The sequence below is a fragment of the Silene latifolia genome, chromosome 5, assembly GCF_048544455.1.
Source record: "Silene latifolia isolate original U9 population chromosome 5, ASM4854445v1, whole genome shotgun sequence".
Taxonomy (NCBI): domain Eukaryota; kingdom Viridiplantae; phylum Streptophyta; class Magnoliopsida; order Caryophyllales; family Caryophyllaceae; genus Silene; species Silene latifolia.
In genome coordinates, this window is record NC_133530.1 from 88,701,388 (window position 1) to 88,773,476 (window position 72,089).

Genomic DNA, 72,089 nt, shown 5'->3' on the forward strand with positions numbered 1-72,089 from the left:
CGATCTCGCTCCGACAATAGAAAGACGGCCACACCTTAAAAAACCACACATGGCACACTCGGCCCAACATAGATCAAACCATCAGATAAACCAACAACGGCCGAAAAACAAAACGCACCCCTTAGGACCATCGACATGCAAACAACAACCCTAGACGAGAGGACAACACAAGCGACTGAAAAACACCGGACAAGACACAGAAATGATACCCGTTTCACCAAACGACACCTCTCAGGACCACCACCACACAAGCAACAAGATCAAACCAGAAAAAAAAATTGACAACCACAAGTGGTAATGGACAAGGGATCAATAGGTGGGGAGAATGGGGGGATCACCATAACTGACCCAAAGACACAACCACAAAGAAGACGGTGCATGCAGATAGATGAGCTATGCTCATCAACACAGACAGACAAACAAAAGAAACAAGCAAGCCATCCAGTGGGGGGAATGTGGGGATCACCTCTGGGATGGAAAACAAGAGCGACGGTGACAGGACAAGGGGACGGAGGGACCAGACCGACCTACCGGAAAAAAACCAGGGGAAGGGGAAAAGGGTTTGCATGCAAGACTTCGACGACATGACATGGGATCAGAAGATCAGCCAAGATCGGTTCATCGGGGAAGAAGACCATCGCCGCCGACTGACCACCGACACAAAGCCAACGACCGTCAAAGAAGAGGAAACACAAATTCTTGTTATAGACGGGATCTATCTGTCTATATATAACTATAAATGAATAGGGTCGGATCCAAAAATCAAAAGTACATAGAGCTTCGATTTGGCAATTGGGTTAATGTACATAATTATGGTTAAATTATTTAGCTATTTATGTAATATGATGACATCATTCGTTCCTCTTATAATGTGTTAAAACATTCGTAATTCTTCGTAACATCTTTAATTACTCTTCTACACCAGACGTCCACACAAAATATACACACTTAAATTAGAAGGCTTAAGTAGTTAGTTACTCGAGTTTATGAAAATGGCTAGTAAGATATAGATAACAACCAACATGCTACATTATAAGAGTAGGTAAGTAGCTTATTAATAGTTTACCTTTGATTTTGACACAATGATCAAGGAAATAAAAAGGGGATCATTTGTGATTATTGTTAGTGATTGACAAGTGAATTATAATGGATGTGTTACACATGTATGATCAAATTACAGATAAAAAACTTTTCTAGTATAGAAAGGTAAACAAATGGCTGAAATACATTACAATGCACGAAGTATGTAACGAAAATCTGAGACAAATAGAGTTTTTGTATTATATGCTCCGTATTAATTTAATTTCATATAATTCCCAACAATATGGAAGGGAAATGTTCAAAATCCGAAGAAATAAACTAGCTAGGTGGTGTGGTAAATTATATCATGCACCTAGGTGTATGGTGCATGGTACTCTCACTCAAATTTAATTTTTAATACTTTTAAATTTTAAATTTTATAAATTAGAAAATTATGAAAATTATGCCATTATTTATAATTTTCTTTTCTCTATAAATAGAGATCACATTTGATATATTTTTGTGTTTATATTAATTCTACTCACTTATTCACATTACATAAGTAACACATTCATAAGATTGAGATATTCACATCACATAATTAACATATTCACGTATATAAAAAATCATATTCTCAAAATAAGCTCACATATTCACGCAATTAATATAGAATATTCACGCAGTTTAACAAACGTATTCACAACTTATCAATTCATAACTAGTTTTGGAGCCCGTGAAAATCACGGGATCGTTAATAATTGATTGTGTTTAAGTGTTTAATTTGTGAATAACTTATATGGAGTAGTCCCCCTCTCAATCATTTGTTTAATTTTAATTAAAAAACCACTCACAAATAATTAAAAAAAAAGTAAATAAATAAACACGACTGGGGGAACGGTATTTTAAAACAAAAGTTTAATACACCAAATTTTTGATTCTGGATGGTACGCAAACCAAAATGTGAATAGCTTGGTTGTTTTGAAGTGAGGACACAATCCGTCAAATTGAATTTTCGGGTACTTCTGGTCTTATGGACAATCTTGACGCCATAGAAGTATTGGAACATGAAATTGCGCTCCATTGTCGTCCCTTGTTTTCAAAGGACGGGTAATGTTGGTTTCGACAACCTGGTATCAAATAAGACAATATGAATTGGTATTTTGATGAGATTTTATAGAAAGAAAATCAATGACTCTCAATTTTCTCGTTTTAATTGCTAATGATTCTTCAATTGCCTGTTCAATTAATGGTTCTTCAATTGTCTCTTTAATTAGCGATTCTTCAATTGTCTCTTTATTATTTAACCATTGATTTGACCAGCTTAAAGATTATAGAATATGAATAGTTTTTTTCACCAACAAACATTGCATTTTGCCTCTTTATTGCTTGAATGAAGATACTGTTTTTATTGTCGTTTTAGTGCATTTTAAAGTATTTGGCCCTATGTTTATCTTGCAAAGAAACGGTCGTGAACTTTTATGTGAGCAACTTTAACAACTATTCCAAATAATTCCAAGGAAAGATTACATATATTTAAAATATCACATTTTGTGTTATAATAATATACTCCGTAGTATATATAAGATTAGATATGGGACAAAAAGTAAGAGAGTAAAGTAAGGATCAAAACTTTATAAGTGAACTCTAATAATTATTATTATTAGTATAAGATGAGCAAAACTAATTACACATTGGAATTGAAACAATGAATTGGAGAATAAGAATCGTTTTCTAACTAATTACTATTTATGCATATTATAACACTATGATAAGATCAAATTGACATGTGTATCGTAATTTGGCTAAACAATTTGATTTTTAACCTGTTTGACAAAGTAAAAATAAAACATAAGTGTTACAAAGGAGACTAAAGTGTATGAAAGAGTGAAGGACAATAATGCAACAACATGTCAACAACTTATTAAAGATTTTTGCTACCATTCGATATTTCTAATACACCATTGTAGAAAAATGAAAAACTGACAAAAATGAAAGAGTCATCCAAACCAAGAAAAAAAATCTGTAAAGAAGATTCATAGCCATTATTTCGAATCTCGTGCATTGTTATTGATATGTGAGTATGTCATCCTCTTATAATATTAATACAAACACACATAAAAAAATAACTAATAAAATTCTAATTAATTCAAAACATAATAAAAATAAAAAGTGCAACAATTAATTTAGTTCCCATTGTATAGTTTACCTACCAATTTTTTGAATAAAGTTGAAAATTCATTCTCCCGCAATATTAATATAAACACAAAAAAGTAACTAATAAGATTCTAATTAATTCAAAACATAATAAAAATAAAAAGCGAAATAATTAATTTAGTTCTTTAGCTATACCTTACCTACCAAGTTTTTGAATAAAGTTGGAAATTCATTCTCCTGCAATATTAATACAAACACAAAAAATAATAACAAATTAATACAAAACATAAGAAAAATGAAACAATTAGTTTACTTTTCTATGTATAATTTAGGTGCTATTTTTTGAATAAAATTGAAAATTAGGGTGAATATAATAGTTATATATATGAAAAATTCTATTACAAATTCTCTCAAAATTTTATGAATGAAAGAAAAATAAAAAAATATGGTACATAAATATGAGTATATATAGTAATGATGAAAGGAAAGTTAAAAGGTCATTTCATTAAATAAAGGAAATAATGGTTATTAAATAAATAAGGTAAATAAATAAATAAAATTATGAGAGGAGATCAATGGTTTACAATTTTTTTTTTTTTTTGTGTTTATCCCTTATATTTTTTTTTAACTTTTTTTACCTTATATTTTTTAATTTTCTTAAATTGGTAATCCATATCACTTTTTTTTACCATGTCACATTAAAAGTTGTCACATCACAATTAAACTTGCAATGTCACATTTTTTTGTTAGCCTTTTAATAAGATTTTATAGATAGAAACTATTATAGGTTTTATAGCCATTATACAACCATAAAATCCAATATATTAATTTTATTTTTAATTTATTTTGTGGTATTATTTAATTAGATAATTGATTGCCGAGAAACTCAAGAGGTGAATTAAATAGGAAAAAATATTAATGAAAATTATTGGTGTTAACTCATTAAGTAATATAAAGAGTTTTAGTCAATTTATTAACATATTATATTATAAAAATTGATTAAATAGAAAAAAAATTAATTAATTTGGTGGGTGTTAAGTATTATGAAGAGTTTTAATCAATTTATTTCCGTGTTTAATTAAAAAAAATGAATTAAATAGGAAAAAATGTTAATAAAAATGGTGGGTGGTAAGTAATATGAAGAGTTTTAATTAATAAGTTTTAATTAATTTATTAACATATTTTATTATAAAAATTTCAATTTTAATTATAAATTATAAATTTTATTAACATGTTTTATCACAAAAATTTCAATTAAAATGTCAATATTAACTATAAATTATGAAAATTTGATGTAATTTCTAAGGTTACATAAATTTGGGAAAACAATATATTTAATATACAAAAATCATTTAAGAATATAGATAATATCTTTTAATATTATAGATAAGTGAACTAAATTAATTTATAGATAAATGAATTAAATTAATGCCATGTAATAATAAATTAATGCCGGTTAACAAAATGAGCGGAAAAAGGGGGATTGTCGTTTTCGGTAGGAACAGTGATGATAAGAGACGGGGTAATTGGGTATGAATGTGTATGTGACATTTGGGTTATGGGGCTGAGGTGGGCTTCAAATGTCTGCGTGGCTTTTTTTATCCTACGTGGCATTGTCTACGTGGACTTAATTGAACATTTTAGGTTAGCCTTTTAATAGTATTTATAGATAATAACAAATGTATTCACTAAGCTAATTATAAATATTCATTCAATAAAACTATACATATTTACACAATAACACATATTCAAAAATATAGTTACATATTCTTTGTATAAATGTTACTTTCACAATATGTAATTACATATTCACAACGTATAAATTTTACATTCACAATATATTATTGCATATTCACTAGATACAACATGTGAATATGTCACCTTAATTTTGTGAATATATAATATATCATAAGTGAGCATAAAGTATATCAAATGGGATCTCTATTTATAGCGTAAAAAAAATATAAACACTAGTAATTACTTTTAATTTTTTTTAAGTAGTATTTTTTAGTCATCTACATAGTATAAAAGATGAGTTATTTAAAGGATTCCTATTGGCTGCTACAGATTTTTTTTCTTTTTTTTTTACTTACGTGGGGACCGCCATGATCTCTATATAATTAATTACTCTCTTCTTTACCATCTTAATCTTATTTAATTAAGATTACATTTACACAAAATCATACATTATACAATTACACATTAATAAATTACAATTACGAAAAATTAATAAAAATTTCAAATAATCGTCCTCCTACTTCTAACCTGAACAAATAAAATGTGAACAATGCATATTGATTAATCATCTGAAATTAGTAGTTAAATTCATTGTGTAAAAAAAAAATCAGTATGACTATTATATTCCAACATCACAAATACATACTATATTAGTTCTGAACATTTTAACAACAAAATATATTGATATGACATTTTTTAAATTTTCGTAAACATAAATAATATAGTAGAGGTGGATCAAAAAAATTCGTAGAAAATAGATTACTCCGTAAGAGAGTTTTTTTTTTTTAAAATTAAAATTATATAATCTAAAAAATAAATGAAAGCAAATATAAAAAGAACTAAATATAACATAACCAGTATAATACAAGTAGATTTGAAAAAGTTCCCATTCCAAAACGAAAAAATATAAACTTTAAAATAAATGCGAAGAAATATAAAAAGGAGGAAATATAAGTTTCGGATCATACATACATGAAGTTCTTCCGATTATTCACTTTAATTAGCTTTAATGTTAAAATTCAAATCCTTTAAATTTGCATGAGATGAGCATATGGAAAAATACTTAAAAAACATAAATAATTAAAGACAACAATATTTAAATAACCTTTTAAAAAAAGGTCTGAAAGACATCATAATATTTCTTAATAATTGATGAATAGTGAAAAAAAACCGAAAAAAATGAAAAATAGTGAAATACTGTAAAAAAAAATAACAATACTACATGGAAGAAAAAGAAATCAATTTTAAAGAAATCAATAGTCGAAAATACATAAAGATCAATCTTTTTGTATCATACATATAATTTCGATAATTGACTGCAAATGTCGTTACATGAGGTGCGAAGTAAATTTTAAGGGCAGATTTGATGCGAGAGATTTTTCAATCGAAACTTGAAGGGATTAGAGAGAGGCTGAGGGTATAAGATGAAATTGAGAGTGAAAGGTTTTTCATTTTTATTTAATATTTGAGGGGAGTTGGAGAGATTATGGAGGTGACGGTGGTAGTGAGCCAGAGAGATATTAGACTATTGAACTATGAGATTGTCTAAGGAGGAGCTAGGGTTAACTTTAACATCATTGTGTGGAATTTATATGATGGGTTATTAAATAAAATTGGGTTTCGATGAAAGCAAGTGGGTTGAATTTGCCTCTATTAAAAAAAGAGTTTAAAACAATACAAGGGATATATCATATATGTGGTCTTTAAATTGGGTTATATGAAAATGAGTTGGGTAAAAGTTTTATATATATACATACGGAGTAAGTCTTGTGTAAGGAAGTTTTACACTTATGTAATTGTAAAACCGGATGTAAATACAAACTTATTAGTGAGTAAAGGCGGTTTGATCATTTAATTTGCAGATAACATTAACAATTCTAAACTTAGAAGGGAGTTGTTGTTGGGGAACCTAATCGATAATTATAGCAAAGCTTAAGTGCCCCAAATTATATTAGTAACGGTCAACTATCAACTAATTAGACATATACTACGTCAACTCTTGAATTATGGGCTTATTTATAATGTTACGGCATTGCACATTTAATAACACTCATTTATATGATCATGTATCAATAATAATACTTGTTATTACGACCCGTGCATTTTTTGCACGGGTTTAAAACTAGTTTAAATGAATGTACAATCTTAAAAACTACCCATTAACCACTACAGTAGAGAAGATCATGGAGATGAGAATACCATACACCATTCACATGGGGAGAAAAAGGATTGTACATCGGATGTATTATGGTATAATAATTGATATAAACTTATTAACCGCATGCATGCATTATTACATGCATCATTTAGCTGGCATTTCTTCTCTTTTGTTGTTCTTTTGCATGCTTCTGAGTGGACCCTTATGATTGGAGATCCTTTCCATTTTCTAAAAAAAAATAGAGAGGTCATTTTTTCGGTGACGCAGATCGCATCTTTAGATTATCAAACGCTTTTAAATTTATGGTTAAAAATAAAAGAATAATGGATTTTAGTGGAAAAAATATTATTTAAAAAATATTAGAGAGAAAATGGCCTCTCAATTTCCTAAAAGAAATGGAGAGGATCCAAATCCCTTCTATTCACTACTACAAATCCAGACAACTACAACGCCCCTTTAACAACCTTTATTCACGAAAATCACCATATACGTTGTAGAACGTATGACGCGAATTTTACTAAAATTAATTACAACGGTTATGTTTATATAACCGTTGTTATAAGTTTTAACAACGGGTCAAACATGCACAACCGTTGTTAATAATTTGGCGCAAAATTGGCGCAAAGTTAGTGAAAAGTAATCACAACGGTTATTTTTTAAACCTGTTGTTAAAACTTTTTAACAACGATTTTTGTTTTACAACCGTTGTTAAAACGTTTTAAAAACGGTTTTTGTTTAACAACCGTTGTCAATACTTTCCATACTATAAACCACACGAACACGGATCAGCTACAGCCACAAAACACAAACCTTAACACAAACACAAACACAAACACAAACACAAACACAAACACAAACACAAACACAAACACAAACACAAACACAAACACAAACACAAACACAAACACAAACACAAACACAAACACAAACACACACTTTCTCATCGTCTCTTTCTCTCTTTCTCATCGTCGCTTTATCATCTCGCCGTCACTTTGTTGGTTTCATCGTCTCTTACTTTCTCTAATTATCGGTAAATCTCGCCAAATCGTTGGTTTCATCGTCTTTCATCGTCATTATTTTCTTTTTCTAATTATTTCATTTACATGTATGTGTTTTTATCGATCATTATGTTATTTCTCTAAGTATTATTCGCTTAATTAGCTAGTAAAACAAATTAAATAAAATAAAACAAAGAAGAAGCAAGATGATAGAGAGGAATGCATGATAAACTTAATTAATTAATTAATATATATATATATATATATATATATATATATATATATATAAATACATAAATTAAAAAAAGAATTACATTAATAAAAATACAATTCTTATATTTTCATAGAGAGTCTTATTCTCTTCTATGATATCCGTCCTCTCCTCCTTAGCTATTTGGAGGTTCCGTTCAGCAGTTGCTATATCGTCATATAGCTGCAACAACTGCTGCTCTGTCAAGCCATCTTTTTTGGCGTCCTTGAGTGCGGATCGAGCATCCACAAGGTAGCTCCTGAAACTGTCCTCAATGTGGAGCAACCGGCGGATGAAACTGCTGTTGTTCTCGATCATAGTAAGAGTCTTAAGGATGATATCATTCATTTTGTTGATGAAGTTTGGAGTTTGTTTGAAAAATTAATTAGGGTTTGAAGTTTGTTTTAGCAGTTAGGGCTGGAGATAGTGAGATAATGGAATGGTGGTTGAGATAATGTATGTATTTATACTAAGTAATGTGTGGTTTGAGTTGTTTTTTAATTAATATATGTTTAGGAAGTTGTGTCATAATCATCATCATATCTCTCTCTGCTGCTTCAAATCTTATTATATATAACCCTTCTCATTCCATATTGTCCATTCATATGCACAGGGATGACAGTAATAATGCATGCATCGGAATTATAACGGGCCATAATTATGCATGCATCTAGTAATATTTAATTATTTTTTTTAAAAACAAACAACAACGGTTATTGAGAAACAACCCGTTGTCTTTAGTTATAACAACGGTTTTGTATATTACAACCGTTGTTATAACTTTCCCACTAAAATTGAGTCACACTTTCCACTACGGGTTTTTATACTTAAACCGTTGTTAATAGTTTCAACAACGGGTTCCTTAAGAAAACCAACCGTTGTTAAAACCTTTTACAACGGACGCTTTAACAACGTCCGCTTTTTTATATGTTATAACAGAAGCAAGAAAGAACTGATAAAAACAATAAAGAGACAAACGCACAGATTTACGTGGTTCACTAACGGTGTGTTAGCTACGTCCACAGGGCAGAAGGGAGAGAGTTTTATTGATATGTGAGGAGTCTTCAGATTATAGATTCAGACGGTATGATAAGCATAACTGCTAGGTAGAGGCTTAGAGAGTTTATATAATACTCTCTAAGACCTAAAACAGAATGACCTAATAAAAGCCCAAGACACAAACCCAACATCAACGGTTTTTAACTGTTGTTATAGCCTGTATCTGTAGTAGTGATTATATTGCACCTTTACTATGGAGTAATTTACTACGGTGGATATGTCTTAACGACAAGTCTTCCTTGTGATGGGTATATCCGTTACAAGCTTGCGACGGGTCAAGTAATATCCATGTTGGTAAATAAGATAAAACAGTTTGCTACTCTCCATGCACTCTATTTTTGTCTTATCTACCCCACATGGGTAGTACTTGACCCGTTACAAGCTTGCGACGGATATGCCCGTCACAAATTCTAATTTGTGATGTCCTAAAATGAACATACATGCATGCTCAAGTAAAATTTATGTGTCTTAGGAAATATAGTGCGTAATTGTTAACCTTTCTTTTATTTAAATTTTTGTGGTGGCAGATCTTGGAGAAAATAATAGGGGCGGTTGAGAATTAAAATATAAATTTTGTGGCTGGATATTTATGACTAAACCATTAAGTTAAAGGGGACTGACTAATATTTATAGTCTGTAATATGAAAAATCAATAGGGGCTTTGTCGAGATTTAAATATGATTGTATATTTTACCCTTAATTTTCTCATCAAAGCTTTTGATAGAACGATCATCAATCACGGTTAATCTATAATCTATAATTAAATTATGGACAGAAACTCAAGCTAGACGGCGTAATGCATTAGAGTTTAGCTGTTTAGGACATGAGTCTCCTCATCGACCGATAGCGAAATCAAGAAAATGGTTGAACCCGAATAAATATAGCTAGTTTTCTGCGATCTTGGTGACCATCTACGTTTTTTCAGCATATTTCTCTGGTTGGGTGTAGGGATGGCAGTGGGTCGGAGACTCGATCCAGATTCTGAGGGTCGGACCCTAATGGGTCGGGTATGGGTCTCATTTTTTCAGACCCAATGGGTATGGGTCGGGTATGGGTCTTAAGAAAATATTTCGGGTCCGGGTCTAAGTTATGAGACCTATACCCGACCCTTAGACCCTTTATTAAAGAAAAAAATCAAAATCACAACTTTTCTAAATTCATACTGGCAGACTGTAGAGACCCAACTAAAGTCTCTTTCTCTTCCCTCATCCCATAAAGTGATAAAACCCAACCAAACTCTTCTAGTCTTCTGGCAATACCACCACTCCACCACAACACTGATACGCGACTGATAACCACCTCTCTAATAGGCGGCGACCGACAATCACCATTAACGGCAGATTAATAAACTCATAATGTTAAAGTAGTATGAATTTTGTTTTTTAATATTATAGACCACATAGCTGTTAATCTTGTTACTAAAGTGGCTGAAACTTGGACCCGCGGGCCGCGGGTAGACCCAAACCCTACCCTTACCCATAGGGTCCGAGTATGGGTCCTCAAATTTTAGACCCTTGTGGGTCTGGTTCGAATACGGGTCCAAAGGAAAAATCTCGGGTCCGGGTCCGGGTTCGGGTCTAGGCGGACCCTACCCAGACCCTACCCATTGCCATCCCTAGTTGGGTGGCTATTGTATGGTATCTTGGTCTCATAGAGTTAAACTTGTACTAGTATTCTATTCATCTGTTGTACTTCGTCTTACGAAGTGTTTTTTTTAATTAAGTGTGAATCACTAATTTACGATGGAAAAAGGTCGAAATATCAAATGTACAATTATTGACATTACCCTCAAACCCTAAATTCAGAGTTTTTCGGATCATTGCGTGAAAACTGATGAGAAAGTCGTAAACTAAACTAAATAAGACAACCTACGGCATAAAAACCGTAAAGTGTTAACCAAAAACATTCAAACACATTCTATTCTACAGTTCTCTACTCGTGTTGGGATCCTCTAGAGCTGTAAGAGCACCTACATTGAAGAAGATGGTGCATCCTCTTAGCACCTTCTCTCCTCTAAGAAGATATCCTCTTTAATATATGATTAATTTTAACATCCTTTTTGAAAGAGGAAGACTTCCTCTATTTTTAGAGGAAGTACAACCTTGGCCCTTGTATCCACTCCCCTATTAAATTATTGTATATGTATATTATTTTATATAATTATAACATCAACTAATATTAAAAAAGAATTAAAATATAAAAGAGGAAGTAAAGAGGATCAAGAAGAATAGAAGGAGGATGGAGATAGTGGAAAATGAGTTGGACGAAAGAGGATGTGAGGTGTCAAAAAAATAGTGGGAAAGAGAGAAAATAAGAGGAAGAGTACATACTCTTCAATGTGGATGCCCTAAGGCAAAAGCAAAAACGCATAGGTAGTCGAGAAAAACAAAGCATGAAGCTGCGCATGTTGAGATCCTCTAGAGCTACAAGGCAAAAGCAAGAATGTATATAGATAGTCGAGAAAAACAAAGCATGAAGAAAGTGCAATTGGCTAAATAAGGGAAAACTTATAGTTACCTTACCTCTCTTAGGCAGCATCCATAAAGCTGAGACACGGCTTATAAGTGTAAACAAGACTTAACCACATGTTCTCGAATTTTTTTCCAAAATGGGGTTCTTTAACAAACTAATTAATGAAATAGGTCGAGTTTGAAAGTATTTGCCGAAAATGGGTCCACGTAGGATCGGGTCTGGCGAAGCTTGTGGGAGGAAGTCAAGTCGCCCTGCCGGACAGCGACTTGCTTGGCTGCTCTAATCAAAACATAAACGACCCTTTCTCCCTCATTTTGTTCATCCCCAATTAAACAAAAAAAAACCCAAATTGAAAACCCTAACATAACCACACGATTTGTCCTCAAAAAATCCCCTAAAATCAATCAATTATTTCAATTAAAACTCAAATTCTTAGTTTCTAGGCAATATCAAACAACTATTTGGGTCTTTCTTGTTCAATCTCCATTGAAATCCAAGGTATTATTAGTGTCTTGTTCAATCTCCATTGATGATGATTTTTACTCGGCAAATAGAGGGAGATAAGAGGAATGTATTGCAGATTATGGAGGATGATCGTGTGTAGGTTTGTATAATGTTGCAAATTCTGGAATTAATAAACAGACCCAAGTCGCTCAGGGGGACGACGATTTGACCTCAAGTCGCTCCCTCCCTGAGCGACTTTAGTCTGAAAGGAAGGGTGGAAAATCTGCGAAATTAAGCCAAATATTGCCCATTAAGTCGCTCAGGGGGAAGGCGTCTTTAGCTGAAATCGCTGTCCGGGTGAGCGACTTGCCTTGCTGTGAGGTTTGTGATCTTTTAAACTGCCACCCTGGCTATAGTCGCTGAGCGGGAGAGCGACTTGAAACCGAACCTAGCTTCGGTGATGACGTGGACCCATTTTGGGTAAATATTTTCAAATTCAACCTATTTCGTTAAATACTTGGTGTGTGCGCCCCATTTTGGAAAAAACCTCCATGTTCTCATGATATTTCATCTCCCCAACTTTGTCGAGGGTGTCTTTATCCATATTGTACGCCAATATGGAGGGTAAGGTACACAACAGATACATTAGGGTGGCAGGCGAGCGACCTTACACAAACATTAGCATTAAGGACGACTTTGGATAAGTATACACGGGCAACTGGTTTGCACAATTGCTCTGCAGCCTGCAGGGTTGATCTCTAGCATGGATTATGCACTTTGTAGTATGTCTGTTAACTGGCAGCAATTAGCCATTACGGACAATGAGTCCCACTTGACATCCCGGTCAGTGCAGTCACTAATGATCACCATTGTTGTCGAAAAATATACGGAGTACAATTTAGTCGAAACTGTGCAAGTCAAATAAAGCAGGACCAAACATGTAAAATATTAACTGAGTCTGAGATTATCAGTCAGACTCACCAAAGTTTTAAGACTCTGTTACACCAGTTTTTCACTAACTTTTATTATTTATTTATTGTTCAGACTCACCTCAGACTTTATACATTATCAGTCAGACCCACCTCAGACTCTACTTTTTCACTTTACTTGAGAAAATGTGGGGTTTAAGAAAAAAAAGAACAAAAATAATATAATACTTGTCATTGTTTCATTGGATGTCTTCTTTTAATAGTGGGATCAAGACTATATGGCTGATATAATTGGCTACAAATTTAAGTCGAATGTGGGCAAAATAACGAGTACGTTCTATTGATTACATTACATAGTTAATGACAGAGTTAAGTTAACCCACATCAAATCCCAAAAGTGATTGATAGTAGTGGATAGTTTATAATTGAAAAATTTTAAGGAGGTTAAGGTTTTAACAAGACCTATGACGTCTTTCATCCATTTAACCCTGGATCGGGCTTACTCAAGCTCAAGGACTCACCCGAGGCCCTCACAGATTTACTATTGGGCTCCTTCCAAAAGGCCTCGTACTATTATATTTTGTAAACACTTATAAAGATGATCTTTCATCTTTATTTTACCGATTTGGGACAAAGGGTTTGCACCCTAACAGAGAAGGTAGATAAAATTAGGTTTGATGTTTTTAATAAGGGTAAAAAAATGAAAAATTTAGTGTAAAATGTATGTGATGGGGCATATTCTGCACCGCTGACCAAGTCAGCACATTGAGCAAGGTCAAAGATATCCACAGCAAGTCAACGACTTAGACAGTCTAGCCGATACAACCCATCGGCCTGTCACCTGGGTATCGGCCGGCAACTAGCCAAATGGGATACATATCCGCGTACTCATATCCAAGACCCTCGGCCGGCCCGCCATGGGTCCATCGGCCGAGGGTAGAACGGTCTTTCCACCGCTAGCCACTTGGCCACTTGGCCACGTGTGACAAAAGGTGAAAGTCTATAAATACTCCTCAACCTTCATTGAGGAAAGGATCCACAATTTAACCTAAGAATCACTATTCATCTGGTAATATCTTCCTTATCTCTCTACAATACCTCATTAGCCAAGTAACGACAACTTACCTCTCTAAGTTTACCGACTTGAGCGTCGGAGTGAGTACGCTCGGCCAAAGCCGAGCCCTCGCTTGTTCATCGTTTGGGAGACCGCAAGGAGAGGATTCAAGCAAAGACGTCATTCTACAAGCCACGGGTGGTAACAATACTTGCTCTTGAATTACACCCTAACAATTGGCGCCGTCTCGTGGAAAAGACACTAGAAGCTAGTCACATTCATTCCCAAACAAAAAAAAAAAAAAAAACCCCAAAAGCTAAGAAGATGTCGAAACAACAAGAGGTATTCGTTGTCGACTTAAAACCGAACTACACCAAGATGATACCTTCCAAAATGCTCGGTTGCGTCGACCCTCCACCGGCGGAATAATCCAACCGAATTCGGGATGCCAAATATGCTGGATACACCGCCGCCGACCAGGTCACCATCATGGGACATGTGGTTGTGACGAAAAAACGGAAGATGCTCCTGGACCTAATTGGGAGTACGCCGGCTCACACTGTCACGCCGACAAGAGCGGCGGAAACCGTCCAGGAGACCAGGGCCCAAAATGTGACCCCAAGAAACTTGAACGGAGCATTAGGAGAAGGCGACCACTGTCAAGACACCGGAGGAGCCCAAAGTGGTCGTGGTAGACCAAAGTCCTTCTCGCACTCGTGAGAAGACAGCGTCGCCACGGACAAACGAGGCACACCCGGAGGAGCGAAAGAAGCCCAACTCGCGCAGTTGGAGAAGAAGCCCGACTCACCAGAGTCGGAGGAGAAGTCCTTCTCGCTACGAGCAGAGAAGCCGGACTAGGAATGCGAGGAGCCGATCGTCGCGTGTCGTTCGACATGTGGTCAGACAGCCCCTCAGCGCCTACGTCTTAGAAGTCCAGGTGCCAACTAAGCTCAAGTTGCCGCCCATATCATATAAAGGAGATAGTGACCCAACCGACCACGCCGAGGCTTTCGAGTCTTACATGTCGGTATGGGAGCACCCGATGGTCAGTGCCAAGTTTTCCCAACAACTTTGCATGGGATGGCTCAAAATTGGTACAAAGGGCTGCCCGACGGCTTGGTATACTATTACGCCGACCTAAGGGACGCTTTTTTAGCCCAATACTCTTGCAATAAGAGGAGGGCCGTGGAGACGTCGGATCTCCTAACTATTAAACAGGAGGGGGCGAGTCTCTACGAAGCTATGTGAAGAGGTTCGACGGCAGGTTCAAGAGGTTCGGAGATTAATCCCGAGTCAAGGCTTTCGCGAGATCGATGAAAGGCCTCCCAAGGGGAGACTTAAAAGACGAGCTCATCAAGTGCGGAGGCCTGGGCCTAGACGCCGCCAGAAAACTGGCCGACCAAGACATCAAGGTGGAAGACTACCACAAAACCTGGGTAGGCCCAGCGAGGCCAAGCACTCGAGAAGAAGAACCACCGGGAGGACAACCGGATGAAGAACGCCTGACAATAATAGGTCACGATCCGCGATCCGCCAGGAAAGCGTAACTCGGCGGGTGCGGGGGGGTTCGGCACCGTACTACCGCAAGCGATAATAATCACACCCCCCGGTCGTATCCTGCGCCGAGGTCTTCGCCCGAGCAAAACGAAGGTCAAAAGTGGGAAAGGCCCCCTAGGGCGAGGAGTGACGGTGACACAAGCCGATCTTGTGAGTATCACGGCCACACCGCCACTTAACAACGATCACGGCATTTGAAAAATGCCATTGAAGATCTGATCCGAACGGGAGTCTCGGCAAATACATAGCGGAGGCCAAAAACAGATCTTGACGGGTCAAATAAGAAATCCGTTTTTGAGCGGGTAGGAGTAGTCAATGTCGTCGTAAGGGACAACGAGAACGGTGGGTCACCACGGGCACAAACGGCACCTAAATGAACTATATCGCCATCAACTTTGTGCCCAACACAAAGAACCCCCGCTTCCAACATCCCCGATATGACCATTGGGAAGAAAGACTACGAGGGAGTCATCGCCCCTCACAGCGACCCACTTGTGTTCCACCTGGACGTAGCCAACCACTTGGTGAAGAGATGCCTGATTGACACGGGCGCCTACACAAACATTATGTACATAGAATGTTTCCTCGGCCTCGGTCTGAAGGTTGACGACTTGAGCCCCTACACCAAACCGTTGTACGCTTTTTTAAGGGGCCGGCCTGGTACCCCCGAGATCAATCAAGCCGCCAAGAATGTTCGGCGAGGGAAGTGCGGCCAAGAATGTTATGTCCGAGTTCGTGGTTATTGACGGCTCGTCTGCCTTACAACGTCCTCATAGGCCGGGTCACTTTGAGCGGCCGACGCCGTGATGTCCATCCGGGCCCGACATTAATGTATGTCTCGACCGGGGAAGCGCATAAGCTCGTCTCGAAGAACGAGGAGGATCCCGGCGTATGGGAGGTTTACACTAACGGCCTCTCCACGACGAATAGCTCGAAGGCCGGCATCGTTATTATCAGCCCAAACGGAGATGTGTTTGAGCACGCCTTGAAGCTTACCTCATTGGCCCCAAACAATGAATCCAAGTACGAGGCGGTGATAACCGGAGTTGAGCTAGCTAAAGCCGTCGGGGCAGAGCGCGTCATGGTGAAAACAGATTCACTCTTAGTGACCAAACCGATCGGAGGAGAGTACGAGGCTCGGGACTACGGGACGATAAAGTATCTAGAGAGGGTGAGAGCCGGAGCTTCAAAACTAAAATCCTTCCGGATCAAGACACCCCCGGATCCGGAAACGACCCAGGACCATCGGCATGGTCGAAGGAGCAGACCGTGGAGGTAGAGATTGATCCGGCCGCACAGAATCGCGGTGTCAACTGGAACCAAAATTCAGAGCCGACCTCCTGGACTCTGCCGAGGAAGAATAAAGATGTTTTCGCCTACTCGGCGCCGAGATGCCAGGCGTGAGCGGGAGGTGATTGTTCACAAGGTCGAACGTACTCTCCACCGCTCGCCCGATCAAGCGAGAGAATGAGGAACTCCTCGGTCGAGAAGGATGAGGCCATCAAAGCCGAAGTAGATAAATTACTAGCGGCGGGCTTCATCATGCCTTGTACTTATCCCGAGTGGTTAGCCAATGTTGTAATGGTGAAGAAGTCATCGGGGCATGGAGAATGTGTGTAGACTTTACCAACCTTAATAAATCATGCCCCAAAGATTGTTATCCCTTGCCTCGAATAGATAGTTTAATTGACGCCACGGCGAGCTACACCATGCTCGAGCCTGGACGCCTTTCTCGGGGTATCACCAGGTATTCATGGCCGAGGAAGACTTGCCTAAATGCGCATTTATCACTGCTAACGGCACATACATGTACAAAATGATGCCGTTTGGTTTGAAGAACGCCGGATCAACGTACACAAGGCTGGTGGACAAAGTGTTCCAAAATCAAAAAGGACGAAACATTGAGGCTTACGTCGACGATGCTATTGTAAAAAGCAAGTCCGACAAACAGCACTGGCCGATTTACACGAGACATTTTGTTCACTAAGAAAATACAAGATGAAGCTCAACCCAATGAAATGCAACTTCGGTGTCCGGGCAGGTAAATTCCTCGGCGTACTTGTCAGCGCCAGAGGAATTGATGCCAATCCAGACAAAGTCCGAGCAATCTTAGACCTGCCGGAACCGAGGAATCGAAAGGAGGTCATGATACTGACCGGGAGGATGGCGGCCCTAGCCCGCTTCATCTCTCGGTCCGCCGACAAAATCACCCCTTTCTTCAAAGTATTGAAGGGGAATAAAGATTTTGGTGGGGAGGAACAGAGCACGACTTTCGTAAATCGAAAACTCACCTTCGACACGCCAACCCCGTCAGGCCAATCTTTGGGGATACGCTATATCTATACATAGCGATTACCTCGGCCACGGTCGATCTTAGTGATCGTCGAGAGAAGAAGACAAGCAAAGACACCTAATCTACTTTATCGACCATACATTACTACCCGCCGAAAGAAATTACCCGCCGATTGAGAAAGCGGCCTTTTTGTCGTCATAGCCGCAAGGAAATCGAAACCTTACTTCGACGCACATCCCGTGATTTGTCTTAACCGACCAGCCATTGGAGAAGGCATTAGAAAAATTCGAACAATCTGGTAGGCTTATCAAATGGGCGGTAGAACTATCCTAAACCGGCATTCAATACAAGCCGAGGCCCTCGATAAAGGGACAGCACTTGCGGACTTCCCGGCCGAATGCACATATCAAGAAGAAGTACATCCCGGTGTATGGGAAGTATTCACCGACGGGTCCTCCACGACGAACACTCGGGCGCGGCATCCTTATCATCAGCCCAAACGGGGACGATTTTGAGTACGCCTTGAAATTTACCTTTCCGGCCTCAAACAACGAATCCGAATACGAGGCGGTGATAACAGAGTCGAGCTAGCAAGAGCCGACGGGGCGAGCATATCGTGTTGAAGATGACTCTCTCTTGGTAACTAACCAAATCAGAGGAGAGTATGAGGCTCGAGACGACGGAATGGTAAGATACCTGGAAAGGGTGAAAACAGAACACGAGAAAATTAAAGTTCTTCAAAATTCAGGTGCATCCCCGTGTCCGAGAACAACCGAGGCGACGCTCTCTCAAAACTTGTCGGTTCAACCATCAAGAATATCACCAAACCGTGCTAGTGGATATCGGACCGATAAAAGCATCACCGACGCACTCGCACGGTGGGCAACATCGAGGCCGTGACAACGTGGATGACTCCCATAATGAAATACAAACTTGCAAATGAGTTACCGGAGGACCGCAATCTCTCGGCCAAGATAAAGAGGATCGCCGCCAGGTACTTGTTGTTTGAAGGAGAATTATACGAAAGGTCCGTAATAAGACCACTCTTGAAATGCGTCGGCCCGGCCGACGCTTGAGCTAATTTTGACAGAAATTCACGAAGGCATCTGTGGTCATCACATGGGGGCAAGAACGCTGGCCCACAAAGCTCTACGAGCCGGCTACTTCTGGCCCACCATGCTTGCGGATTCCAAGGCTAAAACCAAGAAGTGCACGAATCAAAATGCATGCTCCGGTGATACACGCTCTTTCCCGGGACCTACAACCGGTGCTTAATCCCCTCCCTTTCGCACGCTGGGGGATGGATATGCTAGGGCCATTTCCAACGGCCTCCGGAGGAAGGAAGTTCTTGATCGTCGCCGTTGATTACTTCACCAAATGGGTTGAAGTCAGTAGCGATCTGCGAAAACCACAAATGCCGTCGAAAGGTAATGCTGGGAAAATGTTATAACTCGTTTTGGGTTACCCCAAGTCATGGTATTCGACCACGGCCGAGAGTTTTGGAGTGACCTAATAATGAACTGGTTAGAAGAGCTTGGCATCAAGTTTGCATACTCCTCTGTCCGCCACCCACGAGCAACGGCAAAGGCGGAGGCGAAGAAATAAAACAATCCTCAACGGTTTGAAAAAGACAGTTGACGACCTTAAGGGAATATGGGCCGATGAACTGCGCCTCGGCGTCCCCGTGGTCCCCTCGGACCACGGAGAAAGAAGCAACGGATACACCTCCTTCCACTTAGTCTACGGGTCCGGCAGTCCTACCAATTGAAGCGACGGTGCCAACATTCGTAACGGCTACTTTTAACCTGATTGAAAATGAGGAAGGCACGAAAGCCTCCCTATACCTGGTCGAAGAAAGCCGAGATACGGCGCGCCTCAACTTGGCAAGATACCAAAACCGGATGAGAAGAGCCTACAATCGAAGAGTCCACAAAAGGGACTTAAAAATAGGAGATCTAGTCCTAAGAAAGTCGGCCGCCACCAACAAAGGAAATATTCATGGTAAATTAACTGGCTAATCGGGAGGGACCCTACAAAGTAGTTGAAGAGATGAGGTCGGGTACATACCGGCCGACAGACATGGGGGCGTGCCCTTGATGAGCCACCGGAACACCGACAACCTAAGAAAGTACTTTGTATAAGCGGCGGAGGTGTCCAAAACCATTGTCGGCACCCGTGGCGTGTTTATATCTAATGAAGAAACATCCAAGTTTTCCGTCAGTGTGTATCCCCTCCGTGGTTGAGACGCAAGAATAAACGTACACTCGGTGCAATTGAGACGCAAATCTAGCGATCAATATGCCTACACGATTCTGAACGCCGCCGAGCCACAACCCCGATTACCTCGGCCAAAGCCGAGAGCGACGGGGATACGCCGGTCGATACGCTAGAAGAAACGTATACTCGGTGCAATTGAGACGCAAATCTAGCGATCAATATGCCTACGATTCTGACGAACGCGCGAGCCGCAACCCCGATTACCTCGGCCAAAACCGAGAGCGACGGGGATACGTCGGTCGATACGCTAGAAGAAACGTACACTCACTGCAATTGAGACGCAAATCTAGCGATCAATATGCCTACACAGTTACGAACGCTGTCGAGCCGCAACCCCGATTACCTCGGCCAAAGCCGAGAGCGACGGGGATACGTCGGTCGACACGCTAAAGACGTTAAACACAGTTGGGATATGCATTCAAACTGCCTCGGTCATACCGAAGGTAAAAACGAAGGCACTCAATTAATAACGCAAGAAGACAAGTGAAGGATTGTGATCAAAGCCCCGGCCAAGCCAAAGGCCAATAAGATGAACTTTATTGAAAACAATTACAAGGAGAGTACAGACGACGGCCGTCCCCATAGGGATAAGCCTAAACACAACCTACCAAGAGTTTTACTAACAAAACAAAAGAAAAGCAAAAGATTACAAACATGTCACTTGAAGCGTCAAAAGATGGCAGGAGGAAAGGCTCAATAGTTGGCCCCGAACAGCTAAAGCTATCCGAGATGCTTGGGTGAGTCCGGTGACGACCGCCCGTCTCCCTATGCCTCGTTCTTGCTCTCCATCGGTAGCGGCGGCATCTTGATGGCCGGCTTAGGAGAAGGCTCCACATTTTCAATCACCTTTGGCCTCTCGGCCTCCTTCACCTTCGCATCGTAGGCCGCCTTGGCCTCGGCCTATCCGAGCCGCCTCCGCCTTCTCTGCGCCAGCCGTTCCCCATGCACCTCGGCCATCTTGTCCAGAAGATTGTCGAATTTATCCCATGGGAAGGATCCGTCGGGAAGAGCTTCTTGATTGCCTCCCGGCCGCTTCCTCGGCCTGGTCTCGGAGTCGGCGCACATTTTAGGGAGAAGCTCAGTTTGAAGCATCTCAATATCCTTCTCCTTTTGAGCAAGGATAGCCCCCGTGCGCCTCCGACTGGGCATCGTATAGACCCTTCCACTCTTCCCTCTTGGCAACCACGGCGTCATAAGCGCCCTTATACCGTCCCGCTCCTCCATCAACTTGGCGGTGGCAGCATCGATCCTCAACTTTGGCCCTCTCGGCCACCAGCGGCTTCTCGGCTTCCTCCACACGCTTCTTGGCGAAGAAGGAGATCCACTTAGCCTTCCGGCTTCGCCCTTCGCAGTGGAGAGATCAAGCTTAAGCTTTGCGATCGGCGGCGCGCTTGGGCCACGGCCTTTTCTCGCTCCATGATGTGGGAGCCGGCTGAACGGTCCACTTCGCCGACCTCTTATATATTCTCTCACCCTCCGCCACGAGCTTGGTGGAAGGAATCTTCTGAATCGAGGAGTCAACGGTGACATTTCTATCACCCGTCTTCTCGGTCGCTTCTCGAATCCGCCGCTCGGTGAGAACGGCGATTCTTGACGGCGGATCTACAAAAAATTTACACAGAGCATCCACGTCAACATGCATCGACACATCAGAGAGTCGGTCATCGGGAATGTCCAACGAACCGGCTAAGTCTCGAACCGCAAGTTAGATCCGTACCGCCCGGACCCTCTTAGGCGGAGGGCCGGTGGGGGCGATCTTCTCCCGGCAACGGTGGAAGCGACGGTGGCACTTTTCTCTTCTTCGAGGGAGAAGAGTCCTTAGTAACGGCCATCACCCCTCGGTGATATCGATGACCTCCACATGATCCTTCCGGACCACCGGGGTCGAAGAGGGGTTGCACCGACGTCGCCGCCAATTTGACGCTCGCCTTCTTTGTTCTCTTCGGCACGCCTCCGAGAACCCGTGCATGGGCCGCCTCCGGATCTAATGCCTTCAGCTGCTTGTCCATCAGTTCGTTGGGAGCCAGTCTGCGATCACGCGCGTCAGCCGTAGGATGCCGTTGAACAACTTTCCCGTCCTTATCAAGCCCTAACCTCTTTAAGGTCCTCTCGCATGATCCCGGCCAAACCGGTCTGCAAGAAATCAAACAAGAGTTACGTAAAGGAAGTAAAACAAAGCTCTAAAACAGGAATACAACAGGCAAAGATGGGCCTCACACCGACCCCACTCACCCCGATTGAGGGCCGTATGAGGCCGACGCGACAAAGCGGCTCATCCTCGAAGGATAATCCGAGTCGGGGCGCCATCCCTTCTCGGCATCAAACAAACACGCATCGCCCGTTTCTCCTCCGCGGTAAGAGGGACCATCGAAGCGTCCATCTTAACCTTACCCCGGGAAATACATTTCTCATATTCTTCCCGGTTCTCACACCGCAAGTAAACAGGCTCGGAAGGACCGAGGCAATGGGTAGTCCTCCGACGCACTTGGACGTACACCCATCGCCGTTGCGATCCTTACAAGAAGTAAGCTTGACACGGAGACGTAGCAGGCTCCGTCCGCACGCCGTACCACCCAACTTTACCGGCGATTGACGGCCGAAGATGATGAAGGCGGCGGAATAGGTTAACTGTTGGGACCTCCCCCCTAAAAAGACAGAGCCACACAAAGCCAACTATCGTCCTCATGGCCAACGGGTGCAGTTGAGCCACAGCGACGTTCATAGCTTTGATGATGGCCATGACGTGTCTATTCAAAGGAAACCGGAGCCCATACTCCATGTGCCGATATATACGCCGACGTGACCTCGGGGAGGGCAACATACCGCCCGACCCTCTTCAGGATAACAATTTTGTACCCCTCACCGAAGGAGAAATGGCCTCCGAAAAGAGTCGCACTGAGCAATGGCGAATTTATTGGTCCCGGACACGGTCAAGACCAGATCCTGCGAGCCTCGCCATGATCCGGGATAAGCGGCCTCTCACCATCAGAAGGAGTCCTCTCATCATCATCAGCATCATCATCCTCATCCTCCCATTCCTCCAAAATTGGTGGATCGACTACGGGAGAAGGACACCTAGGGCCCCCAGACCTTATCGGGATGGCATCTAGTACCCCTCCTCGTCAAGACGCGACGGGAACCCCCGACGCGAAGTGCTAGTCCGGCGTCGTGAGAAGACATGATAGCAATGATTACGTAACAAAATAAGAAGTGAGAAAATTTGTTTGTTTACCTTGAAGAAAAACACTCGCCGGAATAATAACTCAAAATCAAGACAAAGAAGCCCTTGAAAGTTTAGAGAGATGAAAATTTCGGAGAAAAATTTGAGAAAATGAAATTGGTGGCCAATTTCACGGAACAACCGCCCTATTTATAGGGAAAAGCCCATGAAGAAGGACCAATCAGGGAATGACCCATGAAGCGTCGGCCAATCAACGAACAAACACGTGTCGGACATGCAACCACGGAATGTCAATCGTCGCAACGATCGAACGTCAATCAATGCAATGATGATCAAGCGTCTTCAACACGCCCCTTCATATCTCTCGCCTATTCATCTTCCTCAACAAATTCCTAGGTATCTTGCTCTCCGCCGCCACATGATCAACCAAGCTAGGAAGCACCGGCCGGGGGCAATCAAAAACAACCGGCACTCCCAACCCCGGTCTCGGCCAGCGTCACTTTCTTTTCCACATCGGATGCCCTTTACACATCCATGTGGATGGGGATATGGTACGGCCTAAGCGAAACCAGGCCGAGGTAGAAGAAGCCGTCTGAGAAAAAGTTTCGAAATTACTTTCGCAGAATATACGCTCAACATACATCGGAGCCCATACCACGGCATAGACTACGCTGCGGGGCAAATTGATGGGGCATATTCGCACCGTGACTAAGTCGGACATTGAGCAAGGTCAAAGATATCCACAGCAAGTCAACGACTTAGACAGTCTAGCCGATACAACCCATCGGCCTGTCACCTGGGTATTGGCCTGGCAACTAGCCAGCCGGGATACATATCCGCGTACTCATATCCAAGACCCTCGGCCGGCCTGCCATGGGTTCATCGGCCGAGGGTAGAACGGTCTTTCCACCTGCTAGCCACTTGGCCACTTGGCCACTACGTGACAAAAGGTGAAAGTCTATAAATACTCCTCAACCTTCATTGAGGAAAGGATCCACAATTTAACCTAAGAATCACTATTCATCTGGTAATATCTTCCTTATCTCTCTACAATACCTCATTAGCCAAGTAACGACAACTTACCTCTCTAAGTTTACTGACTTGAGCGTCGGAGTGAGTACGCTCGGCCAAAGCCGAGCCCTCAGTTTGTTCATCGTTTCAGGAGACCGCAAGGAGATTCAAGAAAGACGCTATTCTACAAGCCACGCGGGTGGAATAATACTTTTCCGAATTACACCTTAACAAGATTATGATAATGAGTAAAAATTGTACTGCGAAAATAAATTGCGTTTTTTATTTCCAACCAAATTTAAAAAAAATAAAAAAATCAATTTCATTCATTTAAACAATTTAAGTAGTATTAAATGAAATTTATATCGAGAGCCCGAAAAAATGCCACGTTGCCACCAACAATAAAACCAGAAAAAAGAAATACACTCCGCGAATTCAACGGCTAATAATCTTATCCTTCGAAGGGCAAAAATGGCGGGTGTTTTTGCGTTCGCATTGTCGCCATTAATGGCGACTTCGAGCTCAATCAAGGACCAAGAAATTATTAAACCTTACAGCAATTCATCTTCTTCCGATGAAAAGATTAGGAATTCTAGGGTTTTGATATTAGGAGGTACCGGAAGAGTCGGTGGTTCTACCGCCATCGCGCTCTCTCAGTTGTCTCCCGGACTTCGCATCGACGTCGGCGGCCGCAATCGGTAATTAATTACTAAGCCTTACTGTAATTCATCATCTTTCGATCATGTGTTATTTTGTTACTGTCAAATACTCCCTCCGTCTCCGTCATTTGTTTACCTTTCTATTTTGGAAATACTTTTGATGAATAATTTGATCCTCCCCACTCAATTTGGTCTATTTGTCATCGAATAATTGGTCGTCTCCTCTTTACTTGGTTTTTGTGCCAAACCCAAAGGTAAACAAATGAACCGACGGAGGGAGTAGCTGTTATTACAAATTTGGACTTAATTTTTCGATTTTTGGTTTAATATACCCTGTAATTGCTGAAGTAATGTTGTTGGTATCATTGATTTTCGATTAGAACTGGAGTAATGTTGTCTTCGATTAGAGCTGGAGTAATGTTTGTTCGTATCATGCTATTGTCGGTTTTCGTGATGTTGTTTTCGATTAGAATTGGGGTAATGGTATTTGTATCACGGTATTGTTGGTTTTTGTATCATGGTATTGTTGGTTTTCGATTAGAACTGGAGTAATGTTGGTTTCGATTAGGATAGGAGTAGTGTTGTTCGTAACATGTTATTATTGGTTTTTTATTAGAACTGGAGTAATGTTGTTTTCTGTTAGAATTAGAGTAATGTTGTTCTTAACATGTCATTGTTGGTTTTCGATTAGAACTGGAGTAATGTTGTTCGTAACATGTTGTTGGTTTTCAATTAGAATTGGAAAAATGTCGATTAGAACTGGAGTAATGTTGTTTTCGATTCATGTTATTGTTGGTTTTGGATTATGGTTTAGGTAAGTAAACTAAAATGACTAACTACAATGGCTGCATTTCTTATTTTTGTGAAATAGTTGTCATTCGGTGTACAGCCTCTATTTATCTATATTGCTATTTGCTAATAAATCTCACTCCTTCACCTGTAATTACGGGGTACCGTTGAAGAACTGGAGTAATGTTCTTGTTTTGCTGGTGGTTTATGTGAGAGACTTAGAGGACACCATTTTGTTCCAGGAGATAAGCTTTTATGGTTGTTTTATACTTGTATGAGTGTTTTGATGTTAGTTTGTCAAATGTTCCCAATAACTGAACTGTTATAATCAATGGTAGGGAAAAAGGAGAGGAAATGAGGAAGAAGCTTGGGGAGAAATCGAAGTTTGTTGAAATTGATCTTAATAATGTGGATGCATTGGAAGCTGCTTTAGAAGGTGATTTCATACTTGTTTAATTCTGGAATTGTTGATTAGGTTTCATTTGAATGCTTAGGAGGGCTAGAAGAGCATTCTTGCTGTTGCTTTTGCATTTACTTTGGCTTGCATTAGATCTTCTAAATGGCGTGGTAGAAATTAGAGTAATCACGTTAAGCGTCAAGGTTCAGTCTCACTCCCACCTCCTACTTGTGATTCCAGAGCAATGAGCAACTCTGAACCTCGTGTTAGTCACCCCTTCCACGCCGCAAAGACTGATCAGATTAACTTATGGCTTATATTTAAGGAATTTTTGGTGACCCCTTCTACTTTACTTCTTTTTATTCAGGTGATTGACCGTTTAAATAACAGCCATACATTATCTGGCCTATCTTGTGTTGTTGTATATGGTATAACAGTACACAATGGGAAGTCAGGATTGAAGATTTGCATTTTAGTGGTCAAACGTTGTCAACTCTGACCGATGTTTTTGCAGAGTGTACAATAATTTAAACTTTTAGAGATGGTCATGTGAAATAGTTGCTTTGATTGATCAAACATGACAAATATTATATTGAATCTCTACATATACTTGGAGAAGTTCATGGTCAATGTTTACTGACCAGCAACGTCAAATGGGGACAATAAATTTAGGACAATGGTCGCATTGTACTTCATATATACTAAGGGATCCTCTCAATTGTATGGTCTCGGAGCATGTATAATAGGAGCATTCCATGATGCTATCTAAGTGCTCTCCAAATTGTTGGAAGCAAAATGTAATAGTGATATTTACCCTCCCAATTGCGTGGTTTAAGAGTGTAATAATGTATAGTAGGAGCTTTCCAGGATGATATCTATGTGCTCTCCAAATTGTTGGAAGCCTTGGAGCGCAGAATATAGTTACTATTCAGAAAAAAATGTGCTGCCTGCTCATAATAATTTTCTATTTAATGGAATAAATTGTTTGCGTTCTAACTTCTTGCTACTTTCATTGCAGATGTTGATCTTGTGGTTCACACTGCAGGGCCTTTCCAGCAAGCAGAATCATGTAGTGTACTGGAAGCTGCTATTCGTACCAAGGTGAGAAGAGGTAATTATCGAAATTCAAGATACTTTTAAATGTTAGGTGCCATTTGTGCTGTGACGTTCTAACAGTTGTTTGACAATTAATATGCTTTGGGTATTTGATTGATTCACGCTTGTGGATCTTCTTACAGACGGCATATGTTGATGTTTGTGATGATTCAAGCTATGCTTTCCGTGCTAAATCTTATTGCAAAGATGCAGTGGCTGCTAACATTCCAGCTATTACAACTGCTGGGATCTATCCTGGAGTGAGCAATGGTTCTCATATTTTAACAACCTATATTTCCTCACTTTTATCCCTTTTTACTTCCTTAATTATTGACTCAGCTCATTCAGTCATTGTATACACTTGTGAAATTCCTAATATCCTTAGGGTAAAAGTTTGTGGGGGACACCTGTATTAACTTGTGAGATTTAATGGAGCTCTCATCATCCGTCTAAGTTTTTGTAAAAGATATTGTATGTTATTAATGCAATTTAATTTTCTTCCTGTGAAACTATGATGACAGTGATGGCTGCAGAACTTGTGAGAGCTGCACGAGATGAAGCGGAAACTGAACCTGAACGGCTCAGGTAGTAATTCTTCTTCCTGAATATCTTAAGATGATGTTCTACAGTGCCTTATCTTTTTGGCGTGTCAGTCATCTGTTAAACTCTTTATGCTATCAACAACTAAGAGTTTCTTATGAGCGTTTATGAGGTCTTATATGGTGCATGCTGTTTTCAGATTCTCATACTACACAGCAGGTACTGGTGGTGCCGGGCCAACAATATTGTCTACCAGTTTTTTACTTCTAGGAGAGGAAGTGATTGCTTATAAGAAAGGTCTTATTCTTTTCTCTCATTGTTTGGTCGACTTCATTTGTCATCCTTGTCGGTTTTCTAATGAGCCCTTGTTGTGGATACAGGTGAAAAGGTGAAACTAAAGCCTTATAGTGGGATGGTTAATGTTGATTTTGGAAAAGGGATCAGAAAAAAGGACGTATTTTTGTTGTAAGCTACTTGGTTCATACTGAATACGAAGAAGTATTTTTTACTGTAGAAAGAATAGTATAATTATATGCAACAATATCATTTTCCAGGAATTTGCCAGAAGTTCGAAGTACGCATGAAGTTCTTGGAATACCAACTGTCAGCGCCAGATTTGGGACTTCACCCTTCTTCTGGAATTGGGGAATGGTGATAATGACAAACCTTCTATCACCGGTAAAATTAAGTTTTTTTTTCCCCTTGCTAAGTTTGGATGCAATTTTTAGAAATCACTACATTGGAGGTATTACTGTTGCTCTATAGAAACTTGTTTGGTCACCTTAGCTCTTTGTCAAATAAAACGTGAAAGCTAGGTAAACCCAAAAGCGTGTTCTTTAAGCTAATTATTGGTGGCGGCCGGGTACCTTGTACTTTGGTAGCATATGGTAGTATCTATCTAGTCATGGCCGGGTAGAGTGTGTTGGGGGTGTCAGAATTACGAATCCTTGCCCCTGTGTTAAGTTCACAGAGCAACTGTCTATCAAGAATTGTATCAAATGTCTGGTACAAAATCACAATAAGAAATGCAGCCAACTTAGTGAGCCATTTTATTTAATTCTCTCATTATACGTCAAATTTGCTTATTATTACACCTATGCATGTAATTATGTAAATCTGGTATATCAAACATGGAGGCTTCACCTTCCCTGATTCACTTACACAAGCATAACATGCAGGAATTTCTGAGGGATAAGAAAAAGGTCCAGCAGTTAGTCGAGTTATTTGACCCAGTAGTTCGAGCAGTTGATGGCATAGCTGGAGAACGTGTTTCAATGAGAGTAAGGCACTCTTGCATTGATTCTATAAAATCACCACGTTCAGCCTTAAAAAAATTCCCTTTCTCTTCTGATGAATTATAGATTCAAAATCAGAGAAAGAGGCTTCATTATTTGAAGCATAAGCTTCTCATCTGGTGGGATATATGCTTAATATCTTCCATTTTTAACAGGTCGATCTGGAATGCTCAAATGGACAGAATACAGTTGGTATATTCAGTCACAAGCAATTGTCTGTGTAAGTATCAACAATATGTATATGCAGTTCAAGAAATGGGTTGAATAAACTTTGGAAGTTTTTGTCGTGCTGCTACGCTGCAGAAAACGACAATAACTAACATAAAAAGTTGCTGGACCTCTCAGAAGCAGCATATTCTGAATCTTTTGCATCAGTGATTTTTTCTGAGTTTATAAGATCACAGAAACTTATTACGAGACTCTCTCGCAGTCTACGTTGAATCCATTGACCATATAACTAAAGGGAGAATACAAAAAAAAAAAAAAAAAAAAAAAAAAAGGTCTCACATGTGAGACCGTCTTGCTGTTCAAACAGTAAATTTAATATGCGTGTTTTTACGTCTTTCAGATCAGTAGGAGTATCTACCGCTGCATTTGTTCTTGCAGTCCTCGAAGGTAGTACGCAACCAGGAGTATGGTTTCCCGAAGAGGTATGGTAGAGGCTCGTCAATAAGTCATTAAAGAGTGAACCATAGGTATTTTATGCTCATGCTGTTTTAACAGTGAACTCTTGATTTATATACAGCCTGAAGGCATTGCAGTCGAGGCTAGGAAAGTTCTATTGGAGCGCGCTGCTCAAGGAACATTCAATTTTGCGATGAACAAGTAAGTATACATACACGTTTTAAATCTTTTATTGCCATTTTTTTTCTGCAAAATCTTACGTATGTCTCTTGATTATCGAACATTTTACAGGTCTCCTTGGATGGTGGAGTCTAATCCGAAGGAGCTCGGTTTAGGAATATACGTGTGATTTTTGCTCAGCTACAAGACGACAATTTTGAACTTTGTCGCTTCTCTACATGTCGGGTTCAATGGTTCACGACAACTGATAATTCGGCAGAAAATCACAATTAGTCGACGATTGGCAATTCACGACTCGAGGTTCAAGTCAATGTAGATAGGTGCATTGCTAAATACTTCCTGCTCAAGCTTTTGTAAAGTATGCTATAATAGTTTACAGGCATATAAGAGTGAGAAATTTCACCGCTATGATGTTCAGTAGTTTAGTCAGTAGAATTCTGTATGATGATACTCACTTTCGGCATAAATAAACACTTCAAAAGTCTACATTGGTAAAACTTGCATGACTTGCATCCAGTGACGGAGCTAGGATTTTAAGACAACGGGGACAAAAGGGAAATATTGTAAGGGGGCCTTGAAAAAATTCAAAAATTTTAACTAAATATTTCGAAATTTTCAAACTACAGCGGGAGCGACCGTCCCTAGTAGCCGCCCCTCGCTCCATCACTACTTGCATCTATGAAATACGACGACTTTATATTACGTAGTACTTTGTAACTTGCATGTTTCATGTGTTGTTATTATTAAATAGTTCGTAATTTGTATGTTTCGTGTGTTATCTTATCTTTATTAATTTAGAAGACAATGCTGAATGGAGAATGTGCCACGTCATTTGCACAACTTTTTTTTTTTTTTGGAAATTCAGGTTATGGTGGGTCCCGTTGGTGGGCAAAGAATTTATTTCTTCAAATCGTCTGCCAATACAACCATGCGACAATTTCCGTCTTAAAAAAAATTTATGAAATAATTACATACAATCGGGAATGAAATTAATTGCATATAATCGGAATGAATTAAAAAACGGAATAAATGAAATAAATTACATATAATTGGAATGAATTACATAATTAATAATAAAATTACATAATTAATAATAAAATTACATAATTACGAAAATAAATTACATTTAATTACGAGAATGAATTACATATAAAGGGAATATATAATAGAATTAATGAAATTAATTATTACAAACAATGCGAATAAATTAAATAACTTAAATAATTTTTAAAACTAGATAGTACGATGTTGTTGAGCGCTTAGTGAGAGATCTATGTGCCGAATATGGTGAAACTCTTACTGATGTTAATCCGTCTGTAACTGGAAATGAACATTCACCCGGTAGTTGTGGTTTTAACGATCCTATTTACGTTGAGAATGTTCATTTCCAGTTAAATCACTGATATAGAACTAGTATTAAATAATTACAATAGGGATGTAAAAATAAAATATTCATCAAAAAAAATTCATACCGTCCTAAATACAAGCTCGTGCAATTTTGCACAGTTCCAAGACTATACAACTGGATGTACAATGAGCATTCTACATCCAAGGTTATTTTAGTCTTTTTTCAAATATTTTTGCAAAAAAGGTAACTAATTCAATTTTCAATCTAATCCTCATTCTCTCTCTGACTGTTTCCATATTTTTCTAACTTCTCTTCATCTTCCTCCATCATTCAGTTAATGAATCATCTTCTCCCTTAAATTATTATAATTAATTGATTATGCGGAACTGAGCATCATCTTGAAAGAATTTTTTTATCCAAAATTTATAATGCATGAAAATAGTTGAAGCTCGTATTATTTTTACATTAGCTCGTATTCTTATCTAAATATCTCGTATTCTTATGTGCTCGTATTTTAAAGCTCATGATCATTTTAAGCTCGTATTCTTTTTACATTAGCTCGTATTCTTATCTTAATAGCTTGTATTCTTATGTGCTCGTATTTTTAAGCTTGTGATCCTTTTAAGCTCGTGTTCTTTTTACTTTAGCTCGTATTCTTATCTTAATAGCTCGTATGCTTATGTGCTCGTTTTTTTAAGTTCGTGACCCTTTTAAGTTCGTATTCTTTTTACATTAGCTCATATTCTTATCTTAATAGCTCGTATTCTTAGGTGTTCGTATTCTTTTAATAATAGTTCGTATGATTGTTGTTAGATGCGTTTTTCCTCCTTGATGATAATGTAAATTGCTTTCCTTTCACCATTTTAGAATCAAAATTATGAAGAAGAGAGATTTGTCGACTGTCGTTTAAGAGAAATTTAGAGAAGGGAAGGAAGAGGGTTTGTCGACTGAAGAGAAATCAGAATTATGGAAAAATAAGATGTGTAGAATTTATTTTTATTTTTGTTTGGCTTAGATAGATATATAAAATATACTTCCTCCGTTCAACTCCACTCTACCTATTTCATTTTTGTGCGCTATTCACGATTATGTATTCAATTTCGATTTTCTCTCGATATGTAAGTGGCAATATATTCATGTGAGATCTTGTTTGATTCGTCTTTACGAGTACATTAAAAATATCTAACTTTTATAGTTTTTGCAAATACGTAGCTAACGATATTTAGCGCGTAAAACACGCGTTGATAAACGTGAAAAAAGAAAGTGGTAGAGTGGAGTTGAATGGAGGAAGTATGGACCTGTTGTACAATACTACTGTACAACAGGATGTAGAATCCTATTTATGAATTTTGCACGGGTTTAAAAGTAGTTATTAAATAAAAAAAATGAATAATTATGAATTGCTAGCCATAGCAAGGCAGAGGAGCCAAGTGTCGCTTAAGCTAAGGGCCCAGGTGGATATTTGACGTGGGGTCCAAGACATATGGCATCACGTATGTGGATCACATTTACACCTCATTATGTCTACAATTTGATGCAAAATGGTAGAAAATGCTTATGTAGTCTGCAATTCATGCATTCTATTTATAGTACCAATGTGACTTTTATGCGGTAAATATCTTTAGATACGTATTTGTAAAAATTATAAAAGTTAGATTTTTTTTAATGTACTCCTAAAGACGAATCAAATAAGATTCCACATGAATATATTTTAACTTATGTATCGAGAGAAAATTGAAGTTGAATGTCCGCTTGTGAATAGTGTGCAAAAGAGAAAGATGCAAAGTGGAGTTGAATGGAGGGAGTACCAGTTAGTGGTGGAGCTTAGAGGCTAACAGGGGCGATCGTCCTTTTGTTGGATAAAATTTTCGAAGTTTTTAGTTATATTTTTCAAAAAAAATTCAAGTGTACTTTATAAAATTAGTCGTTCGTCCCCACTAAAATTTTTCGTCCCCTAAATTCAAATTCTAGCTCCGCCACTGCTATCAGTTGTATGGATGTATAATCCTTTTTTTGTGTAGTTTGTCAATTGAGTTTATGAAATCATTATTAAAAAATGCAAATCTCGTTTGGGACGCTCATAAATTTGTAGCCTCTCACAAATCTCTCTCCCACTTGCTATTATTTTAATTTGTGTGAGAGATCATAAATTTATAACGTCAAAAATGAAAATTTGTGATTAAAAAATGCATGTAATAAAAATACTCCACATTATTTGTAGCCTTGAGTTCTAGTTTTAACTCGAGTAAACCATCAATATTTGATTGGGCAAGTTATCAGGTCGAATAAATGCTCAATAAAATGTATATATATATATATTATATAAAACTCGTAGTTTAAATGTTTAATGTTCCTTTTTTCTTTTACTATAGCTATACAAGGAATATTAACGGATTTTTAATTATCAAACAAGTTATATCTTATGATCTTATTTAGTAGTAAAATCCCTATTTAACATGTAAATTGTACAACACACATGAGAAATATAATATCTTGTAAAATCAAATCTTTGTATTTCTTCCCTCACTAACCTCACATTTTCAAATTACCTATTCTAAACTACACTTCCCTTAATTTTACAAAATCGTATCCCTTTAAAGAGATTTTTTTTTTATTTGTCAAATTCTTAATCTTATGTGGCAAACTACATTTTTCGATTACATTTATATTTGATCTGTTTTTGATTCATTTGGTCCAGTTCAATTTAATCCATAGCCAAGCTCAATCTACAGTCCACTTTTTAACCCTTATTCGATCTTTTATCCAGAAAATTTGGTCCGATCCCGACCAATGAACCCCCACTAATAACAATCAAAAGAATCAAAAGAAAAAGAAGTGATTAATCACATGAACGTTGCACTTTTTTTTTTTTTTTTTAACATAACAATTAACACAAATCAACATACGTCATTATCAATTCACACCATCGATCATAAACACAGAAAACTTTAATTAATTATATCTCCATTAAAAATTGACGATTAATCTTCCTTAACAATTTTACCCCAAATCATTATTCTTGGATCATATTTATAACTAATCATTATCATCTAATCATTAATACCTTCACCTCCAAGCAAAAACACGACTTTTGGATTAATTTCTCTTTGAGGCATTTCGTCGAACACCTCGCATGCATCTTCGTTAATGAGAAAAAAGAGGGAAAATTTGGGTGTTTTTTGATTTGATGAGTTCATTTTCGATATGTTTTCAGCTGTTTGTTGGGAAATTACAACGCTAACAATATCAAAGGTGAGATTTTTACAAGTTTTGTGGTTGTTTTTTTGTTGGATTTTCGTGGGTTTATCTTAAATTATTGAATAATTGGTTTGTTATTGAATATGAATCCATATGGACCATCTGGGTTTCAAAATTCGAGTGATTTTGGTAGAAATTTTGAGTTTAATGCATCTGGGACCTACAAATTGGGGGTTGAAAACCCTACATTTAGTTCAAGTTCAAGTCTTTCAAAGCCAAGGATGGCTAAGTCTAGAAAATCTTTGAATTCTAAGTCAAAGGGTAGCTCAGAAACTAGGAAGAATGATCTGGGTTTCAATCCGTTTCAACTCGGTGTTGAAAATGTGACAGGGGTTTCATCTAAGTTGGATGATAATGATAATGGTGGTGGTGGTGGTGGTGATGGTGTATCTGTGAATAGGAGTAGACATTTGAAATTGAAGGTTACAAGTAAGGTTGAGAAGGTGGGAAATGAACTTATTGATGAAATACGGAAATTGAGGGTTGCTAATGAAAGTAGTAATAGTAGTAGTCAGTCAGCTGATAAGTTGAATGATAGGAATGTTAATGCTAGCAAAGGTGTGGATAATGGATTGCCGTCTGAACTTTCTCAAGAGTTGAAAAAGTTGAACATAGGTTTATCTAGTGGAGGGTTGGGTGTATCTGGGGTTTCACATGGTGGTAGTGGTGGTGTTAATGTGGATAATGGATTGCCGTCTGAACTTTCTCAAGAGTTGAAAAAGATGAACATAGGTTCGTCTAGTCTAGGATCGGGTGTATCTGGGGTTTCACATGGTGGTAGTGGTGGTGTTAATGTGAGTGGTTCAAGTGCTATTCCTTTGGGAGCCGAACTCCCTAATGACATGAGGAAATTGAATCTCAGAGACAATGGTAATGTTGGTGGTCGTAATTTTGCTTTTTGTACACCTGGTAATAGTGATTCTTTATTTGGCAGTAGTAGGACAAAGATTGATTCTGTTGTAGATAGCACTCTTCCTGAAAACATTAAGAATTTAAAGTTAGATGATCCTGACAAAGGTAATGCCACGCGAAAGGAGATGAATGTTGATACAATGGTTCTGGGTGAGATGGAGAAATTGAAAATTGGAGTTAATTCAGAAGGATCCGCGAATAATGTTAATATGAACAAGTCTGCATCTTTAAGGAAAGCAACGCATAGAGGCGTAGATGAAGAAGTTTGTAGAACATCAAGTTTCTCAGAAAATGTTTCCTTGGCTGGAGAACGGGACAAAGATTCAACTGCATGGCAAGCTCCTGAACTTAACAAGAGCTCTGGAGTATCAGGAACATCCCTATCGTCAAAATCTTCTTTCCCACCCAGTGGCTTCCACTCTCAGCCTGTAAGGGGTAATTATCATGTTTCTTGTTCAGATGAAACCGAGAAGAGGGAAGGTTTTAGTTTTACTAGCAAACAGGAAGGTACGAGGATGTCCAGCGTTGAATTTAAAACACCAGCCCAAAAAGACAGTTTATTTAATGCATCAAATATAAATCTGGGATTTCACTCAAAAAAAGGATCAGCTAAAGTCCCTTCGTCCAGAGGAAAGAAAGGAAAGGTGAAAGTGCCTAACCCAGTCATTGTATCTCTTGTGAATAATTTTTCACCGATGGAAACAAGCATGCAACACGAGCCTTCTGATTCGTACTCTCCTATGGACATTTCTCCGGGGTTTGAAGTCCAGAATGATCCTCAATCAGATAGAGAGCCTTCACTGGCAGCCGATGATGCAGCAGATGAGCAACTGGTTACAGCTACGCAACGCATGGACATCAATGATTTTAATCACGGAGAAGAGAATGTGCATGTTTTAAAGTCCAGTGTAAATACAGATGTAGATAGGACAAGGGATTTGGATAATGACATGCGAAATGAAGTTAAATCAAAGTATGAGGTAGAAGATAGTGATCAAACTCAATATTTCTCTGCCTCAAGTTCTATTAGCAGTAGTGGGTCTTCATTTAAATTTGCTGCTTCCTCTTCTTCCCATGGCCAAGCATCAGCTGCCATACGTCATCAAAGAAAGAAAAACCGAATGAAAGTTGGTCAAAATATAAGTATCCCCTCTTCGATAGATTCATTTTCTGATGCCACATCATCATTGCAATTTTCTCCAATTTCTAATGTTTCTATCCTTTCATCACAAGTGGGGCAAAATGACGGTATATCTAATGCTCCTATTAAAAGTGGTATCGGTAGAAAGATTGCCTCTCCAACAGGAGGAGTGGCTGATGTTTGTAGTCTTGAGGAGACCAAGAGAGGGATCAATTCTCCAACAGCAGCAGCTCGTGCAGCACAAGAAGCCTGTGAGAAGTGGCGGCTAAGGTGTTTTAATGTTTCAATATTCAACTTGTCTTTAGCACGACCTCTTTCCATTTCTATGGTCGCCATTTGACTTTGGTGGTCAACTGTTTCCAACTTCGACTTTTTGTTTCTTAAAATATATGTACAGATACAATGTCAAGTTTGTCACATTATATTAATTAGTACCACTATTTTGCGAAAAATACCTGTAAGAGTTGACATCTTTTAGGCTTTAGCCTTCCAAAGTCAAATGGGAACTACAAAAATGAGAAAGAGGGAGTAATTCCTTTGCTTTGAACTCAACTTTAGTATTGTTCTGTGTGAATAGTTGAATAATGCTGACTATAATAGATGGCTTCAGGGGAAACCAATCATATGCTAATGGAGATTTGAAGAAAGCAGAGGAGTATTATACTCAGGGGTTGAGCTGCATTCCTGAACATGAGACATCCAGGGACTGCCTCCGATCTTTGGTACTTTGTTACAGTAACCGAGCTGCAGCACGCATGTCCATTGGAAGAATGAGTGAAGCTTTACAAGACTGTCTGGTTGCTATGGAGATAGATCCCAACTTCTTCAGGGTCCAACTTAGAGCTGCAAAGTAATACTCATCTCTTTCCTATATTTGTTTCTACTTATGTCATGTGATAAAGGAGTATTGTTTTTGGTGCCGTAGTTTACTAGTTCACTACTTTTTGTTGAGGAGCCCAAAAATTAGTATTCAGGTTGATTTCATTTTATAGGGTGATCAGTGATGTGATTTCATCAGTTGTTCTAACCACGTCCATGATGCTGTCTACTTGTGTAAATTGGAATGTTGAACTCCTTTGTTATATATCATTCAGTCAGTTTTTCATAATCAAAGAGTATTATGTGTTAGAAACTCATGATGATCGGTTATATGAGTTGAATTGTAAAACGTCTAGCAAACATCATTCTGAAATCTTAATCTTCCAGCATCCAGAGATTTGTGCATGAAAAAATGATTCAACACCAATACCATCAGTACCCTATTGTGCCAAAGGATTCCCACCTATTACGATGTTACACAACCTCTGGCCTTGTGTTAGAAAAACCATAGAGGTAGTTTCGGGATGACCCATATTGAAAATTGTATCGATGAACTGCTAGTTCATGGTACAAAAAGCAAAAACAGTTTAGTGGTTCAATTTATTTTATTCCATCATGTTTTAAAGTGAAAGAATAATGGGTCTCTGTCTCCAATGGAATTGGAAATGTACTTTCAAAATGATTAGTGATGTTCTATTAATGATATTGGAATTTCGCTTAGCTGTTCCCTGTTGTCTTTTTGAACCCCTAAACGATTTGGTCCGTAAATGCACTGTTGGAGTGAAGCTAGCCTTGGCCAAAGGTTCTTAGACTTTTAATGGTCACAAGGATTCAAGCTCAGCTTCTCCACTTAATCGCTCGATTGTGTTTTGATGTCTGGGATTTCGCTCTGCTATATGTTTAAACTATAAATGTGGATTAGTTTGTATGATTATTTTTGTGCACTGTAATTTTGTGCTACGTTATGCCTCTTTTTCATTCCCTATTCTCTGTTGATGAAGCTCTTATCTTGCTCTTGGCGAAATTGGAAATGCATCACGTCATTTCAAGAAATTGTTGCAGTCTACTGATGTTTGCGTGGAACGGAAAATTATTCTAGAAGCTTCAGATGGCCTACAAAAGGCTCAGGTACTTTAACTAGTTGGACAATGCTTGTATTCAGCGTCAAGCTACCCGTCTATTCTTTGCTTCCTTGCATCTCATACTCTACCTAGATTTAAAGCAGTGATAGAAATCTGTATGTAGCTGAGGATAGATGGGGGAATATTGGATAGATACATAAGCTTTACAGCATCATCATACTCTATATGGGGGACCTTGAGTGTCCATGCAAGGAAAACCAATTAAAAAATATGAAATGAGCTGATAGATTTTTGGTAAGTGTTGGTAATCTGTATCATAGCTGTCCTTCAGAATGCAAGGCATTTCTGCCTGCCCTCGTGGCTCCTGTTTCTAAAAACGAAGTTGCACAAACAAACAGAAGGGGAAAAGCATTTTATTCTTCAAAAGTGGTTTGGAGTGCTACCTTATCTGTTTCCGATAGTCCAAAGACCCCCATTATTCTTTAGTTATGGAATATGACGGAATAAAGCAAAATTGCTCACAAAACTTGTGCACTTTGCCTTGTCTAGGATTGAGAGGCTGCAGTAGGTCCATGTAGTTTACGACGCAATATCATTACGAGTCATCGGGAAACACTATCTCTCTGTCCATATTTGTAACGTCCGATCTCCCTAACCTGGCAAAATGCAAAAACTTTTGAAGGCACTGGGGTGGTAATATTGTCATTGTTGGTTAGGGATTCTTCTGTCAGGAGTATGTAACAATTTTCTCTAGACGTACAAAGGAAAACCATTGACATTTGTGTTGTTATAGGTGCTTTTGTAATTGTTCTTCTTGCGAAGAAAAGATGATGGTATTTATTATTTGGCCATTTGAGGAGGATTCTTTTTGTTGAAATCTCTGTCTCATAGCAGGCTACCGAAATTTTGATATGCTTTGGATTTACCCTTAATTGAAGAGTGGCCATGTCTTGGAATACTAAATAGTCTGCTTGTGAAGCTATGATCTCTGAGTTGATGACCTATCTCTAGTCACTAGTCACTACCCTCTTCTAATGCCAGTTTTATGCACCTTGGTCATCCTGTGATAACATCTTTATGTTTGTCCATAGTTTCTTGCTTTCTACCCAGTGTTGCAGTGATAAATTTTGTTTGTTGAGTGAGGATTAAGTGAGAATGCTTTGTTTCTCAATTGCAGAAAGTATCTGAATGCTTGGATCGTTCCACTTTGTTTTTGCGGCAAAAGACGTTCGGTGATACTGAAAGTGCCCTGAAGATTATTGCAGAGGCTTTAGTTATAAGCCCATATTCAGAGCAGTTACTGGAAAGTAAAGCTGAAGCACTTTTCATGGTATGTGGCTTCTTTCTGAGAAAATGCTCTTTTTATCTCTTTCTTGTTTTTTCACCTGCATGGCCGTCTATAATTTGCAACCAATATAACTTTATAGTCTTGATTATGAAATGTTCTCATTTGAAGTTGCGGAGATACGAAGAGGTTATACAGTTGTGTGAGGAGACTCTAGAAGCTGCTGAAAAGAATTTTTCTATACCGGGTGCCAATGAGCTATTATCCAATATGGATGCTGAAATTTTGGAGAACTACTTGTTTCGTACATGGCGGTTTGGTTTTATATTCAAGTCCAACTTCTATTTAGGAAAGCTAGAAGAAGCTCTTGAATTTCTGGAGAAGCAAGAGACATGGAATTCTATGGTGGCAAAGTAAGCGTTTCCTTAAATTTCGGTTCACGATCTTCTTTTAATAAAGCTTTAGCATCCATCATTCTCCTACAGTCCTACAACAAGATTGATAAGATTTTAATGTCTTTAGGTTTGGAACTGAGAGTCTTGAGTCACTAATACCTCAGCTTTCGACTGTACGTGAGCTAGTACGACATAAGGTATGTGAGTGGTTTGTTTTAAGTTGTTGGTTTCAAACTTTGCATGTGTTATACTGAATATTACAATTCAAACATGATAAAAGATGCTATTGTTGATGATGTCCATTCACATAGTGATTAAGACTTGAGTATAAGTATGTATTCTCCGTTGCATCTTATTTACCCATACCATTAGCCAAATGAGGGACTTTTACAATATGTTCCTTCTAATTGATTCAGAGTTCATCGAAGTTGTTAACACATGAGTAAAGCTGCGTTCATCGAATACCCCTCCATTTGTGGGAGCCTCTTGAGGCACTAATAATAACTGTAATAGCCTCACTGACAGTATTTGAATATAGTTGCTTCAAACCAAGAGAAGTGAGCAAGTGAGACAGTAGAAAAATAGATTTTGCTCTTTAAGAAAAGTCTGCAGTGACCTCTTTTGAAGATTCTTTGTAATGGCGTATTGGATTATCCTAGGACAAATTATTATTATGTATAGTCCAGTATATAATTTTTCAGGAAGCTAATTAGGTTTTATTGGTCCACGTTGTTACTAGCAACTCCTTAACCCTTTGTCTGGATGGAACGCTTTGGAGGGTAAAGGAGGGGAGGAAATCCTTGCATGGATAGCGAGTTGGGCTGGAGGATGATGGAGGGATCCTTTTCTCTCCTTGAACCCAAATTAAAACCCGTTTGTCTGGATGGTACACTTTGGAAGAAACGGAGAGGAGGGAAATCCCTTGTCTGGATAGCAACATGGGTTTGGAGGGTAATGGGGGGATCATTTTCCCTGCTCGAACCAAAATTAAAATCCTTCACACCCAGGAAAGATTTGAAAAGAAACAGCATTCTTTCTTTCTCCCTTTTCCTCCCCTTTCCTCTTACTATTGTATCCAAACAAACTCAGAGTATTTTGGTTATTTGTGAAGTGAGATATCTGCTGTTGATTGTAGTCTGCAGGTAATAGAGCCTTCCAAAAAGGAAGGCATGCAGAAGCTGTTGAACATTATTCAGCTGCTTTGTCATTCAATGTGGAGTCACGTCCCTTTGCTGCTGTCTGTTTTGGCAATCGTGCTGCTGCTTATCAAGCATTGGGTAATATCACTGATGCCGTTGCTGATTGCAGTTTGGCAATTGCACTGGATGCAAATTATTTGAAGGTTTGCTTCATGTATTAACTTTTTGGTGCAATTTTTTCATTTTTTTTGGTAAGAAGGTAGTGTGACTTTTATTCATCCATCAAAGGGAAAGGAAAAAAGTCACATCTTACAAAAAGAGAAACCACTAAATCTTACAAATTAAGATGATCTAATACATCCTCAAAACAAGCTCCAAAAGATAGATGTAGGACCTGAATACTAACAAGGAATTTGTTGCTTTGAACTAACTTATCACTACTGCTTTCAACTCCTTCAAATATGCGCCTGTTCCTTTCAATCCAAAGCATATTTATGGTGGTGACTATCGTAGCTTTGGCCTATTTAGAATGCCAATGTATCCGATGAAGGTGCTTGCTAAACCAATTTAGCTCCCTAGGCAGACTCCAAGTACGCCCAGGTAGACTAACCAGCCAAGAAGCTATTCCATACCATGTGAGAATAAGGGCAGTGGAGATGATGATGGTCCTGATAATCACTTTTGCAAAGGCTGAACTTATGGACAATAAGGAGTCCTCTGCTGCAAAGATTGTCAACTGTTGAGTGTTGACAACTGATATTAGATGGCTAAACATGCTATGAAGGCATGCTTAGGAATGTTAATACTATCCCAACTGATCTTGGACCACCTTATATTGTTGCCTTTCTGCCTAAAGAAATTATATGCTGCAGCAGTGTGCATTCTTCATCCCTTATTCCAGGAATTTGTAGGAGTTATTGCATCTTCCTTAGAGCCAGCAAGAATCAGTAGTTCCTTGACAACTTTCAAAATAGAATTCCAACTTTCTGAATCTTGTGGTTTAGCATTGACATTCCAAAGGTCATCTTTATGAAGTTCGTAATCTTTAAGCCAAGCCAACCAATGTCCATCCTCTTCATTGTAAAGTTTGCCAATCCACTTCATTAGTAATGCTTTTTTTCCATGCTAGAATATCTTTTATGTTGATCGAAACCACCTTCATCATGAGGCATACAAGAACTATGCCAACTCTTGAAAATCCCTTTTTTATGTGTAGCAGTAGAATTACATGAGTCTCGGCATAAAGAATTGATTTGTTTCACAACACCTTTCGGGATAAGTAATCTAGACCACGAAAAGTTCTCAACACCAAAGATGATAGAGTTTAGAAGCTGCACACGACCAGCATAAGAAAGTAACCGGGTAGCCCAATGATTTATCGAGTTCTTTACCTTTTGTATTAAGGGAGAGTACATAGCATTCTGCAGTTTGGCTGCATTAAGAGGAAGATAATATAAGACTTTTAACAGAGTGGTGAACTCCTCCAAAATACACTTCTGCTTTTGATGGATTATATTTGATGGATTCGCATATAAGCCAGAGTGTGCAGCAAAAGCATTCAAACAAGATTCAGCAGCTTTGACAGAGGGCAAATCTCCTCGAGTGAAAACCATTAGATCATCCACGAAAATTAGATGTGTGAGTTTGACTTTTGAACACTTTGAATGATAGGAGAACAGAGGATGAAAAGGCAGTTTGCTGAGAGATCTGGAAAGTATTCCCATTCTGAAAACAAAGATATAAGGTGATATCGGTTCCCCTTTTCTTATTCCGCAAGCTCCCGGGAATAAACCATACGGAGTACCATTAATCATCAAAGAGAACCAAGTGGTTTTGATGCAATTCGTAATCCAGGTCGTCAAAATCTGAGGAAAACGAAAAATAGAAAGCATTTGGTCAATAAAATTCCAGCTCAAAGAATCAAATGCCTTCCGTATATCAATCTTGAGAAGACATCTGGAAGAGATATTTTTCTGAGTATAATTCTTCACCAACTCTTATGAAACCATGATATTCTCATATATACTACGCCCCTTTATGAATGCGGATTGTTCAATACCAACCAAGGAGATGAAAACAGTTCGTAATAGATTAGCAAGGATGTTTCTTATATTTTTATAGACCGTAGTGCAACAAGCAATATGGTGATAATCCAAAACAGATGCAGCATTGTCCTTCTTAGGAAGGGGCACAATTACAGTAGAGTTTACTTGTTTGAACATCTTACCAGTCTTAAGGTAGTTAAAGATAGCAGAGCAGAACTCTCTCTGAATAGTGTCCCATGAAGATTTGAAAAATTCCACAGAAAAACCATCCTGCCCCGGACTCTTGTTCGAATCAATACTTAAGAGAGCACCCTTAGTCTCATCCTTGGAAATAGGTCTGATAAGATAATCACTTTGTTCAGGAGATATAGAAGGGCCAACAATATAATGAGGATAAAGCAAAGATTTGACCAATTTCTTAGTACCAATCAAGGCAATGTAATACTGCAAGAAAGCATTGGGGACTTCAGGGTGACCAATTCGAACAGTACCAGAACAATCCAAGATCCTGCCAATTGATTAATAACCTTTCTCTCCTTAATTAGTTGCATAGAAATCAGAAGTGGACTACAGTCAGCCTGTTTAATATGAGTTATCTTAGCTCGCTGCGCCAGCATTTTCATCTCAGCTTTTTTCGACAAACAATATTGCTCTTGCAGCCTAGTTTCCTCAGTTTTGTAGTTAGTGCATAGGGCGCAACTGCAGCAGTGCCTGACACGAATGGATGTCACTCTTGCAAGCCTGAACCTTAGTATGAAGGTCAGAAAGATCTGAGTGTGTAAGGACTGGAGCCCATGCTTAGTTCTTTTGAATTTCTGAAACAATTGATACGTTGGGGGTGCCAGAAACTGTTGAACTATTCCAAGCAGATGACACAACATCATGAAAAGAGGGATGGTCAACCCAGCTATTGAAAAAATTGAAGGGTTCTCTCACCTGAACTCCCTCCAAAATACCCACTAGCATGGGACACGAACTCCCTCCAAAATACCCACTAGCATGGGATTGTCCCCTTGCCCAGCCAGTTCCAGTAAAGAACAAGTAGAAACACAATTATTTAATTCATGCATCTCAGCAACACTAGGAGGAGGGTGTTTACTAAGTCTCTCAGAAGCATTCCTAATGACATCTAGCGTTGATTTAATTTTTGGTTATTTTCCTGGATGGTGTTTCTACACTGCATAGAGGTCTAACCATTGTGTTATATTAGGTCTAACCAGAAGAGCTGCCTTGTTTGAGATTAATACTTTTTGTTGAATGTATACTTTAATGACATCTAGTGTTGGTATAATATGTGGTAATTCTGTTCTATTGGTTCCTGCATTGAATATAGAGGTCTAACTATTGAGCAATTTCAGGCAATATCCAGAAGAGCCACTTTGTTTGAGTTGATAAGAGATTATGATCAAGCGGCTAAAGATCTTCAGATGTTTGTCTCTCTGCTAACTAAGCAGATAGAAGAGAAGAGCAATCCACAAGGAGCATCTGCTCCAGCAGGTGCAGTAGCTGATCTGAGACAAGCACGTCAGAGGCTCTATCAGATGGAGGAACAGGCTAAAAGAGGGATACCCTTGAATTTTTATCTCATCTTGTAAGTATTTGTAGCCGATGTTTATGTTTCTTTCTTTTCAATGGAGCCAAGGACTCAGTAATCGGTTATGGATTATGATCAAATAAAGAAAAATGCGTCACTAAACTAGCTCAATTTGTCTCCTGTGACATGATCTCATTAATGTGAGATCAAGCCACTTGAGTAGAAAGCTATCAAAACTTTTATCCATTAACTGTCAAAACTTTCCTCATAAATCATAATGTCAAAAGTTAACTTTATCCATTTGATAGTTTCATATGAGACTTTGTAAAACTGGCTGCCCATGTTTTTATCATGAAATAGTAGTCATTCGTTGCAATTCTCGACACAATTTTCATTAGGGGTCATCCAATCACAGCCTCTATAGCTGTGTTAACAACACTAGGTAAGACTGCTTACATCTGGATTGTAGATTTTTCATACTGAAGAATCCATGTTTACTAATGATACCTTGAAATATCATTGCAATTTTGATGCCTGTTGTGGATTTAGCGCGTGCATAGTAGTGAGAAATGATTTTGTGTCTACTAATATCAGTTCCTATTTCAAAAATTTATGACAGGGGAGTGGAGGCTTCAGTCACAGGCACAGACCTGAAAAAAGCTTATCGTAAAGCTGCTCTAAGGCATCATCCTGATAAGGTTACATTCTTTACACAAGCTGTCATTTGTCCGCTTTTCCTGTGCACGTTCATTAAGTTCTAATAGTTGGGCCTCCGAAAATAAGGGGTCTCAACTACATTAGCTTCAGTAGTATTTTCGGAATTAGAAAAATAGAGAGAATTATTGAACTAAATTAATGTGTGCAATTTATTTGTGGGGGGGTTGATAGTCATTTCAGGTGAGATAAATTTTTATTTTTACTTTATTAGAAAATTTGGAGGACTTTTAATTTGGAGTCTCACCTTAACATTTTAAATAGGGCCCTCTCAAATCCATTAGACCGCACAGTCAATGTGCTTCACTGACATATTCCTTGTTGGTGTAGGCTGGTCAATCATTGGCTAGAAGTGAAAGCGGAGATGATGGACTATGGAAGGAAATAGCAGATGAGGTCTATAAGGCCACCGAAAAGCTTTTCAAGATGATTGGCGAGGCTTACGCTGTTCTGTCAGACCCTACTACGGTAATGTGAACAAGATCCTTGCATTCTTTCATGTTGTGGACTATTTATGTAAAGTCCACTTTCTTCAGACAAATATTAATGTCTAACTACTATGATTTATTAGCGTGTTTGTGAGGTAAGCACTGGAAAAAAGGTTGTGTTAACAGTCTTAATTCACTCTAAAGAGGGAAGATCTTAAAAATGTTCCAACGAATTATATCATCGGAGACATTTTTATGCCTTAGATTGAAACTAGTTTTCTGATCAAAATCATTTGTTTGAAAGTCAATTTTGAGTTCATGACACGGCCACATGCGTGGTGAACACTGGTACATATTCAAGTATAGGTCTTCGCATGCCACTTTTTTTTGACACGGGACCCTTCTCCTAAAACGAGGATACACACACATCTTCAAACCTAAAACGTAGTTAGAAATTTGAAATATTTCAGGTCTTAAAGTGAAACAAGAATATGCTTGCAAAATAACATATAAAATTATTAAATACTCGGTAACCTACTGAATGTTTCATACAAAGTCTATTCCTCTACCTGTTATGCGGACCGTCCTTTGGGGTTCTTCTAGAAGAAGTGTCAGATTGATTGGTAAGAGTAAGGCACCGGATTCCCTGCCCATATTCTTGGTGTCATGTCGGACACCTGCACATCTCCAAATGTGAGTGTCAAAGTAACATAGGCCAAGGAACTGTTGTGCTGAATGCTGCCCCTTGTCCAGTGCTGGACTTATTAATGCCTGCGTAAAGAGGCTCCGAACTTAAATTACTGCTATATCTTTTGCAGCGAACCCAGTATGACATTGAAGAAGAGATGAGGAATGGCACGAAGAAAAACATGTCAAAAAATCCAAATGACACTTCAAATTATTCGGAGGAAAGAGGCGGTGTTGGACGACAATGGCGAGAGGGATGGAGGTCTTCTGCCGGCCCTTATTCACGTGGGTTTGAGCCTAGACCGGGTAGATACTATTAATCAAACATGCCCTTATATACGCTGCATTAACCCCGCTTGTTTTTTGAAAATTTATGTAATTATCACAGCAAATATTGTAGTTGGTGAATTGTATTCCCACTCAGAAATGTTCTAACCAAAGTGAATCTAAGGTTGAAAGTTTACAGGTTTTTTTTTTTTTTTTTTTTTTTTTTTAGACAACAGGAATTCTTGTTCAAGTTTGAGGGGTTCTATTGTTTGTTGATATGGGCAATTTGTATAGATCAAAGACAATTCATTTGGTTAACATAGGTTGTGATTATTTTTGGTTTTCCCATTGTTTTTTGATAGATGATAGACTTTTAATCTATTTCAAGAAAGAGATTAGACCGAACATAGGGCGATAAAAGTTTTTTTTTTTTTTTTTTGGTTTCTTTAATTTTCTTGGACGATTTTGGAATATCGGTTTGGTTACATATCCATATGACCATACTACGCATATCAGGAGTATTCATTACATCCTCACGACATGACATCCCCGTAATTACGTGTGTGCTTACTCGTTTTAAGTCTAGCTAAGTTGGTTTGGGTCGGGTTATACTCTATACGAACCATTTAGGTTTATAGCTTTTGTTATAAGTTTGTTAGTTTTGATGCAAAATTCCAGAACTCCTTTAAAAAAAAAAAATCTTTAGTGTACTTTTTTTTTTTATAAAAAGTGATCATAATATACGTGCAATTATATTTAAAGTAGGTTATTACCTCGAGAAGTATAATTCGTTTTTCTGTTTGAATATATGCCATTGCTGCCAAATTACTGGGTCATTTCAAGTTCGAGGGGATAATTTCATTTGTTTCATGGGTAAGTTCGATTACTAAGGGCACTGGGTGCAGTAAATTCTAATATTATTATTTATCTATCTTTTTATCGGGTTAAAAGCCGGGTTGGGCATTTTAACCCGATAAAAAGATAGTATTGTGACTATTGTCTGATCCGTTACTATTGACTGAGAAATGAAATACCATATAGTCGAGTTTTCTCAGGTCGGGTGCAACAACACGAGATGGCTACGGACGAGACTGACAGGATCCTGAGTTTCCATTATGTGTGTAAAAGAACATGTTGCCTCATCGTAGCCAAAGAACAACAAACAACAATATTTATCTTGGTTTCGAGTTTCGACTAGAAAAACAGCCTATATATTGATTCAAAAATTTCTGTTTTTATATATACACAATCAGACAATACTATCCGTGATCATAATTATACTAATCGATTGCTACAGTATCAGAAATGTAATTGTGTGAGACGGTTTCATCATTTCGCCATCATCTTGATTCTTGAAGCCATAGCCTGGAAGAATCCTACTACCTACTACCTAGCTGTAGAAAGAATAATTTTTCGCCGAAAGTATGATATTCCTTAATGCTCCGATTGGTGATAACACCATTATCAATACTCCGAGAATTATGCAAATCTGTCCTCCAAAAAATTGATCATATATAGATATTCATCAGATAAAACACATTCCAAATTGATCATATATAGATATTCATCAGATAAATGAGTGACATACCCAATTTACAGTCCATGATAGGCTAAATCTCTTGGGTTTATAGATCGAAAGCCACATAATGCAAGGGAGCTGCAAAAAAAATCGACATGTATTTAGGTAAAGGATACGCTGAACGCAGTGGCGGACCCAGGATTTTAAGGCAGTGAGGACGAAAGGGAAATATTATAAGGGGGCCTTGAAAAAATTCGAAAATTTTAACTAAAAATTTCAAAATTTTCAAACTTCAGCGGGGGCGACCGCCCCTACAGAATGAACTTACGAAATAGGTGGTAGGAGCAAATGCAAATCCTCCGAAAAATCCAAGTAGTCCGCCAAAGAAAGGGAAGGTAATGGCAACGAACATCGTAAATGCTGTGAAATTAAGCAACTGTTATAAGGCATCGATAAGAAATAAAGCACGGTTTTTATCAGGTCGGTCTCAAATACGGAGTACTTACCAACATAAAGATTGCGAGTAATAAACCTGAGTGACCAAGTAGGCTTGAAGTTCAACTTCTTTATTAACACGGTTTCTATCATGTCGAACACTGGCATTGCGTATATCTGCGTCCGACAACATGCACTCATTATTTGTCCGTCCATATTAGTTCGTTTACATATATTAACACGATGTTTAATTTAAGGAAAATTATAAATACCAAAAAAGGAAAGAAAAGCTTAATTATGTCATAAATTCCTAATTTAATTCCATTTTGAGAAGTAATTTAGTTCTTAAATACAGCCCTAGCTGTATTTATCATTACCCTTAATTTAATTACCTGATAGCTTCCAATAACATGAACAACGACGAACAAATTAGCCATAGCAATCATCCAAACGGGTTTCTCCAAAGATACGAGAATGTCGTCTGAGACGACATTCCCAAAAACACTGTATCCAATTAGCGATACAGGGAAGTAGCACAAGGCCACGACAATATAAGCGACAACAACACCCTTCCACATCGCGTCCTTGGAGGGTTTCTCTGGTGTCGAAGGTATAGTAGCCTGAATTTCTAGGACAACATTGTGGCCCGCGTAAGCGAAAGCCACAGTACCAAGTGCACTGAAGAAGTTTAACACCTTTGCTGAATCGCTTTGACCTATTAATGCATATGATACGTCTGGTTGTATACCCTTGTGCAACGATGATGCCCACGCAATAGTCGAGTAGCTGTATGTAACAAATCAAAGATTAGTACGGTCTCACGTAGACCTGGCAAAACCAACCCGACCCGATAGCCGAAATCAACCCGAACTAGAACCATCGAATGGGACCCGAAACCCGGATTGATCCGACCCGAGAAACATGACCAGAGCTTTGTTGATTCGGAACTGACCCGACCCGAAATGACCCGACAAAACGTACTTTTTCTCTAAACTTACTTTTTTCCGTCTTAGTCATTGACCCGAAAATGACTCAAAATGGTCAAACCGACCCGATTGACCCGACCTGAAAAGGCTGACTCGAGACCCAAAATTAACCTGAACCAGAACCCTCGAATGTGACCCTAAACCCGAATTGACCCGACTCGACCGGAACATAACCCGACCTTTGTTGACCCGGAACTGACCCGACCCAAAATGACCCGACAAAAGTACTTTTTTCTCTAAACTTACAATTTTCTGTCTTAATTATTGACCAGAAAATGACCCAAACCGGCCCAAACTAACTCGATAATATGACAGAACTGAAATAACCTGACCCGTTTGATCCCAAAATGATCCGACCAATATACCCGAAAAACACCAAAAACGATCCAACCTGGCCAAACTAACCCCATAATATGACAGAACCGAAATGACCCGACTCGAACCTGACCCGAATGACAGGTCTACTCTCACATTAATAGAGACCATGTCAACTCATATAAGTAAACTACAGATTACCTTGAGACCGTCTCATATGACAATTCGTGAAAAAGAACAAAACTTAGTCATTTCTGAGACGAACCTGAGTGACATAACAGCAGCAGCTACGGAGACGCCGGCGATGGAATTGAAGTTAGGGAGGTGAGAAAGAACAAAGTGAACGGAGGTGAAAATCATGATAAAATAGGTGGTCTTAATTTTATTACAATGTTTGTTTGCACAAATTAAATCATGAACTTTCTTAAGAGAATTGCCACCGGTGACCAAGAAAACAATGTCGACACCAACTTCGACAATTACTTGTTGAGGCACCACAATCCATAACCCTAACTTCTCTCCGAAAACGTGTTGTCCGAGCTCATGGTATCGATCAAACCGCTTTCCCGGTACCATTTCGTGCATCTCCACCATTTGCCATAGGGTGTACAATGTCATCACCCATGATATTACTAGGATCGCCACTCCTGGACCCCTGCAGTACAAATCCCTTTTTTACTAAAAGAATAGGCGAAACTCTAAACTTTTCCCCTAAAACATAGTATTTCCTAAAATAGAGATTGGTTATAGTATGTTATAACTGGGTACAATCTTTTAAATTGGTTATATCACAAATTTATCTCCTACAAATAATATTATTATTTTTCAAATCAAATTAAAATGATGAGAAAAATAAAAAATAAAAAAAAATAAATGAATAGTCAATTAAAATTTTATAAATAATAAATTGAAAAGTAAAACTCTATAAGTATTGTGCATATATTGCACGAGGTCTATACTAGTTTTATGTAATTAGTAAGATACATCAGATGCGTAATCTTTTTTTTTCCAGATTATTGGGGTGACTCGTGATTATGAAGCTACGAGTCAATAATTGCACCACCCAAATATGATTCGAAATTCAAATTGACCAGACCCGAACCAAATTTGGTTGGTATAAACAAACTCATATGACGTGTTTGCCAAGTCTACTTAAATGTGCCAAATTACAAGGGTAACTTACCATCCAAGTTGAGACAAGGCGAAAGGAAGGCCGAGGACACCAGCTCCAACCATGGCAGTGACATTGTGAAAAGCCGAATACCACCATTTTGCATTTCTCGCCGATGTTATTGGTAGCCAATCATCTATTTCCTTTTGTCTCTTTAAGTTCTCATCCATATTACCCTGATACATTAACAACATTAACATTTTCACAATTATCACGAGAACAGATCATGTATGAGACCGTCTCAATATACAACTCGAATATTCATTAATGTAAAATAGTTAGCTTCGTCTCATAATGAGACGGTTTCAGTCTACTATGACATTTAGCTAAAATGGCATACAAAAATATGTAGAAAGTCGCCTAGTTACGATAGATGGGTAGCAATTCAACATTTTCTATCGATATACTAAATAAAATGACGGTCTTTCAAGAGACCTACATGATCGATATAAAAAGACGGAAAACATACAATGTGATGGTTATTAGGAGGAGATTGAATAACCATGAAAACTTGATTAACTTAATAACAATGCAAATTAAACAGCTCGTCACTTTAATTAACACAGTATAACTTGAAACACCGTATCTTCAAAGTTTTAGTGATATAACTTATAAGCATAGATTTCTAATTATAGAGCATATAAATTAAAGTTTATACAAAATTTATGAAAAATGAAAGATATTCTCCATATAAATAGAAGTAAGAAAAGGCCCTTTTTCCCCCAAATATTCTCTGTTTTTGTTACATAATGTATGTCACTTTAAATTACGTCTCTATTAATATTGGAAAAATGATGATACATGAATTTAGCTAGCAAATTGACTCATATTACACTAAGAATGTCTCCTTGGAAATTGGAATAATTAAAAAGTGACAATTTCATTTTTAATGAGGTTTTATGAACGTCACGTAATCACTTTATCAACTTAACTAGCTAAAATCTCGTGTTTCATATAATTAAATTCGTATGTGCGTGGGTATAAACTACTATATGGTAATTGAAAATTTAAAATAAAATTTTCAACTTAATTACATGAATTATATAGATATTGTTATGAAATATTATTATGTAATATTATATGGATGTCCATATGTTAGGATATTCTAGAGATATTATATTATGGAAACTCCACCCTATCGTGTGTGTATATATAAACCTCCTCATAATGCAATAATACATAGTTTTGTCTCTCTTTTCTTCTCTCTACGTTTTCTCTAGTATATCTTGTCTTTATTTCACAACACGTTATCAACACGAAACGCTCATTAATTAAACTGTCAAAAAAAAAACCGAATTGATAGAAGGAAAGTGGGGGAAGACATAATAATTAAGATGGTCATACAACAAAGATAACAGCTCATGTTTATCACACTTATTCATCCCAGGTAAGTTTTTCTAGTATAATTTTCTTCCATATACGTATAAGTACTTAATTTTGTTTTATAATCGTCAAAATTTTGATTCTTGTATCTAAAAAGAAGTACGGAGCATTTGTTACAAAATATATACAAATTTTGAAAAGGGACATATCATATAATTTTTGGCCTCAAGTTCCAAAATATTTATTTTATAAAGATGAGAAATATGCCCATATTATAACTCTGGCCTGAAGTTCAATGTTTTAAAGGTGTGTAATAATTTAACATCGTCTCATCAGTACAATATATTCATATTGTATAAGTGTAAGTGGCTAGAAGTCCACGTCTATGAGTATATGAATCGCTCTTCAATTTAAAGCGATCTTTATAAAAGGCAAATTTATTTGCGAATTGATTCTTGTTCATCTGAAGTTGAACAGTATAACGAGATATGAAATTTGATCCACTCCTTGAAGTGAATGTGACATCTCATAACAGACAGAGATCGAGAATATGGCAGTGTGATAAGCCTAATATTGCGGCCTTAATTGAGCCTAATAATGTGGCATTTGATAAGGCAAGTAAAGAAGCCTTAATTAAGCTTAATAATGTGGCCTTATTGAGCCAAATTTGTTCATTGAAAGAAATGACAATATTGTATAAAAGTGAATATCTCATGAAAATCCCCGTGAGACTCGTATATGCTCGAAGTTTGATATGAGAAAGGGAAAATTATTTACGGGTTGAAATATTGACATTCGCACTATGACCTGAAGTTCTTAGTGTTTGTAAATAATGAAACTATGACTAGAAATTCATAATATTTAAGGATAATGAGATTTGTGACCAAAAATTCACATTGTTTACATATTTCCATTTTTCATATCTTGCACATTACGGCGTACGTTTTATCGGTTTAAATTGTTGTTTTAATGATGATTGTGTAGTCAACACAAATGTAAAATAAGTATTAATTGACACACGACAACATGATTAAATTGTGTGAATAAGGATAGCATTAGTTTTTGCCTAGTATATTGACAATATATTTGATATTTTTTTTTCTTACATTTATGTCATCTACACGAAATCTAACCAACTGAATTGAAAAGAAAAGACAAGGAGACGTATTATCTTAAACATGTAAGTTGTTCTATATAACTATGTTGTCAATTTGTTAATTATGACAAGAGCAAGTAATTTCCCTATCATGCGGTAATTTTGTACGGAGTATAAACTTAGTTTTCTATTTCAATGTTCTGAGTTTCTGACCATATAGATGATTTTGAAGCTGCCTCTCCAGTCACCATATTTTGATTGCAAGGTTTTTTTGTTAATATGGTTAAAGGCGTATTAGTAATTTATTAATCAATTCATATGCATCGCTGTCCATGGCTTCTGTTAATATTTGGCACATGATAATTATTAAGTTTATTTTTATTTTATTTTAATTAATTGTTGTTTTACGGTGACTGATAGATAGCCATTTGTTAATTATTTTGTTTAGTGTGTCAGTATTTTATGAGTTTTTGGCATGTTAGATATATTAACGTACAATTTTGAAATTTGTAAAGAGAAAAAAAATTATATATGAAAATATTCTAAGAGTAATATGGTCATGTTCCTTATTGGAATATTGATAAGTCTTGCCTAAATATTGAGATACCTGTTGTGTACAGTGTCACATCATTTATCTGGCCGGATTCTTAGAAAGTTGACATGAAATAATTCAGATGTGACATAGTAAGGCCATCCGGGTTCTTATTATACCCGTTTTGATAAACCTGAAGTTTATCCTAAGGAAAATATAAGTGCTGAAACTCTCTCGTGTAAATTTATTAAAGGTAGGACATTACACGAAGACTGAGTATATTTGATATTGGAGATCACAGTTTGATTATTATATGGAATCGTTAGTCTCCAAATTGGGCATTGTGATTCAGCACATTGAAAAACCAACTGCATAAGACAATTAAGGTGGATATAATGATTTATTGCCCATTAAATCTATCTGGTATAGATAGTTTTTACCACCTTACGGGGAGAATATATGATAAGGAAAAGCTGGTAAAAACAAACAAGTATATTATCCTCAATTGGACCTGAAGTTCAGTGGTTTATTTTCAATATGAAATACATCAAATAGAGGTTCATGGAATTAGAAATGATGGTATTCATTTGGTTATGAAGATGTATTATGATACCACTTTCATCACCTTATCAAAATATGTTCATACATTAAAATCTATGATTTAATTATAGACAGATTATCCCTATATGTGGTACAACGAGCTATAAATTAGTCATAGAAAATATATGTAATGAAAATTAGATTCTTGCCAAATTGAACAATAGCCACACGTGGAATGTAGTGTGAGAGTCATATCGGTTCACATATTTCAAGTAATAAGAAAACGTTAAGCATGAGCAGTTGGTACTCCTATGGAGTAAAGAAATTTGGATGTCCCGGAAGTGACATAGATATCTGAATGATAATAGATGGCCTATATAAAAAAGGAATGGTACCAAATATATTCAGATATCACTGATTCAGTACCGACAATATCGCGAGATGTTGAAATTATATATCGATATATTTAAAAAACCGATATGCATTTGCGCGCGGAATTTAATGGACTAGATAATGGGGATCTTATAAATAAGTCCAATTTTATTGTTGACACATAATCAATGATTATGAATGAGCTCATGGACCTGAAGTCCATCCATTGACTTGAAGTCAATTGCAATTATGAATATTTGAAAAGAAACTGTACAGTTTGCATTATCGAGTCATCATCATGTGTATTTAGAAATTAAGTTCATTTGCATATTAATTAGTTTTATTTTATATAAGTTATTTCATTGTCTTAGAATGTTGTTTAGAATTAGTTACATATCATATGCATGCACATGATTAATTATATTGTTATATTTTGATAAATATTTTAATAGGAGAACTGTTATCTTATGAGATGCTCCAACGAGGATTACTCCTTATAGGAGGTTTTTATAAATGATTATCAAATGACAATGTTTGATTAATTGAGTTTTGGGAACTCATGATTATATATGAACCGATCTATGACACGATTGAAAAGTTCGTGATTATTTCCAAAATGGAATACTTAAACTCCTGTAGAGTTTACTTGATGTCTCAACCTGAAGTTTGAGCATATTGGAATTTAGATTTGAATGAGCTTCTTGCTAATTAAACATGTGAAATGAGTTTATGGTCCAGAAGTACCATGACGATTAGAATAATGTAGTGAAAATCTACAATGAAAATGTCAAACCATACATATATGGTTTAGCAAACAAAATGGCTCAAAGGTATTGGATGATTATTCAATAATTATCGGATTGATTCTCCGAAATGATGGCTACACTCTTTTTCCCTTCAACTAGGTTTTTCTTGTCCCAATGAGTTTTTCCTAGCAAGGTTTTTAACGAGGTAGCACAATAAGCGCATTGATACGCTATGATTATTAAGACGAGTTATTCTTGACATATAATATTATGTCATCTATCGAGAAATTCCCTATTACTATTGTGGAAGTATTATTTGAAATAAAGATCCAAGAGTCATCACAAATGACTACACCCAGATTGTGAGTTCTGATGAAATATGAAGATAGAAATTATCAAGGATTTGAAGATATCAAGTTTATCAACTACAATGGATTTTATTCAACTATCGAGACGAGAAGTTACGTTAAAGCATGGTTCATTTCAAGATACATCAAGTTATGTAGTCATCAGGGGAAGTAGACACGCGTTGTACTCTTTTTCCTTATCCGTGGTTTTGTCCCATTGGGTTTTCCATGGAAAGGTTTTAACGAGGCAACTATTATTATGCGTGTTTGAAGATTAGTGTACTCTTTTCCTTCGCCAGTGTTTTTCCCAAGGGGTTTTTCTAGTGAGGTTTTTAACGAGGCATCTTCTTCAGTAATGGACATCCAAGGGGAAGTGCTATGAAATATTATTATGTCTCTCTTTTTTTCTCTCTACGTTTTCTCTAGTATATCTTGTCTTTATTTCACAACAGATATAGTCTTAAGCTTATGAAATTGACATAAATACTACTTCCTCCGTTTTCCTTTTATCTTCCAATTTCTATATAATACTCTTCACATATAATAGAGAAATAGAAAGATTAAAAAAAAAAACGAAATAGTAATCTGTTATATTTTTATTTCATGATCACATATATAAATATTGAAAATGTTTGTAATCCCCTGATTAGGGTAAATCATATTAACACATGGGTTTTTCTAATATGTACCTAATGGCACATGTTAAGGTGCTAATTACATAAAGATCAAATGAATATCTCATGAGAATTTGAAATGTTAATTCACAATTACCATATTTAGAGGATTATTCTTGCAAATCCTTCTTTAATTAGCATTCTTAACATGTGCCATTTCGGCACACGTTAGAAAAACCCTACATAATAACATCAATACAAAGAAGTATTTTTGAACTAGGTAAGATACAACATCCTATAAGTTAGGAAACTAAATTATTTACAATATTTACAATCTCTATTACTCCCCCAGGGTTGGAGCGGGAGGTGGACGAACATTCAGACTCGACCAGAATCGTGTAAAGAACTGGCGCGATAGACCCTTGGTAAAGATATCACAGTTAATATATTATACAACTGGTTGCGGGAGGTGGACAAACGCTCAGACTCGACCAGAATCGTGTAAAGAACTGGCGCGATAGACCCTTGGTAAAGATATCACAGCTAATGTATTATACAACTGGTTGTATATACAATTTATTCAATGTAGTTGAGCTTTGTTATAAAGTTATCGAACTCTACTAACAAAATTATGGAGCTATGATATAAAATTATTGAGCTTAACAGAATAATTATTAAGCTCAATAGCTTCGTAAAATAATTCAATAACTTGTAAAATAGCTCAACAACTTTGCGTAAGAGCTCAACAAGTTTAATGCGGTTGTACAATGCTACTATACAACTAGTTGTAGGATAGTATTTGTAATTTGCTTTTGGGCATTCAAATAAGAAGCTTAAACACATAAACTCCTCTTTTATCTTCGTACCGAAAAAATGAAAGGTCTTTAAATTAATTCAAAGCAAAATATTTACATGAAACGTTATTATTCATACACGATTTTAATAATTAAGCGTATAGTAATGGTCTGAATTTTTTTGAATGTGTTCCTAATAAAAAAAAAAAAAAAAAAAAAGAAGCAAAGCCTTCATCATTTCGTCATCATCTTTACTCCATGGATTAGAGAAACTTCTTAACTGTAGAATGTGTAAGTTTTTGCCGAAAGTATGATCTGTCTTAGTGCTCCAATGGGTGATAACACCATTATCAAAACTCCAAGAATAATGCAAATCTGAAGTCCACCAAAAACGACACATCAGCTTGTGACGAAATGTGACCCGTTTTCAGCCAGACTTATTGGTCTTAATATTAGAATTTCAATTGTGAACATAAATTAGTGACTTACCCAATTTATAGTCCATGATAGGCCAAATTTCTTGGGTTTATATATAGAAAGCCACATAATACAAGGAAGCTGTCAAAAATTATAAACATACAAAAAAATGTAAATAAATGTGTCATTATAAAATTTATAATCATAGTTAAGCAATAATAATAATAATAATAATAATAATAATAATAATAATAATAATAATAATAATAATAATAATAATAATAATAATAATAATAATAAGGGGTCAGACTTAGTTTTGTTGTTGCTAAGGGGATGGGGGCCCAAATTGTCTCTCGGCTCCCTATCAATTTCATGTAAACTTTTATCTATAAAAGCTACGCGCATCCATAATAATAATAATAATAATATATAAAGAATAAACTTACAAAGTAGGTGGTAGGGGCAAATGCAAAACCTCCAAAGAAACCAAGTAGACCACCAAAGAAGGGGAATGTAATGGCAATGAACATAGTAAATGCTGTGAAATTATAGACAAGGGATTAATTAATAGTTATCACAAGACAGATATCCGTCACAGATGATATTTTGTGCATTTTCATAGCTTGTGGTTAGGAGAATCCAATAATGCCAACAATGATATTATTTTTAAGTGATTTAGGAATTAGGAGTGAATTGCTTACCAACGTAGAGATTGCGTGTAATAAACCTTAGTGTCCGAGTAGGCCTGAAGTTGAGCTTTTTTACTAATACGGTTTCTAACATGTCGAACACAGGCATCGCGTATATCTGGTTTCATAAACACGTACACATATGTGACCAAGTCAGTTTCTGAACTAAAAACACATTATTTACCTTACCATTCAAGCTAAGATCAGATCTAGATCCAGGTCAGTATTAGTGACCCCAAAACTAGATATGGTTCAAAGTTCAATGTTAACCTTATTAAGTTTACATCGATTAGGAGTTATCTTTAAAATTACCTGATAGCTTCCGATAACATGAATGACAACAAACAAGTTAGCCAAAGCAATGAGCCAAACTGGCTTCTCCAAAGATATGAGGACATCATCAGAAACAGCATTGCCAAAGATCCAATATCCGAGAAGAGAAACCGGAAAATAACACACTGCAACAACAATGTAAGCAACAACTACACCCTTCCACATTGGCCCTTTCGAAGGCTTTTCCGGTGTAGAAGGGATTGTAGCTTGGATTTCTAGGACAACATTATGTCCCGCATATGCGAAAGCTACTGTTCCGAGTGCATTGAAGAAGTCTAACACTTTTGCTGCATTGCTCTGCCCTAGTAATGCATATGATACTTCTGGTTGTACTCCTTTGTGTAAGGATGATGTCCATGCAATTGTTGAGTAACTGTTTTTAGGAAATCAACTCTTAGGTTAGTCGTCTACCGATACACAAATTCTTGTTTTAGACGATCACTTTTCGTCTGTAGTTTTAGATAGCATATGCGATCATTTTATGGTTTAAATGTAACCACACTGGTACAGTCAGTGTTACAGCTTATGGTAACTTGTTTTTCAATAGTGGTCACATTTGACTGTAAAATGGTTACAAAATCACGTCTTATTACTAAGGGCATGTCTGACGCTTCAGACGGGCATATGTGACCATTTTAAGAAACGTTAAATGCATAATTGTTAACTGTTTTTAAGAAATCAACTGTTAGGTTAGTGTCTATCGATACACAAATTCTCTTTTCAGACGATCACTTTTAGTATGTAGTTTCAGACAGCATATGTGATCATTTTATGGTCAAATGTAACCACAGTTGTACAATCAATGTTACAGCTTAAGGTAGCTTGTTTTTCAATATTGGTCGCATTTGGCTGTAAAATGGCTACAAAATTCCGTCTTATTACTTCAGACATGCATATGTGACAATTTTAAGAAACATTGATACTAATTAAACACATAATTAAAACGGAGAGGTTCAAATGACGATGAACGTACCTCAATGACATAACAGCGGCCGCCAATGAGACACCGGCGATGGCATTAAAATTAGGAAGGTGAGAGAGAACAAAGTGAACGGAGGCGAAAATCATGATAAAATAGGTAGTCTTAATATTATCGTTCTTGCATTGTTTATTAGCACAAATCAAGTCATGGAATTTCTTAAGGGACTTGCCACCGGTGACCATGTAAACAATGTCTACACCCACCTCTACAACTATTTGTTGAGGAACCACAATCCATAACCCTAACTTATCTCCGAAAGCATGTTGTCCGAGCTCATGGTATCGATCAAACCGCTTTCCAGGCACCATTTCATGCATCTCCACCATTTGCCATAGGGTGTACAATGTTATCACCCATGATAGTACTAATATAGCCACTCCTGGTCCCCTGTCGTACAAAATTGAAAATTATATACAAATCGTAACAAAATTAAGTTCAAAAGAACCGGGGCAATGTTTCTTCATGGGCCGCAAACATTGCCCTGCTCTTCTCGGCTAAAAAAAAGCTGAATTGAACTTAATTGAGCTAAACTGAACTGAATGAAGCTGAACTAAACTGAAATAAGAGTTAATTTGTGAAGAGATGGGTTAAGCTGGACAGAAATGAACTGAAAGAAACTAAACTAGAACAGAAGTGAACTGAAATGAGCTGAAATTAAGTTCAAAAGAACAGGGACTAAGCCCGACATTTGACATTTAATTGAGTACAAATTAAAGAGAAAGAAATGTACCATCCAAGCTGAGACATGGCAAAAGGAAGGCCAAGGACACCAGCACCAACCATGGCGGTAACATTGTGAAAAGCGGAATACCACCATTTTGCCTCTCTCGACGATGATATTGGTAGCCAATCTTCTATTTCCTTTTGTCTCTTCATCTTCTCATCCATTTCAGTCTGATATATACCAACATTTTATAATCAGAATTACATAAAATATGTAAAGGCTTAATTACATTTTAGTGTTTAAGAAATTAATTATGTATTGACGTTTACAAAATTAATATAAACATACTCGTCGATCACATTTCAAAATCAATTATATAAAGGAGACGTAATCAAACAAATCCAGAACATCCGGTCTTTCATATCATCGTACACCCTAATTTTATCACCGGTCTGAATTCTAAATTTCATCTAATTGGAAACTCTCATGACTTGAACTTGGTGGCCTCTCACTAAAAGGCATGATAGTCTAAAAAGTCAAACTTCGAGATGTTGTAGTACAATCTAAAACCAGATGGAAATACTTGTACATGACGATTTTATGAGTACTATTCATTCATTGAATTTATAGTTAAATGAAAAATGTTTCGCACATAAATATAAATATAAATATGTTCGTTAATCTTATAATCCTCCATAATATTCAACTATCTCATCAAATAAAGCATTGCAAAATGCAAAAAACAGGTAAAATGTAGTAAAACTTAGCTCTATATCATCAAAATATAAAATAAATGTGAAATGAGAAAGAACATTATTACACATTAAGAGGCGAATAAACTCTAAATTGTACCAAAAAAAAAGGTCCAAATATGACAGAATTTGAGCTACAAGCAAAGAACATATAGTACTACTTCCTCCGATTCTTTAGAATTACTCAATTTATTCAAAATATCCCTCGTGAATTTTGGAAATTGGGCAATTAAAAAGAATCAAAGTTAGTATGAAACACGAATAGCTTAAACATAAAAAAAAAATGCGAAAAAAACATAAATTTAAAGAGATAAATTGAGTAGTACTTCTTTGTTGATGCGCCCATACGAGTTGATATTTGGACTTGTCATGATTTATTTTTTGGAATTTAAATGAATGTCTAACCAAAAAACGTAACTTTATTACCTAGAAAAAATTATAAATGGGTAATTATAAAGTTGGGATTTGGTGGAAAAAGCAAAAAAATGGCTTACGGCGTAAGACTTGCTAGCTTTTATATAGTATAATTATCAAAGTCCAATTCTGTTGAACATTACATCCTTGCATGAATGTTTTTGTACAATTTACGTATTATATAAAACCATGTTGGAGAAGGGTTTAGTATGAGGTTTCCATGGTTGACCTTGACATGTTCCAAAATGAAATTAAGGTTACCGAAATTACGATATTTAGGTTCTCAAGGTATGTCTTTAGAGTACACGTTGGAAATTTTTTTATTGATGGTTAAAGTTAAACCAATACTTTAGGTTATAATAACAAAACTTTCTGAGTTTCTGGCATAAGAAAATTAAACACGATAATAGTTATAGGCCATGTTTGGCAAACGACATAAGTAGATTCATAATAGCGGATAACGTTAGCAGAATACGACATTTTAATAGCAAGTTTGACTATCAAATTAAATTAGCAGGTTAAGAAAGAATGTTTGTTAATTAGCAGATTATAAAATAATAAGAATGATTTTATGTATAAATTAAATAGGGTAATACAATATGCTACTATAATTAGCAGCATATTCAAAAATAGTAGATTTCGTCCAATATATTATTAGAATATGTCGTTTACTAAACACATGAAAATAATAGATTAATTGGTCAACATACTAATTAAATCGAAATCTACTAATTTTACTCAATATACTGTTTACCAAACAAGATTTAGTCATGTGAGAGATATGTGCATGAATATAAGCAAATTGTATCTCAGATGTTCGTTTTTGTAAGAGTAAATTATCAATTACACCCACGTCAAATACACATTTTTACATTTACTCCCACGTCAAATTTTTTTTTTAAATTACGCCCAAGTTAATAGCTCAGTTTACAAATTGCACCCAAGGCCATTTTCAGGTGAAAAAATTAATAAAATGACGATTTTGCCCCTGCATTTATTTTCTTCTTCATGCTTCTCTTGCAACCAGAGCCCAATTCACCATTTATTTTCTTCTTCATGCTTCTCTTACAAATTCACCATTGCAACCAGAGCCCGCTTCGAACACCGTCTGACCACCACAAGAGCAGCCTCAACCGAGCTACAAACAAACAAAACCCTTTAAACTTCCCCGTCCCCTTATCAATCCCAAGTGGTCTCCTCAATCTCCCCAAATTTGTACCCGTTAACTTCTTCGGGTCCAATTTCGCCAACACATTGCTCACATAAATCTTCCTTTGTGTATACTTCCTCTATTTCGAATTGATGAGGGATAAATTAAATTGGGAATTTGGGGACTTTCTCTATTTCGAATTGATATAAATTAAATTGGGGATTTGGGGAAGATGAGGGAGAAACTAAATTGGGGAAGATGAGGGTGAAATATTGGTGCTAGCAATTCGAAAGCCGAGTCAAGTTTGAAGATCGTAAAGTAAGAAGAAGGGGAAAAAACAAACTGACAAGTAAGAAGAAGGAAGGGAGGGCAAAAATGTCCTAAAATCAATTTTCTACCCAGAAAATTTGAATTTTGACGGAAAAGTGGCCGGATTCCGATATTGGGTGCAATTTGTAAACTGAGCTATTAACTTGGGCGTAATTTAATAAAAAAATTTGACGTGGGAGTAAATGTAAAAATGTGTATTTGACGTGGGTGTAATTGATAATTTACTCTTTTTGTAATTGTGATTCCTTGTCAGCCAATTACAGGGTTAAAATCAAATCACTAAGATTAGATTTTGATTGTAAAATCGTAAAATTTTATAAACTAATCAGGAAAACAACTATATATCGATATAACAAAATACGGTAAAAACATATATTTAGAGCTTAAAAAATACGGGGTAACATATTACTCCATCCATTTCGTTAGATAAATTTTAGAGATTATTTACTTTTGGGATGGTGTTTTATAAGGAGTTCGTGTAAATGTCTTTACGTTTACAAATTTTATATATACCATCGGAATTTTAAGATCCTACAAGCTTAAGATCATATATAAAATCGGAGTTTACCATAATTTCATAGAGACATCAATTTGTCACTCTTATTATACTCTAAAATAGTGAAATAAAACAAATGATGCAAACCAAGTTTGGCAAATTAAAAAGAATACACAAATTGTTGAATAAAACAGTTGCGTTTTTTTTACGATTATAGATTAATAAGTACTAAATGGAAGAGTAATTTTGAACCAACGTTAATAATAAAAGAGTTACAAAAGATACTCAAAAGGATTACTGATAAATAGATGATCTCTAAATAACTTATTATTGAGAGACCGTTCTTTCCAAGACTGTAATCTTAAAAACATGAAAATAATGAAATCGAGGCACGAAATTATACCGAAAAGATAGAAAACATACATTAGAATGGTTGTTAAGAGGACCTTGAGAACCCATGGCTTAGCTTCAACGTACAATAGTAATAAATTTGTGTTACGACTTACCGTAATTAGGTAGGGATGACAGGATTTGAACCCGTGGAAGATTCGAGAATTACTAGTATAGCACCGGTGCAAGCACGATTTATGTATAAGTAGATGAGTTTTTAGGGAATAATGATAGAATCAGACAAATAACATGGGAGATACTTATAAGCAGATAATTCTAAATATAGACAATATAGATTCTTACAAATTGGATATTAAAATTTAAAATTAAAAATTAAAAATAATAGTTGTAAGTATTTAAACAGCCCATTATTTTATAATTATTCTCTGTTTCAGTTATATTGTGTACGTGAAATATCTGTCTTAATAACGTACGTTATATTAGGAATAACAAATTCGGTCCTAAATGAGTATTTTGATTTTTGACTAATTTAAGCACGTGATTTTCTTACTTAAAATGGTTGATTACGTAGTGGGAAATTAGCTGCAAAATCGAGATTGACAAGTTGGAGTTAAATGTAAATTATATTATTCATCAAAATAAATTATCGTATAAGACGGTTTTACATAAGACATTGTGTAAAACGAATTTTTTATGTCCATTTTTTGTCTTTTAGAACATTTTTCCTTAATTTATAGATTCGTTTTACACTATATATGAATGTACAATTGCTTTACAAGAGATATATTGTTGCAATAATGACATTCTTATGAATTTATTTTGTGAAAAATTGAAAAAAAATTGCATTACTTGTAAGATACCCTCGCTATCCCGATTATTTATTTACCTTTGGTTTTGACACAAATACTAAAAAAAGAGGACGTGTTAATTATTGGATGACAAAATGGCCAAATTGAGTGTGAATAATCAAATTGCCCATTAAAAAACTTCTCAAAATAAAAAGATAAACATTTGACTGAGAAACTCAAAAAAGAAATAGGATATAAAGTAAACTTAAAAGAGGTGATTTTAAGCCAAGAAAGCGGGCCTAAACGGATCTACTTTTAAGTTTGAGTACTTGACTGGATTGATTCTATTTATGGCCCAAATACCTTGTTTTGGGGTACATGGGGCCATAAAAATACTTCCTCTAATCCAAACCAAAGGTAACACTTGCTTTTTGGCACTATTTATGGTCGTAGGGAATCTTTGATATTATTCTTAATATATAAGACAAAATATAGTCATGAGAGATCTTGTTTGATTTATCGTCATGAATACTAAAAGAATATCAATTTTTTATAATTTTTAATAATGTGTAACTAAAGATATTCACGTTGCAAAACGTGTCTCGGCAAGTGTGATAAAGCAACTGTTACCTTTGGTTTGGATGGGATGGAGTATCAGTTTTCACATTCACAAATAATTCACAAATTGTTGTATAAGACTGTCTCATACCATAAGACCAATCCATTAATTATAAGGCCCAAAAAACTAAAAGACATTGGAAAAAATTACAAAGTTGGACTATATAAAACTGAACTCTAATTGAAGTTAACTGTCATCTTCTTTTAAAAAAAAACCACTTCCACCACTTCACCTGTGTCCTCCCTTTTACTACGTCCTCTTTGATCACGTCAAACCTCGCTACCGATGCGGCGATCTAATAACCATTCAACCCTATCTTGGCTCAACCTTCAGGCTACACTTATGGACTACTACTTCCACCCCCAATCCCGACCTCAAACAACGACATTATTTTATGCACGCAACATCTCGAATTTTTTAGTTTATTGGTGTTGATTAGCAAAATAATTAGGGAAGTAGTGTTCGTTTGAAAGTATTTGGGCTTATGGTGTCCACGTCATCACTTTTTATTTTTTTCCAATTTTTATATGAAACCAGGGGCGGATCCAGGGGGTGGCCCGGGTGGGCACGTGCCCACCATGAAATTCTAAAGATTTATGTTAAGTATTAGGTATAACTAATAATATCACTAATTGAATATGGCGCGGTGGTAAGAGCGTGACACTATTTCCCAGGGATCTTGGTTCGATTCCTGCTGCACTCGACTTTTTTATAAATAAAACAAGAAATTTATGTTGTTGGTAGGAATTGAACCCCTGTCGTTTTAGTAAAAAATTTCAAATAAGACCGCTTTGACAACTCTTATTTTCGTATGTTTGAGGAATTAAAAATTACTATAAACCATAATTCAAGGTTACTCATATGGTGTTTAACTCATTACTCTTTGCTTATTCGAGTTTGTACTCTAATATATCTATAAAATAATAAATTTGCATCAAGGATTTTAGCAATCGACCTTGAAATTCATGGTTTAGTTATCGAATTTTTCGAGACCATATTTTCAACCGATATTTGCCACGGTGGAAAAAAAAATTGTGCCCCCCTTAAAGGAAAATTCTGCGTCCGCCCCTGTATGAAACCGCTAGGAATCTTAGCGGTTTCACTTAAGATTTTTTTTTTATATAAAAGGCAAAACCGCTAAGAATCTTAGCGGCTTACCTACCGTCATATTGTAGTGTACCCTTGTAAAATTGTTGGAAATTTGTGAAAATTTGTGGAAAACGCTAAGGACCTTAGCGGGTTTCCTAGATTTTTTTTTTTTTTTTTTTTTTTTTTTTTTTTTTTCAAATATTTGGACGATGACGTTTTGTAAAGCCCGCATTAAGGTTAACGGCGAATGGCTTTACCTAAAACACGAAAAAAAAAAAAATACAGTGATGACGTGGACACACCATGTCAAATACTATCAAACGAACACTACTTCCCTAATTATTTTGCTAAATAACACCAATAAACCAAAAAATTCCAACATCTCCCTACAAATTTTCATCTAAGGCTATGAGTTATACCATAACCCAGTAAGTTGTTACACTAAAACTGTTGGTCATTAAGCTAAAACTCAGACTTCACGACTCTTAAACTGCAAACTTGAAATTGAAATTGTGAGTTATGAAGTTAAAACTCGTAAATGTTAAACTAAATATATATATATATATATATATATATATATATATATATATATATATATGCTCCAATTAAATTATATAATCTTTTCATAAATCTCAAAGTTGTCAACATAAAAAGGTAAGTATTCAAATTGTCAAAGTTTTCACCATTTAAAAGTGTGTTCAAAATATGTCAAAGTTGTCAACATAAAAAAGTGAGTATTCAAAGTTAAATCAATAAGTTAAAATTTATAATTGCTGATTTAAATTTATAATTGCTGATTTTTAAATCAAATTTCCAAACCTGATGGTACTTATTGTTCATCGTGATATCAATGATCATCTTCTTTTAGTGTAGTTGATCGCGCGGTCAAATGTTAGGGAGAGAAAGTCGACCGAATTTAATGACGTCAATAGTCGCTGAAGATGTTGGGCCCTCGGTGAATACTCGGATAACAAAAACGGTGTTGAAAGGGTCGTATTGATGGCAGTAGAGTTGGTGGTGGACTGGTGGTAGAGGTAGATCATGTGGTGTGAGTTTATGGAACTTTGTTCCTTCCTTCTTGTTATCAGATGTTCATGGAAGGAAGGAGCTTTCAATTCTAACTAACTCTTTGTTGGGCTAACTTCTTCTATTGGACAATTGTCGAAAAAAAAAAACTTCTTCTATTCGGCCCGTCCTATGCTATAGGACGGTCCTATAGGAGAGTTGCTGCAAATTAATAATTTTATAGGACCAATTTTATCAAAAGAATAGCCTAAATGACACAAAGTCCAACTAATTAAGTTAATAAATGTGTACAAAAATTGTTTATTTTGATAACATAATATTATCTTGATAACTTGCATATTTAAATATGTCGATATTCATTATAAGATATCGGATAATCAAATAAAACTAAAATATGAATGTAATTATATGTTAACTTTGGGCTTTTCTCCTTTTAGGTCAGTCATATACTATAGGGCGGTCCTATAGAAGAGTTGCTGATCGTAAAATCAAAAACTTGGAAAACTAATGTCATCATGAATAATGACATAAGATTTAGAATAGTAAAAATGAACCTGAAAAATGTAACATTGTATCAGAGTTACTTTTAGAAGTGATCATGGTCGGGCCAAATTTGATCTGAGCTTTGACATTAAAATAGTGCCCAACCAGCTATTGGGCTGGGCCGAGCTATACATATGGGTATTTTGATTGGCTTGAACCACGGTTACACGGGTTTTGACCGCATTTTCAGGCCAAAACGGGCCTTGAGACATGTGGTCTCTAGTTGGTTTTATACGAAGTACTTCCTCTGTCGCGGCCATTTATTTACCGATTTTATTTTGGAGTGTATCAATCAATTGTTTACGTTTTTATCTAAAGAATGTTTTTGAACAATTTGATTAATTATATTTAATTTGGTCACCTTGTTATCAAATAATTGGTCATCCTCTTTTTTTTTAGTATTATACCAAAATCAAAGATTAAAGATAAACAAATAATCGGGACGGATGGAATATTGCAAACAACAAGTGTGGTTCCGCAATTCATATCATAGTATACTAGTATTTGTGCCCGGCTTCGCCCGTGCTACCTCTACTTATCATTAAATTTTTTTTCATTAAATAAAATTACTTAAAGTTGCATAACCCATAAATTTATCATTAATATATTTTTCTATGACATATCCTAAAATTACGATGAAATTAAAATTTTGAGACAAATTCACTACTCCCGCTATTAATATTTTACTCTTATTAATGAAACAATAGTAATAACAATTCACTACTTACCCGTAATCATTGTTACTTTCACTACTCCCGCCGTAATTATTGTTGCTGTTACTACTGCCGCATTAATATTATTGATAATTTCACTACTCCCGCCATAATTATTGTTACGTTCACTATTACCACATTAATATTGAGTATTTTACTACTCCCGTTGTTGTTTCTACCAGTTGTACTAATGTCGCTGATAATATTATTACTTTTACTATTCAAATGAGTGATTACTATCATATAACTATATCCAATGTTACTACAATTCTTTTCTTTATTGACAAAATTACTTTTACTACTTAGGCATGCAATTTTAAGAGGATTATATATTTATATAAGTATATTACATATATGCATTAAATCAAATCGAAAGAATTATGCAATATTATATATTATGGAATCTAACTTGAATTATTTATAACCTACTTATTATATTTTTGTATGTTAAATAATTAACATCTCAATACATCTAATAAACTATAAAGTTTAATAAAATTGCATAGATTTTAAATTTAATATATACGATGATAATAATTAATACCATAGTTGTGCATATTTATACTAATTAATTATTTTATTTTAAAAAAATTGACCATTTTCTAATTTTCTATAAATATTTAGGAAATTATCAAGCATCTTCTTTCTTTTAATCTCCTTGAAATTGATCATTTTAATTAATTATTTTATTTTAAGGAAATTGACCATCTTAATTAATTATTTTATTTTAAGGAAATTGACCATGTTTTAATCTCTTACAAATGTTTAGGAAAATTACCAAACTTCTATATAATTTAATTTTAACCCAAACTATATAATATTTGCATTGAGATCCCTTAACCGGGTCCATCACACGGTGTTATTGCTTTAAAACTATATAGTATAATTAATTTGTATAACTTTCTTTAATTACATTGAAGTCCCTTGGTTTCTGGATTTAATATATAACTAGGTTTGGTGTCCGGCTACACCCGGGCTACCTTTATTTAACATCTAAATTTTATTTTCTATGAAATATGATTTCTCTAAATTTGGTTAACACATACATTTACAATTTATATATTGAAATTATGATTATGATGAGAGGTAAAATTAATCAATAAATTATGAGACACGTTCACCTCTCCCACTGTTAATATTATTACTTTCACCAGATCCCTTGTTAATACTATTACGTTCACTACTTCTTCGGTTACTGTTCTTTGTTTTACTATTCCTGCTATTTTTACGGTTAACTCGTTAGTTTTGTCAAGCTCGTATATTTAAATAAATTAATATTTTCTTAAAATCGAATTGTTAGTTAATTTTTTATACTTTTTTCGTTGTTCCTACTGCTACTTTCATTACATGTGTTGTGACTATTATTACTTTCACTTCTCCCGCCGTCATTATTTTTTCTTTCACTACTCCCGCATTTATTATTGTTAATTTTACTACTCCCGTTGCTATATATTATTGTTGCTTTTACTACACATATGGAAGGTTACTATCATAATAGTTGATTATTGTATTAGAGTTATATATTTAATAAATGTGAAATATTAGATTAGAATATTATTTAAGAGCAATCATTATTATTTACTAATTAAATTACAAATCTAATGAATTATAGAATATTATATTTTTTGGAAATCTGACTTGATTTGCTTACCTTTTAATAGTTTCCAAAATATAACATATACTTATATTATATTTATGTATGTTAAATAATACCATAAGTGGGACTCATTTATTTAAGGAAACTCGCCATATTCTAATATTCTCTAAATTTATACTTTTAGCCAAACCTATATAATATTTACATTGAAGTCCATTGTTCAGGTCCATCACACGGTGTTATTGATTTAAAACTATATAGTATAATTAATTTGTATAGATTTATTTAATTACATTGAAGTCCCTTGGTTTCTGGATTTAATATATAGTATTGATTGATATTGATACTTCCTAGTTGTAGTAAACCAAATAGTTTCATGATGGATATGTAAAACGTACTAGCTAGCCAGATACTATTCGCAATTACTTCTTATATTTCGCTCATTTGTTTATCTTTAATTTTTTTGATAAAAAGACAACAAAAATGGTGGGGATTACTTGTGGTGGTTGTTAGTGGATGATAAGTGGACCATAAAGGAAGTGTATCGATCAAATTACACATAAAAAATCTTTCTAATATAAAATGGCAAATAAATTAAACATGCTAAAATAAAATAGATAAACATATCAATTCATGGATTATACAACCAGTTGTATATGTTGTACGGTGTAGAATATGAGCTTTGTGATAAAGTATCCGGGTTTTATGTTAAATAATATGAGCTTCTATTTACACATTAAAAACATGAACTTTGAATTACCTAAAAAAAAAATACATATAAGCTCAGATTCTTAACCTTGGTTGTGCAAAGCTTATGATATAACTGGATGTATAATCCTATTTGTGTAAACGTAATTAATGAAAACTAATTTCATTTAAAAAACAGCAAGCGAGAAAAATAACAAGGCAATAACGATGTTATCAATCTTTCTTTTCTCATTTAAATTTATTATCTAAAAAACTCCACAAATCCTACGGAACAATAAACAAGTCCCTTACAATTGCACGACCTAATGAATAATGAGATAGACGAACTATTAATCGAATGATTATTAACTAGTTTAGATCCCGCGCAATAAATGCGCGGTATTTATAGAGTTCTTATTTTTGTATTACTAA

At 36.5% G+C, this 72,089-nt stretch overlaps 4 protein-coding genes across 4 annotated transcripts; 2 read left to right on the forward strand and 2 right to left on the reverse strand.

Annotated features, from left to right (window-relative positions):
- Positions 1–24,982: 24,982 nt before the first annotated feature.
- Positions 24,983–30,657, forward strand: LOC141657811 (uncharacterized). Its single transcript, XM_074465156.1, has 13 exons — positions 24,983–25,292; positions 26,381–26,478; positions 27,458–27,540; positions 27,678–27,804; positions 28,056–28,119; positions 28,274–28,371; positions 28,455–28,539; positions 28,629–28,752; positions 29,253–29,354; positions 29,525–29,589; positions 29,938–30,019; positions 30,115–30,194; positions 30,285–30,657. The coding sequence occupies exons 1-13, from the start codon at positions 25,066–25,068 to the stop codon at positions 30,340–30,342; spliced, it is 1,293 nt and encodes a 430-aa protein (XP_074321257.1). The 5' UTR covers positions 24,983–25,065; the 3' UTR covers positions 30,343–30,657.
- A 3,717-nt stretch (positions 30,658–34,374) lies between these two features.
- On the forward strand, positions 34,375–47,560 carry LOC141657812 (uncharacterized). Its single transcript, XM_074465157.1, has 11 exons — positions 34,375–37,102; positions 37,443–37,682; positions 38,653–38,779; positions 39,911–40,063; positions 40,190–40,431; positions 40,541–40,610; positions 41,549–41,755; positions 44,956–45,188; positions 45,751–45,829; positions 46,176–46,313; positions 47,092–47,560. The coding sequence occupies exons 1-11, from the start codon at positions 34,863–34,865 to the stop codon at positions 47,278–47,280; spliced, it is 3,918 nt and encodes a 1,305-aa protein (XP_074321258.1). The 5' UTR covers positions 34,375–34,862; the 3' UTR covers positions 47,281–47,560.
- A 1,054-nt stretch (positions 47,561–48,614) lies between these two features.
- Positions 48,615–52,317, reverse strand: LOC141657813 (lysine histidine transporter 1-like). Its single transcript, XM_074465158.1, has 8 exons — positions 52,123–52,317; positions 51,666–51,829; positions 50,748–51,137; positions 49,574–49,967; positions 49,253–49,358; positions 49,075–49,166; positions 48,816–48,884; positions 48,615–48,716 (listed from the first exon to the last, which is right to left on the reverse strand). The coding sequence occupies exons 1-8, from the start codon at positions 52,156–52,158 to the stop codon at positions 48,618–48,620; spliced, it is 1,350 nt and encodes a 449-aa protein (XP_074321259.1). The 5' UTR covers positions 52,159–52,317; the 3' UTR covers positions 48,615–48,617.
- Positions 52,318–58,273: 5,956 nt separating this feature from the next.
- Positions 58,274–61,341, reverse strand: LOC141656235 (lysine histidine transporter 1-like). The gene is made up of 7 exons (XM_074463068.1): positions 61,169–61,341; positions 60,430–60,825; positions 59,436–59,829; positions 59,136–59,241; positions 58,881–58,972; positions 58,507–58,575; positions 58,274–58,392 (listed from the first exon to the last, which is right to left on the reverse strand). Exons 1-7 carry the CDS (start codon positions 61,324–61,326, stop codon positions 58,294–58,296), a joined length of 1,314 nt encoding a protein of 437 aa, XP_074319169.1. The 5' UTR covers positions 61,327–61,341; the 3' UTR covers positions 58,274–58,293.
- Positions 61,342–72,089: the final 10,748 nt, after the last annotated feature.

Bases quoted from the DNA above. Each gene is read 5' to 3' on its own strand.
- LOC141657811 (XM_074465156.1), top strand. From the start codon at position 25,066: ATGGCGGGTGTTTTTGCGTTCGCATTGTCGCCATTAATGGCGACTTCG. The intron at 27,541-27,677 runs GTGAGAAGAGGT...ATCTTCTTACAG, and splicing joins AAGCTGCTATTCGTACCAAG to ACGGCATATGTTGATGTTTG. The intron at 30,195-30,284 runs GTAAGTATACAT...AACATTTTACAG, and splicing joins TTCAATTTTGCGATGAACAA to GTCTCCTTGGATGGTGGAGT.
- LOC141657812 (XM_074465157.1), top strand. From the start codon at position 34,863: ATGAATCCATATGGACCATCTGGGTTTCAAAATTCGAGTGATTTTGGT. The intron at 37,103-37,442 runs GTGTTTTAATGT...AGATGGCTTCAG, and splicing joins TGTGAGAAGTGGCGGCTAAG to GGGAAACCAATCATATGCTA. The intron at 45,189-45,750 runs GTAAGTATTTGT...AATTTATGACAG, and splicing joins TTGAATTTTTATCTCATCTT to GGGAGTGGAGGCTTCAGTCA.
- LOC141657813 (XM_074465158.1), bottom strand. From the start codon at position 52,158: ATGGTTATTCAATCTCCTCCTAATAACCATCACATT. The intron at 49,167-49,252 runs GTAAGTACTCCG...TTAATTTCACAG, and splicing joins TACTCGCAATCTTTATGTTG to CATTTACGATGTTCGTTGCC. The intron at 48,885-49,074 runs GTAAGTTCATTC...TTTTTTTTGCAG, and splicing joins TTGCTCCTACCACCTATTTC to CTCCCTTGCATTATGTGGCT.
- LOC141656235 (XM_074463068.1), bottom strand. From the start codon at position 61,326: ATGGATGAGAAGATGAAGAGACAAAAGGAAATAGAAGATTGGCTACCA. The intron at 60,826-61,168 runs GTACATTTCTTT...TTTGTACGACAG, and splicing joins GCCATGTCTCAGCTTGGATG to GGGACCAGGAGTGGCTATAT. The intron at 58,393-58,506 runs GTAAGTCACTAA...GGTGGACTTCAG, and splicing joins TATCATGGACTATAAATTGG to ATTTGCATTATTCTTGGAGT.